Below are 56029 nucleotides of genomic sequence, written 5' to 3' on the forward strand. Positions count from 1 at the left end.
AGCAGCAGCTTTTTCTAAGACTTGAGCTTATGAGCTGTATCTCCTGAATGTTCTACTTTTCTATCCTCTTAGCATTTAGTCTTGGCCATTCTTTTCTAATGCTTTTAAAAGACCTGTTCCTCTTTGTTAACCTACTTTCAGAAATGTGGCACTCAGAACTGAACAACATACTCCAGATCTAGTCTAATCAAAACAGAGTAGAATGAGATTGTCACTTGCCTTGCTTTGGCCATCTGTCTTTATGATGCTTTCTAAGGTCACATTTTACTTGTTTCTGTCTTCTTCATGTTAGATTATTGACTTATTGAACTTTCCACCTTCTACTATTCCCATGAATCCTTCTCTCACCGTACCTTTCATACCCTCTATTGGTAGTTAGGTTTTTTAAATAAAAAATTTAGGATTTTATATTTAACCTTATTAAAATGTCATCTTTGTTCCATGGCTGGCTTTGGCCAAACATTTTTATCACCTTGTACTCAATTTGTTATAGATGAACATCTAGAATTTTACCTAGGGTAATCTTTGGTCAGCAGATTTTATGTATATTGCCACTTGTCTGTCTGTTTATCTATCTGTATTGGACAAGCATTGAAGATGGACAGTGAATTGGATTCAGAACTTAACAGGAAGAAGAGAGAGGGTTGGATTTCATTTGGGAAATTAAGACAGTTCTGACAATCCCAATTTGTTCCCTGATGTAAAAACCATTTTTTTTTTAGCACCATGATCTTTTTGGTGATGTTGTATTATTGCAAATCTTAGAATCCCATAGTATCAAAATTCCAAGTGACCCAAAGTACAATGGAGAGATGAATAAGCAGGTTGAAGAATATTGTCAACAATAAGTTTCATAAGTTACACCATTTAAAAGTATGATCAGAATAGGAAATAACTTGGCTGTATAGTGACAGGGAAAAATAACAGAAGGAAAGCCCAAATGCTGCTCTGGGATAAGCAAAATCTAAGCAAAATCTAGCATGTTGGCTGTGCCTTGAAGGAGGGTCCACATGAGGACACAAATAAGCATTGAGCAGAATGGAAAGACGTCAATGAACTGTAATTTGTAGCAGTGGAGGGAACACCCACATTGATAAGATCGTTGACCCATGAAGACTCTGACTTATTGAAATAAATTTAATTTTATAAGATTTGGTGTATCTTTCTAGCCTACTAAGCCCTTTTTTGGATCTTGAGTCTTCACACAAAATGTGGTCTCTATATATTCCTCCCATTTTTGTAGGCTATGATCCAAGTCATTGACAGAGAGATTAAAAAAAACCCTCTAAAAATGAGACAAAACCCCTAATGATGAAGGCTGTGGAAAATTTCTGTGGTCTGTATAGTCACATGAAACCCACTATAATGAAGATGTGAGTTTGATCCAATGTAAAAGAGAGAGCTTGTCAAAGGAGGTGGCCAACCCTCACAATCATGACTCTAAAAAATAAAAGAGGCCTTCCACCTCTTGATAGAGAAGTGATGGCTTCTAGGCATAGAATGAAACAAACCTTTTCAGGCACAATGCACATTTATTTTACTTGAGTAAAACTTGCTACGTGAAGGCTTTTTATTTAGGGACAATTGATTTATGGTTTTTATGCTTCATTACGGCAGCTAGACTTCATGTCTTCCACCAACCAACATGATTAAGAGGAATTAGCACAGACTTGTTGCTATGTAGCTGAATTTCTGATTTTGCTAGGTATGTTAAGGTTCCTAGCTTTTCTTTTTTGTTTCTTCTAATTGTTTGGAACCTTTATATGTGTAAGTCCAGCAAGATCAGTAGTTCTTAAAAAGAGTTTGTTGCTGTTTTCATGTATGCTACTGTGTTTGATTTCTTCAATTATGAATCTGTTACAACACAACCTGATAAGAATCTCTTTATATGGGTTTATGGTGGCCTCAAAGTCAATGAATGTTGTTCTTATATTTCTTATATTCTAGTTGTTCAATATTACCCTTTAAGGAGAATTCCTAGCATTTTTGTATATGTAACATGAGGAGTTAGACCTCATTTTACCATGATAACCCTTTTCCCCCCAAATAATTTGACCCTTCTCTGGCCCCTTTGCATTATCTTTGCGGACTACACGTATGAACTTACTGGTAATCAATTTCTATCCCTCTGCTCCTTAAAAACCCCTTTTTCCTCTGATTTTGCATCTTTGGCAATGGCCTTAATTCTGAGTCAGTTTTTGCATTTTCCTTTGCATGTCTCTTCAGCACATATTTAATACATCTAAAACAAAACTCTTGCCTAAAGCTCCTCTTTCTTCAGACTCTCATATTTCTCCTAACCACCCTAACTCAGAATCCTGGAACAACCATTACATTTTGCACCTGCAGGTCTCAGAGCCCTGTTCCAAAAGGGAGGCCCTAGTCATGACCCAACACTTTAGTAGTCTCAGTGTCACTTGAAGGAGGGGCCTAGTTTTTGCCATCATATCCTGGACCAAGGTGTGTCTTGCCATTTTATTCAAATGTGCAGTTTGTTGCAAACAGGCTCCCCAACATAGACACTGAGGTTATTGAAATAAGCAAACCAAGGAAAATGCCAAACACTTTTAGGAATCAACTTGGACTGAGGATTCCAGAATATAAACCACAATTCCAAATTAAACTTTCAGAAAAAAAGTCTTGATGACAAATATTGCAAGAATACTTGGAAATAACAAAATATAAAATACTAAATGGAATAGCCAGGGAAGAATATTTTGCTATTTTAGGACAGATAATGGAATATCTTACCTAAGAAGTATAATTAGGATAAATCAAATAGGAAACAATGATTCAATGAGACATGAAGAAATAGTGAGACAAAATAAAAAATACCTGAAAAAAATAAAACGTAAGAAATAATACATTTAAAACCACTGACCTAAAAAATAGGTCAAGGAGAGATAATCTAAGAAGTATTGGGAATAACTGGATTAAGACTTTAAACAAACTCCTCCACACTTGGGTCAGGGGAAAGAGAGGTGAGGTCTCTGTTTCCTTTCCATAGTATAAGACTAGGGAGATGATCCAGCCAGCTACAAACTTAGGAAAGTCCTCAGAATCTGGATTGACAGAAAGTGTCATTGAGGAAGTGAGAACACAGGATTCTTTTTGTTTCTTAATGGTATTTCATTTTTTTCCAGTCACATGTAAAGATAGTTTTCAATATTAATTTCTGTAAAATTTTGAGTACCAAATTTTTCTCTCTCCTCCCTCCCCAAAGTAGCAAGCAATCTGCTATAAGAGCACAGGATTTTTGTTACTCTACAGCAAAAGGGTGAGGAGCAATGGCTTTGTTTTGGGCTTAAAATCACCCCAGTCAAGATCTGAAAATGCAAGCATAGTCCTTATGAGATGGTTCAGAGTTCACATTAACTGAAGGATGGACTTTAGTCTTTCTAAACTGATAGGAACCATTCCTTATAGGAGAGTGTCAGTCTATGTTGATATAATTAGATAGAAGGAAGCTCCAGCTCACCAAGAGCTAAACTCCTATTTTTTTCTCTTTTAAGTCATAAGTCAACTTTACACACAGATTTAAAACAAACATCTTTTAATGGCATAATGGTCAGAAGTAGCTTGTTCCACTTCCCACCATTCTAGGAAGCACCAAGTTTGCATGCCTAGTCCTGATCTATATGAAGGTCTCAAGAGGATGACACTGTAGCCAGGAGGAAGGATGCCTCTTTGGATTTCCTTTTCTTTCATCCACTAGAATCTCCAAACAGTAGGACACATCGAACGCTGAAACACAGAAGTGCAAAAACAATTGCTTACATTTGCAATTCTTTGTATTTATATTTTCAAAGAATTTTTTTATCCTGTGAAGCAGATAGAATTTGCATTCTCCCCATTTTACTAATGATGAAATTGGGACCCAGAGGCTTATAGTGACTTGTCCACATCACATAGTCAAAAAGTGTTTGTCAGGATTTGAGTCCAGACATTGTGTTTCTCAGTTCATTGCATTTTCTACTACAATTCACTACATACTTTGTGAAAAAATAAAAGGAATTAGACTATATGAGATGGTAAGATTCCAGTTAATCCTTAAGAGGCAGTGGATTGAGGGTAGATCTTAGAGTCAAAGCTATGATTTCTAAGCAGATGATTCTCACATCTTCCTTTTCAGTCTTACCCTCTCGTCACACCTCCAGTTTTGAACCCAGGATTGCCTATTGGATACTTCAAATTGGATATCCTGGGCATTTTCACACATCTAGAACTGAACTTGGAGTCTTTTCTTCCAAATTCCCTTCCAGATCCTTCCTAATTTCCCTTTTACTGTTGAGCGTATCATCATCCTTTGATGGCTTTTATATGCAGGCATAGTCCTTGACTCCTCTTACTCCCATCAATGTTCTCTGTCCAGTCTGTTGCCTAGTCCTGTCTATTCCATCTTTGTGACATTTCTTGTATATCCCACCTTCTCTGCTCTGACACCAAAGGCCCTCATCACCTCTTGCCTGGACTGTTGCAATAGCTTGGTGGTTGATTAGCCTGTATCAAGTCTTTTCCCACAGCAATTCATTCTCCCTTTAGCTATCAAAGTGATCTTCATAAAATACAAGGCTGAGCATATCACTTCCCTATTCAATAAACCCTATTGGCTTCCTATTACTTCTAGGATCAAATAAAAAATCCTCTGGCATTGAAAGCATTTTATAACCTATCCCCTTCCTACTTTGCTACTCTTCTTATACTGTACTCCCTCCCACTTATTTTATAGTCTAGTAAGAGTCACCTCTTTGTTATTCCTCTTATAAAATATTCTATCTGCGAATGCGATGAATTTTAACCGGCTCTCCTCCAACGGCGGAGTTTTCTCATTTCTGCCACCTGGCTTCCCTGGCTCCTTTCAAGTTAAAATTCCCAACTAAAATCTCACCCTTTGAAAGAAGTCTTTGTGGGACCCCTTTAATGTTAATGCCTTCCTCCTGAGATTAGATGAGTGTTTGTTGCCATGGACGCATTCTAGTTAGGTGATCATGGGCAAACCATTTAACTAACCACTCAGTGATCTTTGCAACATGTTAAGAGTATAAGTTGCAGATGAGTCACTAAAGCTGCATGTATGTGCCACATTAGGGCTTTCCTACAATGATGTAATCACTAGAGTTGGACAAAAAAATGGCTTGCTACCATTGGTATAAAAGCCATAAAATCAATAATATGGATGTCAACTGATTTTGATAAATCTACCAAGCCAATAGTAAGACTTTTCATGAATGCTTTAGGTCCCTTGCATGAAGTAATGAGTAGATGAGACTGCAAAAGATTTTCAGAGAAAAGTTTTCAAGATAGGGCTGTAGTTCTCTACAAAAATGTAAAATATGATTCCCTCTGCCTGGGTGACACTCCATCTCGCCTCTTTTTGACAGCCTACCTCTTCTTCATCCATGTATTCATGAATGAAAATCTCAGCACATTTCAGAAAAGGCAAAACAAAAACTTTTCTTTGAATATGAACTCAGAGAATTCAGGCAGAAATCCACACTCACTTCTCTTTTCAATCCACTTTTCAAAACTCATGAGGAATGCACAAGTCTGTTCACATAACTTCTCAGAAATCTGTGACTCACTATTGCCAACTGAATAAAGTTCACACTTCTCTGCCTGGCATTTAAGATCTTCCTCAATTTGTTACCACTTTACCTTTCCAACTCCCTGTCTCTGCACACAATCTGAAAATCATTTCAGAACTGAGACAATCCTAACACTCCCCACTTTAAGATATTTTGAATTGAAATGTTAAATGAGTTTACTTATGCTTTTAGACTTGCAATATCAATATTATTAATATTAGGAACTTAAGTAACATGTTTAATTTCAAGTCTTCATTTTTATTTACTCATTTGGTCTTCTCCAGAACCCTCTGAAGTAGGTCAGACAGGTATTATTATGCCGACTTAATATTAAATGATGAAAGATACAGAGAGATGAAAGGACAGACTTGATTGCATCACATAGCTAACGATGAGTGAAGTTGGTAGTGGATGCCACATTGCCAGATTCCTTCCTCAGGACCACCCTCCCCATCTAGTCCTAACTCATTTAGGATCTTGTGAGAAGGGCTTCCTCATTTTCACTATGATGTTTTTATGTAAATGTCAGGCACAGAGATGGCCAAACAAAGCTCTTACCATTTTCCTGATCGAAGGAGGTCGAACCCTTCATTAATTTTGAGGAAAGGCAATTTATGGGTTATCAGTGAGTTCACATCAATTTTATTTTTCATGTAATCCTCCACTAATGAAGGAATGTGGTCTCTGGTTTTATACTCTGTGAAGGAAAAAAAATAGATAATGATGGTGCTTGAACAATAAGGCCAACTTGATAAATCAGATACATGTCAGTATACCATACAAGAAATGAACATGGAAACATCCATTGACAATAGTGTAAGAGTCTGCTTTCCATCTTCTTTTACAGACAACACAAGAAGCTAATTGATTGACTGGAGGAACACTAGATGGAGGTCATGTATCTCCTGGTCATGGGTTTCTATTCATATTCCTCCTAATGTTCATGTTACTCATTTTCTCAAAGACTTTGAATAACCTCCTGTTAACCGATTAAATAAAGATCAAATGCCTGAGCAGGTCATTGAAGGCCGTACACAGTTCTGGGCTTAATTCACATTATTTAGAATCATAAAACACACGATGGTAGAATTGAGATCTGGAAAAGACCAGCTGAGTCTAATTTTCTCATTTACAGATGAAGAAACTGAAGCCCAAAGAGGTAAATGCCTTGTCCAGGGTCATACAGTTCAGAAGTGTCTGAGGCAGGGTTTGTACTCAGGTTTTCTTGCTTCTGAATCCAGTGCTCTCTCCATCATATCACGTCACCCCTACACATTCACTCTGCAGGCAGACTGGACCTCTCACTCCCCTCTCTTCATATTGTGCTTTCCTACCCCCATGTCTTTGTTCTGGATGATGGTGAGGTCCTTATGATCCCTTCTTACTGTAGAATTTTTTGCAATCCTCCAAGATCTTTTTCACATACCATCTTCTTTTTCATTCTACTTGGACATATCTCTTTTTTCTGTTCCTTTTTTCCCCACTCAAATGATTTATTCCAGAGAAGGACTTTGAAGAACCGTATTTTACCTGTTCACAGAACTAGGGTTCTTGCACTGAGCTAGGAGTTGCACAGAACAGTACATTATTAATAATTCATATGTAGGAAATTGGATATTCATTGCATTCAGTACTCTTTTTTGTTGTCATCCTTCTTGACCTCTTTGCAGCATTCAGTGCTGTTTTTAAAAATATTTCAAATTTATTGTGTATTTTTTCCAAATTCTTCAACTCTTACACTACCCCTTTGAGAAGGCAAACATTATGTAAATTACACATATGAAATAATGCAAAACATATTGCATAGAAAAGAAAGAAAAATTAAAAATAAAAACGTATATTTCAATTTAGAGGTAAAGAGCATTTTTCAGTATTTTCAGAATTGTCTTGGATCATTATATTGATCAACGATAGCTAAGTCTTTCATGGGTTATCATTGCATCATTACATCAATACTATGTAGAATGATTTCTTGTTTTTCTCACTTTGCTCTGCATCACTTCATTGAGGTCTTCCTAGCTTTTTCTAAAACTATCTCTTTCATAATTTTGAATAACACCACAGTATTCCCTTACAATTAAATAGCACAAATTGTTCAGTCACTCTCCTGTTGATGGGTATCTCCTTGATTTCCATTTTTTTGCTACCACAAAAAGAGTTCCTATAAGTATTTTTGTACATATAGGTCCTTTCCTTCTTTATTTTTTTATCTTTTTGGGGTATAGACCTAGTAGTGCTATTGCTAGGTCAAAAGGCATGTTCAGTTTTATAACCCTTTGGGCATAGTTCTAAATTGTTCTCCAGAATTGTTGGACTAGTTCACAACTCCAACCACCAGTGTGTTAGTGTCCCTATTTTTCCACATTCCCTCCAGAATTCATCTTTTTTCTTTTCTGTTATCCTACACAATCTGATAAGTGTGAGATAATACCTCAGAGTTATCTTAAGTTGTAATAGTGATTTAGAGCACTTTTTTATTATGACTCTAGATAGCTTTCATTTCTTCTGCTAAAAAGGGTCTGTCCATATTCTTTGTCTATTTATAATTGAGGAATAGCTTTTATTATTATAAATTTGACTTAGTTTCCTGTGTATTTGAGAAATGAGGCTTTTATCAGAGAAACTTGTAAAGTGTTTTGATATTATTTCATTGTCTGTCGTACCTTTTAGCAAAATGTAGTTTCCCTGATTATCTCTTTTAATTACATCTGTTTTTGCTGTTTTGTCGAGATCATGATTTCCACCCTTGCTTTTTTTTTAACTTCAGCAGAAGCAGAATAAATTCTGCTCCAGTCCTTTATTTTAATTCTACACATGTGTGCTTCTGTTTCAAGTGTGTCTCTTGTGAACAACATATTGCTAGATTCTGATTTCTAATCCATTCTGCTATTTGCTCTGTCTGTCTCTGTCTCTCTCTGTCCTTAAAAGTCTATTTTTCTTCTGACTACTGCCTCCCTTCATCTGCTTTTCCATTTATCAGCCCTCCTCCCCCCCTTTTTAATCTCCTTCCATTCCTACATCCGTTTTGGGTAAGATAAATGTTTATATATTCTTCCTTCATTCAGCTAGTTCTGAAGGAACTAAAAAATTCAGGTATTTCGTTTTCTCCCTCACCTCCCTCCCTCTCCTCCTTGCATGCCTCTTTGATGTAAGATTTCTCCCATTCTTCCTCTCCATCACCCTCCTCGCAGTGCATCCTTCTTTCTCAGCCCTTAATTTTTTGGGGGATCATTCTAACATAATCAACTGTGCCCTCTGTCTACGTATACTCCTTTTAACTGCCAAATAATGATAAAGACCTTAGAAATTATATATATATCCAAAGAATTCATGATGGAGAGTGCTATTTATATCTAAAGAACAGATAAATTCTGAATAGAGATCGATGTATACTGTTTTCACTTTATGTGTGTGTTTTCCTTTTGATCTAGTTCTTCTTTCAAACTATGACTAATATGGAAATTTGTTTTGCAGTCATGTAAACATGTATCATATAACCTATATTAAATCAGTCATATAACCTACATCAGATTGTGGGAGAGGAGAGGTGATGGAAGGGGGGAGAAATATAACATCAAAAATGAATGCTAAAAATTGTCTTTAAATGTAATTGAAAAAATAGTTTAAAAATATAAAAAGAAATTATATATATATGTACAAATATATTTATATATGAAATCTTCCAACATAGGAATATAAACAGTTTAACTTTACTGAGTCATTTATGATTTTGCTCCCATATTTATCATTTCATTCTTCTTTTGAGTCTAGTATTTGAATCTCAAGTGTTCTATTTATCTCTGGTCTTTTCATTAGCAATGTTTGGAGTTCCTCTATTTTTATTAAATATCATTTTTCCCTGAAGAATTACACTCAGTTTTTATGGGTAAATTATTCTTGGTTACAATCCCAAGTCCTCTGTCTTCTGGAACAAATGCTTGTTGATTGATTTATTTATAAATTACAGCCTGGGATGACGACCAGATTTAAGTTACATCCAATACTAAGCAATATTTATAAATCTGCTACTATTGCTGTAATAATATCTTTTAGTCAGGGTAAATGTTTAATAACTGACCTTCCAAAAATGTACATAGGGCACAATTTTAAGTTTAATCTGCATATTTAACATTTTGCCTGTCACTTTCTTAAGCCTAGACAAGAAATGAAACAGTAAGTCAAGTCCTGATTTGTAACATTTGTCAATTTCAGAGGTATAAATGCTTACATTGAAAACTGAGGAATCAGCTTTTGTGAGCTGGCTTGATCTAGTTCCATTACACCCCAACTTTGAGAAAGGGAATAGAAATACTTTCAGCTTTCTCTGTATTAGTTTTCTCTGCACAAGTACCTAGTACATACCTGGTACATAGTAAATGTTAATAAATGTTTACTATTTGACAAATCTATTGATTGACTTCATTCCTATCTCTTATTCTATAAATGTTAGCTGCTGTATCTATATGTTCCAATGTTTCCTGAAAATTCAAAGGTATTTGTTAGAGTTAAGACCCCAGGTCATTTCAAGTTTTCTTCCTACCTCCTAATAAGCATCCTTTCAGGGTCCTGCCAGACAGTATCTTCATTGGATCAAAAGAGAGCAGAGATCCTATTGGTGATGCTCCAATAAGAACACAGACACCATAACTCAGGTTGCAGGATTCCAGAGCTGCAACCTAGGGGTTACAATACAATCGTGAGTCCTCCAGTCACTTTTTCTGGTTGACATAGGGTTTCACGGTGAAGTTCACTACCATGAAAACCAGTAGAATTAATGCCTAGTTTAAGCATAGGTCATATGAGTTAGAGTGGATTATAAACTTACATATGTGGCTACTTCCTGACTTAAAACACTTTCTCTTTGTGACCATAGATAACATACCGTGGTCTCAATAGTCCCAATAGCTTCAAAGGAAAAGTCAGCACCATAGCCAGTCATTTCCACCACCACCTGCTGGATGGGCTTCTTGAATTGTCGAGGATTAAGGCAATCAGTGACCCCAAGAGCTTTTGCTCTAGCCAGCTTCCCTTCATTAATGTCAATGCCAATGATCCTGGCAGCACCAGCTGCTCTGCACCCCAGAACAACTGCAGAGCCAACACCTCCAAGCCCAAAGACAACACAGGTGGAACCAGGGGTAACCTGCACATGAAAGACACAAATTCCTAGTGAGACTTCAGTGCCGAATGAACCCGCATTATCAAAACAGAAGAAACATTCTTCACAGTCTGCCTGAGTCTTTACAAGGCTACTTGCCTGACTGTTTTGGTTGGCTCAGCCATGTCTGAGTATAGATTAGGGAAAGCCTCATTCACTGAATTGCCCATCAATACGTGCTCACCTGTGCTGTATTAACAGCAGCTCCATAGCCTGTGGGGAGTCCACAGGATATTACGCAGACATTTTCCAGGGGTGCAGCATCATTAATTTTTACTACTGATATCTCATGCATCACAGTGTATTCAGTAAATGTGCTTGTTCCAAAAATATTATACAGTTTCCTCCCTCTGCATGTAAATCTGGAGGTACCATCAAGCATCAATCCAACAGGAGAAAAGATACTAGTCCATGGAGACAGAAAGACAGAGATCCACACAAAGAGACATGAGATCCATCAGCCATGGGTAAATATGGAAGCAGAATTAGTGGTAAGGAAGGGACTTACTCTTCCTTCAGGCAACAGTTACCCTTGGCATGTAAGCAGGAGTCACATTTTCGGCATTGAGGGACAGCAATCATTAAGACTTTATCTCCTAAGGGAGGAAAACAGAAGAAATGATTGTCAATATGGATGGAGAGAAAAGTTGAGTAGAATCAGAATGAAATGTGGAGATAATTCAGCAAGTTTATACTTTGGATTTTCTAAAATTAACTCACTAAGCTGGAATGAAAGCTTGTCACATAAGTAATATTAACAATGCAAACATTTTTCTTTTTCCAGAAAGAAGCAATTTTCCTCTTGACCTGAGCCATGCCAATGACTATATCAGTGTAAGAGAAGTTGTTGCCTTTATGGATATCAATTCTCTGGTATTTTAAGCCTTGCAAAACCTCTCCATGCTCAAGAATGACTACAATATCTGTGTCTTACACTCCCTGGAAAAATTTTCGAGCTAGGAGCTAATGGCTTTGAGTAACCTCTTTTCTGCTACTTGATAATAGACTTAAAAAAACCCCTATATCTAACAGATCATTATTATTTTATACAATCCTCTTTTTTGTTCTTATTTGATTAACATATTTGTATTTATTGATATTGTTAAATTTTGAATAAAAAAGATTTAAAAGTTCAAAAATTGAGGTGATCTTCTTGTAACCCCTCTACTTGCTCCCTTGACCTCATTCAGTCCTGTGTTCTCTGATTGCTTTCTTTAAAATCACTCCTAGACCCTCACTTTCTAATCTCTGGTTTTTTTCTCATCAGCTGACTTGTTTCCTACTAAACATGGCTAGATCTCCCCCGTCTTTAACAAGCCATTACATGACTCTACCATCTCCTCAAACCATCCTTTTTATCTTTGCCTCCCTTTCACAAGCTCAAAAGTTGCTTACATACTTTGGTCTCCATTTCCTCTCCCTGTCACTCCTTTTCCAACTTCTTCCAATTCGACTCCAAAACTCATTACTCAGCTCAACATGCCTTCCCCTGAATTGCTCCCTTACTAGCCAAATCTAATGGTGTGTTCTTAACCCTCATCTTTCTTGACTTGTCTGCAGCATTTAATGCTACTGACCCATGTCTCTTTCTGAATTATGTATTTTCTCTTCTCTTGAGAAAGAGAAAAATCATGCTTAGAGCTGATGGGTTGGGAAACGCCTGGTGGTGCCTTCTAGTGAGAGACCAACTGAGCAGTCTGAGCTCTCATACCAGTGGAAGATTATACACACACACACACATACACACACATATGCACACACATGCATACACACATATAAACATAGGCACAAACATTTAGAACACATATATTTATGTATAAATACACGATATGTATGTACACACATATGCACAATATACAAAAATACATATACAAACCCTTATACACACACACACACATACTTAGATATCTATACTTGTACTCATATAAAGACATATACATTGGTATACATCTATGCAAGACCGTGCTGTACTTGTTTCTCCTCTGTTTCTCAGGGGGTGGATAAAGTCTTCCTTCATAGGTCCAAAGATTTATAATGTAAAAGAGGATTTGGCAATCTAATAATCTTCTAAGACTCTTCCAGATCTGAATCTTATTATCTATTTATACATGTGTTAATCTACTCCAAAATCTCTTTCCTTTTTGTAGAGAATGTGATAATTTTTTGTAGAGGGGTGGAAAGGAATTTTTGACAGCATACCCCATTTTGTGCTCCATCCTCACCTGGTTTCACACTGCTCACACCTTCTCCAATGCTTTCTACGACTCCAGCTCCTTCATGTCCCAAAATTGCAGGTAAAAGTGTCTTGAGTTTTCCTTCTAGAATGTGATTATCTGAACCACAGATCCCTGAAGATATAACCTGCATGACAATTAAATGATGTTAAACACAGCAGAATATTTTCTTCCTATAATATCAGAGGTTCATGGTGCTTAGTGTACTCTCATGGAATATACTTAGAAAATGCTGTTACGACAGAAGTTCAAAGTTTCTCACATATAATCTTCTTTCTTTTTCTTTATATATCAGAATGTTTGTTTGTAAAATTGGGGGGTCAGGGGCAGATAGGTAGTCCACTTATCCTCAGGTGGTTGTTTTCCACTTTGATTCAGGTATGAACAAGGCAGGCTTGGAAAGTAAGTGGTTCTAAAGAGAACAATTCAACATATTCTGTTCGGGTTCTGCTGAATTTCCTGTATTTTCTCCCTCTCATTTGTTGACACTCTTAGCTTGATCAGATGGATCTGACTTAATGCAAATTACAGCTGATAAAACAAGTTACACACTCCACTGTAACACTGTTGATGTTGTTCAGTCATGTCTGACTCTTTGTGATCCCATTTGGGGTTTTCTTGGCAAAGATATTGAAGTGGTTCACCATTTCCTTCTTGAGTTTGTTTTATAGATGAGAAAATTGAGGCAAACAGGGTTAAGTGACTTGCTCAGGGTAACATTGGTAGTAAGTGTCTGTGTTGGATTTTAATCCAAGTTTTCCTGACTCTGGGTCTGGTGCTCTATCTGGTTTACTCTCTAGTTGCCCTGCCTGACCTCGTACTAGGTGCTTCATAAATGCTTGTTGAATGACCAAAAGTACAAGGTAGTGCTTAAAAGTATGGGACTCTATCAATATGCTTATCTTTTATAGTCAGTCAGAGAGCGCAATTGGGACCAAACAGAAGGAGTCTAAGTTCTATTTCATAGGAAATTCCTTCAAATACCTGAAATTAGCTCTCCTCCAATGTCCCCTAAATCTTTTCTTCTCCAGGCTAAATATCCCCAATACATTCTGCTGATGCTCACATGACATGAACTCAAGGACTTGCACAATGCTGATTCTTCTCCCCTGATTCTGCTTAAGTTATCAGAGTGCCATTTCTGAAGTAAGGCACCCACAACTGAACATAGTACTCCAAACATGATCAGACCAGGGCAGAGTACTCTCACTTTATTTCATGATCATAGACACTCTGCCTCTCTTCTTGTAGCCTGCGTTTGAATGAGACTTTTCAGTTACCATATCGCATTGTTTGAATCATATTAAGCTTGAGGTCCACTGGAACCCCCAGATTTTTTTCAGACAAAGTGCTTTACGGCTTTATTTCCTGTATCTCATACTTCTGAAATTAGTTTTTTGAACTCAGTTGTAATACTTTACATTTATACCTAAATTAAAAAAAAATTGGATTGAAGCTCAGTGTTCTAACTTATCAAGATGTTTTAGTATCCTCATCCTGTTATTCAGTGTGTTATTTATAACTCCTAATACTGTGTCACCTGAAAATCTGATAAGTATGCTACTTATGCCTTCATTCAAATCATTGCTCAAAATGCTTAAATAGTTCAGATACCTGGGGCATTCCAAGAGAGACCTCCTTCTAGGCTGATACTAATCTGTTATGGCTTCTATAATGGGAATATAAATGACTTTCCAAGGAATTGAGCTATAAATGGGAGGAATGATGTAAGACAATATGTAGTGGGATTAATAGCAAGAAGTAAGGGTTTTTAAGGGATAAATTGGGACATGTTTGTTAGTAGTGGTTGGGGACAGAGACTGATGTTTAGTTAAAGAAGAAAGATGACAGAGGGTCAAACTGCTGGAAAAGATGGGGCGCAATGGGGTTAAGGGCAAATATATAGAAGTTTGACTTGGTAAGAGAAGGGATGAAGATGAAGGAGGACATAGTGGGAGAAGACATCTGAGTGTTGTTAGATGAAAAGGAAGGGAGAAGAAAGAACTTTTGGTCAATGCTCTGAATTTTTTGGTGGAATAGGAGACAAATGTTTGAGGGGATAAGAACTGGTTTGGAATAGTCACTGTGGTGGGTAGAATGAATTATTTAGGAAGGACTGCCTTAATGAAATGAGAGCTCAGTTGAGATCAGCTAGCATAGATTTGTGGTGGACCCAGTGAGACGTTTAATCATTTCTACAGTACCATGAATAGAAATTGACTAAAGAACAGTGGACATAATCCAAGACTGGGTCTTGGCAAAGTTAGTGGAGGATTTATGGGAAGAGACAGACAAGATTTCATAGGACAAGAACACACTGATGGATTGTTATCTATATTTTGTCAAAATACTTTGGAAATACCGTGTTTTCCAGAGATAAGGCTTAACAAGTCAGCTATGGCCTGAGCTTGGCATAACGATAATCCTTCATGCTCAGGATGACATCACCCTCTGGTAAAGTATATTGCTTGGACCAGCACTAAGTGTTCACTGAGAGATTTAGCTCCTCCTGTTTCCTAGGGTCATCTGTCACATGTTCACAATCACTGAGAGGTACTGTACTCCTGTTCCCATCACAGACCTCTGGTTATGTACATGGCAAGGTGGTCATGACCCTGAAAACAATGACTATTACCATGGGACCGAAGAATGCATATATTGTCCCAAGAAATGCCAACCAGGAGAACTCTCTCAAGATGTAAAAATGATTTTATTGGGGGTTAACCCATTCCATGTATATAAGTGACCCTAGTTTGGCAGCCTGAAGCCTTCCTTCTTAGGAGGGGTGGCTTCCACATGTCATTTTTTCATTCTGAAATTAATTAAACTTGTGTTTGTGTCCTGATTCTCCTGTCTGTAGCCTGCTCTATTTGTCTGGCTGTGGCCACTCATAGCTTAGAAGCTGGATCTGATCCAGGTGACATTAATTGGTGTCAGAAGTGGAATTTGACATTGAACACGGTTAAATGGACCTTCCAGTGGGGTTGGACTAGGTGCCCCTGGAGATTTATTTCTCTGAAGTTTGACCTTCCTCATCTGGGGAGTCCACTGTCCTTTCCTCCTCAAATCTTCTAGCTCATTCTTAATTCAACTTGTCTTTTTATTGTAAGGAATGTTCCAGAGCCCTTTATGTGATCTGGATTACTGTAACAAGTCCTATTTGCCCACAGATTGCCTAACTTTTTGCGTGTGACTTTGTTTTTTTTAAATTATAAAACATTACAAATTTGTTTTCTTCACATATCACTTTTATTTGCATAAGAATTTCTGACACGTTTGGTTTTGTGTGCATGTGGAGCTGATTGAAATTAACAGTGTGCTGGTGCTGCAAACCTTTTTTCTTTTTTCTGTATACCTCACAGTTTAAGTTCTTTTTTATTTACACATCCAGCTATATACTGTGCTTCTCTCTCTCTTTTTTTCATTTGTCTCTATCTTGTCTGTTTCTGTGTCTTTGTAAAATGCAGAATGTCTATGTCCGCCTTATTCTCTGAGCAATATTCTGTTACCTTGAAAGATTTAAAAATGCAGCCAGCAAGAAAAACTTCTAAGAGCTTTAGTTAGAGAGAACAGTGGGAAAGACTGATTAACTTTACTAACTCTAACTTTAGGCTTCACGTGGGATATTGTTAGGTTCTGTGAAAAGAGGAAAAGCTGTCAAGGCATTTTTTTTCCTGTGGTTTCAACACTGGCCTTGTTGGGACCACAGAAATAAAGTTAGATAATTAAAGTTATGTAACTGCTAAAAAACATCTTAGCAAATTCTGGAGGTTTTCAAATTAATCATTAAGGAGTCTGGAAACTAATTATTTTTTGATTGCAGGAGAAGACTTGAGACTTTGGGTTAATTCTGTGAATTCACCTCCTTCTTAAATATCTTTGTAAATTTTGAGGTACCTCACTGTAGAATTTATTTTAAGGAAAAATGATTAAATTTATATGTTTTTAAGAAAGTTTTTAAAAGCAATTGGCAAGATTAATAATTTCACTGATCCAGAGCAGAGAAGGTAAGTTGGCAGAAATCCAAGGAAACAGTCTGAAAAAAATAGGTATATAGGAACCTCTTGTTAACCCTTTCTTAACTTCCTATTTTGTCCCTGTGTCTACTTCTGCACCATTAGGAAAGGAAAATATGGTCCCCTTTAAGAAAAGGGTAGGGTACTGAAAAAGGAGAAAACACCCAAGAAGGTGTTGTGGGACCCTCCCCACATGCCTGCTCACTTGGCATGTCCCTCTATCCTCCTCTCAGTCATGAATTGTGGAGATTACTACCATTAAGGCCCATGTTCCTCTGTTAACCCCTCTCATCTCAAATCAGATTAAGAAAAGAGAACGCTGGAGAATTGTAGAGAAACTTGAATTAAGTTCTGCTCCAGCTGGTGGAAGGGGGAGAGCAGTATCCACAGTGAGGCCCCACATACCCTGTTCCAGGAGTTCCCCAATCCCAGTCACTGCAGCTGTATGTGTGGTGGGTGTCTGGCCTCGCAGCCAGTATTCACTGAACCCTACCATCAGGAACTACCACCAAAGGGAAGTTTCTAGCACCAGCTACTCCAGTCCCTAGTCAGTGCCCTCTGTAGACCCCTCCCAAACATAATCACAGTCTACAAGCCAGGGCCAATCCTCAGAAGGTCGCATCTAGCTGCTGCCTGGGAGAGTCCTGGTACCCCTGGACCACCTAGTGTGGCAGTCTGAGGTGAGGAGCCAGCTAATCTCTTCCCTTGGTAAGCCCAGCTTTCTCTGTTTCAGTTGCAGAAATGTATTAGCTATGCAATTTATGGCAAGCTATTTTATCTTTGTTTGACCTTGTTAACTGATTTGTAAAGAAAAAAATAATAATGATTGTTGTGAAATCAAAATGATGTAATATTGTAAAGTGCTTAATACAATGACTGGCATATGCTAAGCACTACATTATTGTTATTTCTCTAATTTAACATAATTGTTCCATACATGATAACATTTAAGTGTTTTCCAAAAAGCAAGGTAATAAGATTAATACTTTTCATATGTGATAATTTGAAAATGCAATTGATGTCATCTGAAATTTGTTGTTTGTGTTATTATAATATTTCTAAATTCATACTGTGAATTTTGAGAGAACACTGTAAAAAAGAAATGCTGTTAGACACAGCAATTTTTAAAAATCTGAGTGCTGTTACATATGAATTGGACTTTTAGAAGGATGTGATAAAAATTTGATGAAAATGGTTAAATATTTAATGAGGCATATTTAGCTATAGACAGGCAATAATGATAATAATTATAATATTTACTGTAATAGCAGATTTTCATTCAAAAATCTTGGCTATTATGAAAGTATATAATGTGGTTTAAAGATTTATCTTCAACAAATTGTTGGTGAGTCAGCTATTAGGTATTTGCTATATGACTGAAGTCTCAGAATATGGATAGCTTTAATTCATAAGTAAAGGATTAATGAAATGTTAGCTATTAGGGAAACATCAGGAAAGATATTCAAGCTCTAAGTTGAAGTTTGTAAAGTTTTCCTATTTAATGTTAAAATTCTAATGTAAAAATTGCTATTAATGTAAAAATTTAATGTAAAAATCATAAATTTACTGTTGTTTTGACCTTTGATTACTAAGCTAGTCGTCTAAATTGTCATAAAACCAGTAGTAGATCATGACATGTGCAGCAGTCTAAGGACTGCTTAAAGGTGAGTGTTTGTGTCTGGGAAAGGTTGTGGGGATGATTTAGGATACAGCCTAAGTAAGATATTCCTGACTCCATTTCCCCATTGGCCTATTTCCTTTCTGGAGAAGGAAAATTCCCCATCTGGCTGATCCTGAACCTTGCCTTTAACATTCTTTGACTACATGATTGGTTGTTATATATGACTCTTGCCTGTAATCAAACAGAAGTAAGGAATTTTTTCCCAACAGAGCTAAGGGAATTTTCCTCTCTGTTATAATTATGTCCCTCTTTTTACTTTCATAGCAAATTTTTATAATAAAGAAGTTTTGTAAGTATAATACTAAATCTTTATATAACAGATTGATACCAGAATGTCTCTAAATCACTATAATAGGATGCAAGTATGAACACCTTACAATTTTAACCTACATTTATGGTCAAATTATAATATAGGAATGATATCCTGCACAGGAGAAATCTTTAGAAGAAGTAATGACAAAGATATAATGTAAAAAAGTTTTCTAATGAAATGCAACGGCAAATTTTGAAAAAGAAAGCAAGATTAGATTGTTGTCTCTAAAGAACTATATAGGAGAGGATTCTGGGAAGATGGCTAAGTAGGTCAGAAAATTCTCAGTGCTCAAGATTTCCCCCAACAAAAGAGATAAAATGGCACCTAAGGGTGAACAGAGCAGTGAAAATAGATAAATAAGAGAAGGGGTAGAATAGGGGTCCTTCTGGGACAATTGGAGATGATCTGAAGAAAAATCCCAGTATAGTTTTTCCCTGTGAAGAGTAAACACCTCTAGGCTTCAGGCTGCTTAAACAGCAAGCAGCAAATCCTTGTGTTAGCTGTGTTGGGAGACTACCTAGTCCCCAGCCCTAGGGAACTTTTACTCCCAGAACAGGAAAAGGAGTTGTGCATCTGATCCAGGGAAGACTGAGGGAACCTCTGTTGACAAAGAATGCCAGACCCAGCTATGCTGCAGAGACTTGACTTGGGGTAAGAAGAAACCAGCATAGGTCTGGAGACTGCAGAAGCAGTGGAGTGGGGACCCCAATAGCTCTGGGTACTTACAGGAGGCTGGAGGTCTTTGTTAAGGTTCTAAGCCAGAGAGGAAACTAAAGGAGGATCTGAGGACAGAGGTGTCATCCTCCAAACTTCAGTACTAGAGGTGATTACAGAAATTTAGCCTACTGCAAGAAAAATGCACAGGCAAAGGAGAAATATTTCAACCATAGGGAATTATTATGGCATTGGAGTAAATCAAGCTTCATCTTCAGAAGAGAGTACTGAAGTAAAGAAATCCTTTTCTGACCCAAAGAGTAATATCAAATGGTCATCTGCCCTCCCAAAAAGCATAGAACTTAAAAAAGGCTTTAAAAATCAAACGAGAGAGATTGAGGAATAGTTTTTAAAAAAGGACAATCAAGGAAAACAAGATTATGAAAAGAAAGTCAGCCAATTAGAAAAGATCTAGAATCTTAATGAATAAAATCACTCCTTGAAAATCAGAATTGGGCAAGGGGAAGCCAGTGAAGTTATAAGAGATCAAGAAATAACAAAACAAAACATAAAAAATGGAAAAAATAGAAGAGAATGTGAAACATCTCTTAAGAAAAACAATTGACCTGGAGAATGGATCAATTAGAGAAAAGAAGAACAATCAGATTGTCTGAAAGCTGTGATGAAAAAAAAATCTTGATACAATAATGCAAAAAATGATTAAAGAAAATAGTCCTGAAGCCTTCTAACAGGAAGGGGAAAGAAAAATAGAAAAAATCCATTGATCACCACCTGAAAGAGATCATAAGAGGAAAAACCATAGAAATACTATAGTCAATTTTCAAAACCCCTAGCTTAAGGAGAAAATATGATGAGCAACAAGAAAAAAATTTAAATATAGTGATGCCACAATTAGAATCACACAAGACCTAAGAGGGGCAACTTTAAAAGACTGCAGATCTTGGAATGCTATATACCACATTTCAAAAGAACTGGAGTTCCAGTTAAAATATCATATCAAGCTAACTTCAGAATAATCCTGAATGAGAAAAAAAGAAATTTAATGAATTGTCAGACTTTCAGGACTTTGTAAAAAATAAACAACAAACCTGAACTTAATAGAAGATTTGACATACAAGACCCAAGAGAAACATAAGGTACATACAAAATACAAATTACAAGGGTCTCAATAAGGACAGACTGTTTACCTTTTATGTATATAAAATGTAAAACATACGTCCAAGATTGTTACAAATAATTGTGTAGGAGAGTGGAGTCAAGATGGAGGAGTAGAAGGGTAGACCTGCTCTAGCTCTCCCCCCATAGTCCATAAAATACCTATAAAAATGACTCTGAACAAATTCTAGAGCAGCAGAAGCTACAAATTGACAAAGTGAAACATTTCCAGCCCAAAGAAGCCTGGAAAGTCTATCACACTGGGCTCAGAGTGGAGCACAGCCCAGCCTGGGCCACATGGCATGGACAGGATTAAAGCAAGCTTTATGTCATGGAATCATGGGTAGAAGCTGTGTTTCCCAGATTTCTCAACCAACAAATGCCAAAAACAGCTTCAAAGGTCAGTAAGAAAGCTCTTTCATCTGGGTGAGAGGGGAGCGTGGTCTGGTTCCAGCTCTAGCCCCAGGCAGCATTCACTTTTGGAGCCCTCTGCCTAAAGACTCTGGGGGAATCAAGCAGGTGATCTGGATCTCAGCTTTGAGTAGTGGTCTTGGGGTGAGGGGGAGTGCTGGTTGGCATGGTGGAACTGGACATGGCTGTGGAGAGGGAATGCTACTCACAGTTCCAGGGCAGAAAAGAGTGCTTGTCGTTGCTCACAGATCAGAGTGCAGACCAGGAGAGCAGTAAGCTCTTCTCCCTTGATTGTGCCATCTTAGAGGAACTGATAACTTACAGGTTCCTAGAGTATACCCTCCACTTGACAAAAGATTCAAAAATCAAGTGACTGGCTGGGAAAATGCCCCAAAAAAGGGAAAATAAGAATATAGAAGGTGAACAGGTATTTTCTCCCATTCTTTTGAATGAGGAGGAACAAAGCATATCATCAGAGGAAGACATCAAGTCAAGGTTTCTACATCTAAAATCTCCAAAAAAATCCCCCATGCAATGGTCTTAGGCCATGGAAGAGCTCAAAAAGGATTCTGAAAATCAAGTAAAAGTGGTAGAGGAAGAATTAGGAAGAGAAATGAGAGCAATGTAAGAAAATCATGAAAAGTGAGTCAAGAACTTGCTAAAGGAGACCCAAAGAAATGCTGAAGAAAATAACACTTAAAAATAGACTAACCCAGCCAAGATGGTGGAGTGATTGGCAGTTGCTATCTCCCTCCACTTTTTGACCTTAAAGAACTCAAAGAATATCTCCCCAGGAAAAATCCTGGAACAGTGGGAGCAGCAGAAGGGGTAAATACTCTCTTAGCCTGTGAGGCTAGGAAAATTGCTAAGAAGGGTCCCTCTTGCTGTGACTGAAGGGAACCAGTGCAGGACTGGAGCTGTCCCAGACAGCTCCACCTCAACAACCGAGGAGAAGCTCCTGAGCCTCAGGGGGGGTGAAGCCCACAACTACCAACACCAGGACCCTAGGCGTGCCTCAGCACAGCCAGGGCAATCAGGAAGACACTAGTGCAGATGGGATCACCAAACACTGAGCTTTCCTATGCTCTGGTTCAGCAGAGAAGACTTTCTATGGCCAGACCACCCCTCCCTCACATTCAACATAGCTAGCTCCAGGATAACTCAGGTAACTCTGGGGAAACTCAAAAAGACTTCACTTGGCCTCTGCTTTCCAACACCAGCCAGCTCAGCACAAAGTAAGCTGTTGCATTTTAACTCCTGGCTGAAAGAATCAGAGGCCACAACATATAAAGCTTCAAGTTTTAGGCACAAAAACAGTGCGACAGAGCCCCCTGTGCCCCAGATACAGAGATCTACTTTAAAAGCCAGGAAAAGGGTGATCATCATGAGTAAGAGGCAAAGCAGAAAATAAAAGACAATAGAATCTTTTTATGGGGGCAAGGACCAAAACACAAATACCAAAGAAGTCAGTACTGAGACTGTATTCCCATCTGAAACTTCAGAAGGCAATATGAACTGCTCTGAAGCACAAAGAGCAGTCTTGGAAGAGCTCAGGAAGGATTTAAAAAGCCAAATTAGAGAAATAGAAGAAAAACAGACCAATGATTTTAAAAATATGAAAAAAAGAAATCACAGAAGAATTTAAAAGGACAATTGGACAAATGGAAAAGGAAGTACAAAACCTAACTGGAGAAAATTATTCCTTAAAAGGAACGTTTGGACAGATGGAAAAAGAGATGCAAAAGTTAACTGAAGAAAACAATTTGATAAAAATTAGAATCAAGCAAGTAGAAGCTAATGACTCTATGAGACATCAAGAATCAGTCCAACAGAATCTAAAGAATGAAAAGATAGAAGAAAATGTAAAATATCTAATTGGAAAACTAGCTGACCTAGAAAATAGATCCAGAGAGAAAATCTAAGGATTATTGGTCTACCAGAAAGCCATGAGAAAAAAAGAGCCTGGACAATGTCCTCCAGGAAGTCACCAATAAAAATTGCCCAGAAGTCCTAGATTCAGAGGGCAAAACATTCATCAAAGGAATCTACCATTCACTTCCTGAAAGGGATCCCAAACTAAGGATACCAAGGAATATCATTGCCAAATTCTGGAACTATCAAGTGAAGGAGAAAATATTGCAGGTGACCAGAAAGAAATAATTCAAATATTGAGGAACTACAGTCACAATCACACAGGACCTTGCAATTTCTACATTAAAAGACCAGAGGGATTGGAATACAATATTCCATAAGGCACAGGAGTTGGGACTACAACCAAGCATCAATTGGCCAGCAAAGTTGAGCATAATACTTCAGGCAAGGAAATGGACATTCAATGAAATAAGGGATTTCCAGACCTTCCTGATGAAAAGGCCAGAGCTTGATAGAAAATCCAATTTTCAAACGCAGGTCTCAAGAGAAGCATAAAAAGGCAAATGGGGAAAAAAAACCAAACTTGTTATTCAATATGGGCAAACTGCTTACATCCCTATAAGGGAAGATGATACTTGTTGATCTTGAGAATTGTATATTTATTATGATATATAAAAGAGATATACATAGATGGAGAGAGAGGTATAAAGTAAATGATGTTATGATAAAAATGTGATTTAAGAGTATGAAGAGACTGTAATGGGAGATGTGAAAAGGAGGAGTCAGGAAAAGGTAAATTAAATCACAGGAAGAGGCACAAAAATATATTATAGTAGAGGGAAAGAGGGGAGGGAGATGAGCATTATTTGAGGTTTACTTTCATCTGATTTGGTTCTCAGTGGTACATGGCACATATAAAAAAACTGATCATGTACTAGGTCATAAAAACCTCATAATCCAGTGCAGAAAGGTAGATATAGTCAATGCATCCTTCTCAGATCATAATGCAGTAAAAATTATATGTAATCAAAGGCCATGGAAATATAAACCAAAAATTAATTGGAAACTAAATAATCTAATCCTAAAGCATGAGTTAAACAACAAATTATAGAAACAATCAACAACTTCATTCAAGAGAATGACAATAATGAGACAACCTACCAAATCTTATGGGATACTGAAAAAGCAGTTCTTAGGGGAAGCTTTATATCTTTGAATACTTACATGAATAAAATTGAGAAAGAGGAGATCAATGAATTGAGCATGCAGCTAAAAAGCTAGAAAAAGAACAAATTGAAAATCCTCAAGTAAATACTCAATTAGAAACACTGAAAGCCAAAGGAGAGATTAATAAAATTGAAATTAAGAAAACTATTGAACTAATAAATAAAACTAAGAGTTGGTTTTATGAAGAAACCAATAAAATTAATAAATATTTGGTCAGTTTTATTAAAAAAAGAAATATGAAAACCAAATTATTGATATCAAAAATGAAAAGGGTGAACTAACCCTCTAAGGAGGAGGAAATTGAAACAATAATTAGAAGTTACTTTGCTTAACTGTATGCCTGTAAATTTGAAAACCTAAATGGGATGGATGATTATTTTAAAAAATATAAATTGCCCATATTAACAAAAGAGGAAGTTAAATACTTAAATAACCCCATCTCAGAAAAAGAACTTGAACAAGCCATCAATGAACTCCCTAGGAGAAAATCTCCAGGGCCAGATGGATTTACAAGTGAATTCTATCAAACATTTAAAGAAAGTTAATTCCAATACTATATAGACTATTTGGGAAAATTGAGGAAGAAGGAGTCTTATCAAATTCTTTTTATGATACAAATATGGTCCTGATACCTAAATCAGGAAGAATCAAAACAGAGAAAGAAAATTATTGATCAATTTCTCTAATGAAAATAGATGTAAAAATTTAAAATAAGTTATTAGCAAGAAGAATACAGCAACTTATCATGAGAATAATACATTATGATCAGGTAGGATTTATGCCAGGAATGCAGGACTGGTTCAATATTAGGAAAACTATTAGCATTATTGATCATTTCAGCAACAAAACTAACAGAAACCACGTGATTATCTCATTAGATGCAGAAAAAGCTTTTGAAAAAATACAACACCCATTCCTATTGAAAACAGTCGAAAGCATAGCAACTAATAGAAATTTCCAGAAAATAATAAATAGTATCTACCTAAAACCATCAGCAAACATTGTATCTAATGAGGATAAGCTAGATGCATTTCCAATAAGATCAGGGGTGAAACAAAAGTGTCCATTATTACCACTGTTATTCAATATGGTACTAGAAACGCTAGTGTAACAATAAGAGAAGAAAAAGAAATTGAAGGAATTAGAATAGGCAAAGAAGAAACTAAGTTATCGCTCTTTGCACATGATATACTTAGAGAATCCCAGAGAATCAAGTAAAAAACTATTTGAAATAATAAACAACTTTGGCAAAGATGCAGGTTACAAAATAAACCCAGATAAATCATCTACATTTCTATATATTACTAAAAAAAACCCAACAGCAGGAGAAGAAAGAGAAATCCCAAACTGAAAATTAAGGGGCTGCCTATCAATTGGGGAATAGCTGGACAAGTTGTGGTATATGAATATAATGGAATACTGTTGTGCTATAAGTAATTATGAGTAGGAAGACTTCAGAGAGGCCTGGAAAGACTTATATGAACTGATGCTGAGTGAAAGGAGCAGGACCAGGAGAATTTTGTACACAGCAACAACCACAGTGTGTGAGGAATTTTTCTGATAGATGTCATACTTCATCAAAATGCATGCATTTAAGAAATTTCCCATGGACTCTTGAGGCAAAACATCTTCCACATCCAGAGAAAGAGCTGTGGAATTCGATCACAGAATGAAGCAGATCATTTTCTTTTGTATTATGTTTTGTTTTATGGTTTCTTCTATTCATTTTAATTCTTTTATGCAACACATATTTAATAGGAATGATTGTGTAGAATCTATATAAAATTGTATGCCATCTCTGGGAGGGAGTGAGGAGAGAGGGGGGAGTGAGAGGGAGGGAGGACAAAAAAATCTAAGATATATGGAAGTGATTGTGGAACACTGAAAACAAATAAAATAATTTAATTTAAAAGATAGACTAACACTGAAAACAAATAAAATAATTCAATTAGAAAAATAGACTAACTAAAATAATAGACAATGGTAAAAGAGATCCAAACAGCCAATGAGGAGAAGAATGCTTTAAAAAGTAGAATTGACCACTTGGAAAAGTAGGTTCAAAAGCTCACTGGAGAAAATAGTTCTTTAAAATTTAAATGGAGCAGTTGGAAGCTAATGACTTTATGAGAAACCAAGAAATTACAAAACAAAACCAAAAGAATGAAAAAATAGAAGACAATGTGAAATATCTCATTGGAAAAACAACCAACCTGGAAAATAGATCCAGGAAAGATAATTTAAAAATTATTGTTCTACTCAAAAACCTTGATAAAAAAGAGTCTAAACATCATCTTCCAAGAAATTATCTAGGAAAACTGCCCTGATATTGTAGAACCATAGGGAAAAATAGAAATGGAAAGAATTTATCCATCACCTCCTGAAAGAGATCCCCAAAGGAAAACTCTTAGGAATATTGTAGCCAAATTCCAGATTTCCCATGTCAAGGAGAAAATATTAGAAGCATCCAGAAAGAAACAATTCAAGTACTGTGGAAATACAATCAGGATAACATGAGATTTAATAGCTTTTACACTAAAGGATTGAAGGGCTGGGAATATGATATTCCAGAGGTCAAAGGAGACAGGATTAAAACCAAGAATCACCTACCCAGCCAAACTGAATATAGTACTTCAAGGGAAAAATGGTCTTTCAATGAAATAGAGGACTTCCAAGCATTTTGTTGAAGAGACCAGAGCTGAATAGAAAATTTGATTTTCAAATACAAGAATCAAGAGAAACATAAAAAGGTAAACAGGAAAGAGAAGCCTTAAGGAATTCATTAAAGTTGAACTATTTACATTCCTACATGGAAAGATGTTATTTGTAGCTCATGAGATCTTTTTCAGTATTAGGGTAGTTAGAGGGAATATATATTATATACGTAGGTGTGTATGGGTGTGTATGCATGTATATATTACATATGTGTAGGTATGTGTATGTATATAGGTGTATATGTGTATGCATACATATAAATACATAGACAGAGGGCACAGGGTAAGACAAATATGAAGGGAGAATAAATATGTAAAAATTAAAATTTGCTGTTGAATGGAATGTACTAGGAGTAAGAAAAAGGAAGAGGTAGAATTTAGCAAATCATCTCATATCAAAGAGGGAAGAAAGAGCTTTTACAATGGAAGGGAAGAAGGATGGAGATGAAAGGAAATAATTGAGCCTTTCTTTCATGGGATTTGGCTTAAGGAGGGAATAACACACTCCATTGGATGTGGAAATCTATTTTACCCTACAGGAAGGCAAAGAGGAAGGGAATAGGAGAGGGAAGATAATAGAAGGGACAGCAAATTGGGGAAAGGGATAATCAGAAGGAAATATTATTGTGGGAGGATAAATCGAGAGAGAGAATAGAATAAATGAAGGGCAGGACAGGAGAGAGGGAAATGTGGTTAGTCTTTTACAACATAACTATTATGGAAGTGCTTTGCATTGTTACACATGTGTGACCTATATTGAATTGCTTGTTTTCTCAATGACGGTGAGCAGAGAAGCAGGAAGAGAATATGGAACTCAAAGGTTTAATAATGAATGCTAAAAATTGTTTTAGCATGCTACTAGAAATTAAACTATACAGGCAATGGAGTGTAGAAATCTTTTTTTGTCCTATAGAAAAATAGAGGGGAAGGGGGATAGAAGAAGAGTGGGTAAGAGAAAGGAGGAGAGACTGGAGGAAGAAGTGGATGGGATGCATGCTATCCTGGGATGGAGGTTGGAGAAAGATGGGGAGAATATTTTGAATTCAAATTCTTGTGGAAGTGAATGTTGAGAACTGAAAAATAAATAAATAATATATTTAAAAAAGAAATAATTGTGTAGTTTATAAGAAAGATTGGGGTAGACCTCAGTGTGATATGACTTAGTTAAAAAGTAAAACTGTTTAGAAACATCTAAAATGAGTAATTATCTTATGCAAATGAGGTGTGAGAGAAAGAATCAACAGAGGAATTAGATAAGAGAAGAGGGCTATTAGTTCTGGTAACCTACTTTCATCGGGAATGGGTTCAAGAGTACAGAAAGAGTACAGAAGTCTTCTAAATTTATAAAGAAGTAAAATGCTAAGGAGACAGGGAATGGGGAGAAGATAAAGGAGGGCTCTGTAGAAGGGAGAGTGAGAGAATAGATTAAGAGGGGAGCAGAAAGGTGTTTAGATCATTGGGAAGGGGAAGATAAGGGAGAGATCCATGGGAGGAAAAGGGAGGGATATTTAGAGGGGAGGATGAGGGAATAGGTCAAAGGTCAGGTATAGAAATGGTTTTAGATTTATTGGAATGGGAGGTTAAGAGAGGGCTCATCAGAGTGGGGTAGATTAAGTAATAGGAAGGCAGGGTAACAGGCAGAAGTGAAGTAGAGGAATCAGGAGGGATAGGAAATAAGAGATACACACAAACATAAAACACTGATCAGGAGTAGAATTTGTTAGGGAAAGTATATATATATATATATATATATATATATATATGCATGCATATATACATATGTTTATGTAGATTTCTAGATCTATATATAAATATATCCACTCTTCATTGTAGCCTTCTTAATTGTAGCAGAGGAAAGTGGAAAAAAAGAACAGAGTAAAAAGTGCACAGCAGAGAAGAAAACTTAGAAGAAAACAAAGATGGATAACTCTCAACACAACATACAGTCTTTATTTCATTTTCTATCTTGAAATGGAAAGTTATTGCTACATATTTTGAATTCTTTTTTTATATTCAGCTGTGCACCTATTTTTTCTTTTCTTATTTTGTATTTAAGTTTTAATATTTAAGTCTACAATGTTTTTTTTTATTATGTATTTAAATTTTAGAAAAATAAAATTTAAATGAAAAAGAACTATATGCAGATGTATATGATTGGCTTTCAAATTTTATCTATCAAGGAAATTCAGGCTTTGAGTTTTAGATTTAAGTTTAGTAACATCATTTGGTAATATGTTCTCAAGATCAGATTGAGGATTTGTTAATTTAAAAATTAAGGATGAATTGGATTTTACACAAAAATTGCATTGATAATGGTATAGAAAAGTAAATTATTTCCAATTTCATAGCTGTCTCGATAATCTTAAAGGACAGAAGAGTTCAGTTTCAGTTAGACCTTCATAAATTTTAAAAAGACTTTTATATCAGGTATAGGATTTAGATCAAATGATGCATAAACCGAAATTTTTTGAAGTTTCAGAATTGGAGAACCAAACTATATTGTCAGAATTATATGGAAATCTCTAGATTTGGAACCAGAGAAGACGCTTTTAGAGTTGTCCTGAGAATAAAGAAGTTAATCTTTCAGTTTTCTTGGTTACCTTGGTGACACGTAAATCTCCCTTTTCAGAACTAATCCATTGTGAGTAATTTGATCTGTACCTAACTTAATGTAGTTATACAGCCATGGGAAATGTGAGGAAAACTTCACTGCATTGTTTGATTCTGGATCTTCTGAAGCAAGTCCCGGCTCTGAGTGGATGGACTCAGAAGCTGTAGCCACCCAGATGGTCTCAGCTGTCCCAAGATTTCTGAGCCTACTCACTTAGTTTTTCATCTCTCCCCTTTTGTTATGTACCCAACCAACAAGGTTGTGGTTCAAACCTACGTTGGCATTTTCTTGTTATGACATTCTTGCTTCCCAGCTCACTCAGACAATGGTTAGTAATTACAATTGGGACTAACCCCCCTGGGCAATATCCTGTGGTATGTACCCACCTCTCCTTTATTGGCCATAAGGGTAGGAGCTCTTTCAGACCCCTTCTCTTTGTTCAAAAAAGGGAAATGTCAAAATATTTTGGAGAAACTCTGTTTTCCAGAGTTAAGGTCTAATAAGCAGGCTATGCCTTGAGCTTGGCATAACAATAATCCTTTGTGCTCAGAATGCTATCGCTCTCTGTCAAAGTGCATTGCTTCAGGTATTTACTGAAGGATTTAGCTCCCCTTGTTTCCCAGGGCCATCTGTCACATGTTCATAATTACTGACAGGTGCTGTACTACTGTTCCTGTCACAGAGCTCTGTTTCTGTCTTTGGTGGGATGACCATGACCCCTAAGACTTGAGACAATGACTGTTCCCACAGCACTCAAGAACACTTGTTTTGTTCCAAAAAATGTCAAACATGAGAACTATCTCAAGACTTAAGAATGATTGTGATGTGGGCCAATCCCTTTCATATATATAGAAGCCCCAGTCACTACAGCCATAAGCCCTCCTTCTTTGGGGTAGCAAGGGGACTTCGGTATGGACTTGTCAATTTCCTCGCTTAGAAATTAATTAAGCTTCTGTTTGTGTCCTGACTCTCTTATCTCTAGGCTGCTCTGTTGGCGTGATTCTAACCACTCACAAGTTAGGGATTAGTTATGATCTGATTGATGCTTTGGAGGGAGAACCTACATGGGTATTTTCTCAAATTCATCTCCTGAACTGTACCAGAAAGAATATATTCTAATTTGTAAGAAATTGGCCCCCAAATCTCTTTGAATTATTTAATAATAATGAATTATTGTTTAAACCCTGTTGATCAGAGCTTCTTAACCTATGTAGAATCATAAATCTCACTTTTGGCAATGTGGTAAAACTATGGACCCCGTCTCAGAATCAGGCTTTTAAATATTTGAAGGAAATGCTAAATTTTAGTTAGAGGTTAGGGAAAATAAAGATGAATTTTTTTTCTTGTCCAAGTTCACGGACCAACTGAAATCCATTTAAGGAGCAGTCCCAGGATAAGAACCTCTCTTTATTGGATGGGAAAAAGAAAGTCCTAGAAATTATTTTCCAGATATCCAAATTTCTATCTAAATTTTGCTAATCAGAATTCACTTAACTTCATGCTTCCATCCCACCCCCGCCACCAGTGAGTATTCATTACCATTCACTCTCATGTTTATGGTTTCTGTGGTTGATGAAAAATGACTGGTATAATTGATTAAGTAGGTGATTTAAGGTAGGGAATAAATCCATGATTTCATTGGCATTGGGGGTTCCAGGATGGTGAAACTCCCTCTACCAATGTAGGTTAATAACTTTCCTCCAACTCATAGTCTTATAGAGTTGTCTAGAACACAGGTACATGACTTACCCAGAGTCATACAGTCACATTGTGTCAGAAGTGGATTTGAACCTGTTTTATTCTGGCTTCAAGGCCAGTGCTCTATTCATCTGTCTCTCATGAACATGTAGCAAGTTTAAGGCACAGAAGTCTTGATCTAGTCTTCTTTTTACTTGCTTTTTGATTGTGTCCAACTCTTCACGACCCCATTTGAGGTTTTCTTGGCAGAGATACTGGAATGGTTTGCCATTTCCTTCTCCAGCTCTTCTTACAGTTGAGGAAATTGAGGCAAACAGGGTCACACAACTAGTATCTCTGAGGCCAGATATGAACTCAGGAAGATGAGTCTTCCTGACTCCAGACCTGGCACTCTATCCACTATGCCACTCAGCTGCCCTTGGAAACTAAGTATCTAGAAAAAAATTGGGTCAGTACATCTTACTGGGAAAAGAAATGAATAATGTTTCCAGAGCACTATATCACTTGCTTTACAAGTATGGATGTTCAAGCTTTTATCTTACCATTTTGGGGGAAATGAAGATTGATATTTACCAAACCAGAGATTATTTAATGAAGTAAATGTTAATTGCAAAACAAGTAGTAATCTTTCTAGATTATCATTCTACTAGTCTTTGAGACCCATTTTATATGTTTTTGAGTTGTCTGTTTTTTTCTTCAAAGAACAGTGCTAACGACGATGATAGTAGTAGACAAGGTATTACAATAAGTTGTAAACATTTTTTCCCCCCAGAAAATAAAGACAGCAGATTTGGAGCTTTCATAATCTGCCATCACCCTAGCTTTTCAGACTTTGCAATTCCTTCAAAGCTCATTTCAGGTGTCACCTTCTATAGGAAGCTTCTCCCTCCCACAATTGTTGGGGTAACATGTCTTTCTCTCCTGACATTAAACCACATTTACTTATCTGTATACACGACATATCTTCCCAATAGGGTGAAAGCTCATTGAGGGCAGAGATTTTTCTATTTTTAAATGTATTTTCATATTCCCCAGTGCTGTGCACAGAGTGCTTAATAACATTTCTTGATTGTGATTGAACTGAATGTAATATATCTTTTGGTAGTGCCCTGGAAGATGAGCCTGGGCTTCGTGCTATGTATATGGTGGGAGACATGACTCCTGATTGGCTGAAAGAATGCTGACACAATACTCGTTAATGATAAAGAACTTATATCAGTTGGTTGTAGAGAAAAGGCCTCAAAAGAAGAAATCTAAAGAGAAAATAGCCATGAACTTTTGAATAATGAAAAAAATACATATACAAATACAAGACTAAAACCTCCAAGTCTTCATTTCCTGAGACAGAAATTCCTACTGAGTTTTTAATCACTATGAGATAATCATAAATAACAACTTTACCTTAATTCGAACCTCTCCAGCCTTTGGTGGATCAACTTCCACCTCCTCAATAGAGAAAGGAACATTAATTTTCCACATAATGGCTGCTCTGCATATGATAACCTGTAAAGTTAATAAAATAGAACAAGATCTTGATATAAAGCTGAAGTTATGTTTGATATCTCTTTTATTAAAGTCATACTGGCTGTCTCTCCTGGTATCTTTTCAAACTGAAGATGCTTTTCTAACCTGCATATTTTGGACAAATATAAAATTAAAGATCTGAAAGAAAGAAACAAGAATTTATGAAACACCTACTATGTGCCAAGTACTGTGCTAAGTGCTTTACAAATATTCTCTCATTTTATCCTCATAACAACCCTAGAAGGGAGGTGCTATTATGAGGAAATGAGGATGAGGACAGTAACATAGACAAAGGCTAGCTTGATTTGAATTCAGGTCTTTTTCATTCCAGGGCCAGCACTCTATCCATTGCACCACTGAATACATGTCACATCATGAAAGTAGCCAATATACAATATTTAGAATATGAATTCCTTTCCATATGTGCTGCTGGATGGATTTTATTCAGGCTGATTGTTTTTTGGTTGTGTCCATACATTTCCACAATTTTTGGGCACTGAAAAGAATAATAGATCTAGATTGTGAAAACCTGATTTTACACCCTACCTCCACCCTTTGTAAATTAGATTATCTTGAACAAGTCACTCATCTCTCTCAGTCTTACTTCTTCTGTGAATTGGGAATACTAATCCCTGTTCCCTTGCCTCATAAAAAGTTTGTTGAGAGCCTGAAAGAAATAATGTATGCAGAAAAGTCTTTGTTAATTCTAATGTGCTATATGAATGTGAATTGTTCCTTCCACTGGCTAAGTGTTCAAGGGAACAGAATTGAGAACCAAGAGCTTGGACTTTTACAGGATGATTGCTAGGTCTTCCTCCATTCCAAAACTGTGAAGACAAGAATTCAACACCATAGCACAATCATAAAAATATAGATGCTGTCTTTCAACTGAGAAAAATAATCCTCTAAAAATGCTTGGAATTTTATGTTCCTTTCCTTTTATCCAAGGGTGAGACCATTTGTGAACCTTTCTTTCCTTAGGGTCTCATTTTCTTATAACAGTCAGACTTCTCCAAACTTATCATTACCAAGCTTATTTTTGCCTAATAAATGCCTTTCTGTCCCCTTCAATAATAATTTCTGGGGATGAGAATGGGAGGACTTGTGGTTTAACCATTAGGCAATTTGCTGAACTGGGAATTCTTTCCACCAAGGCAAATCATCAACTTTCCTGGTGTAGATTTAGAAGTGGCAGGGACCTAATCCAAACCCTTCATTTTGCAAATGAGGAAAGTGAGACCCAAATTCATGAAGGTAGTGAATGACAGAGCCAGGATTTGACACCAGGGCCCTCTGATTCCAAAACCAACATTCCTACTCTACCTTGCCTGAAGACCTGAGAAATTAAATGATTCATCTTTGGATGTACCACTAGTATGTATGGTAGGGCTTGAACACAGGTCTTTCTGACTCCAGGCCTATCCCTCTATATAACCTCTCAGACAAATTAGAGACAATTAGACTTAAAAACATTACTCAAATATTTACTAAAGGGTTCCTCTAAATAGCAAGAGCTTTTATTTTAAGAACATACACATTTTTTAATAATTTGCCTCACAAAAAATGATGAGGAATACATCAATACATAAATAAGTCATTCTTGAATGTACAAGTGACATAATATAATTTTATAAGAGAAAATTTTTCAGTTAATGAGACAACACACTTCTCCATCCAATTTATCTATAAAACTGAAGTATTAGGATACATTTCTAAAAATAAACTGTCTACTTACCTTGCCAGAAGTTTCCATAGAAAATTTAGCTTGGTTCATCTTTCTACCTTGAAAGTAGTAGAGAAAAATAGAAATCTTCCGACTCTCTTGCCATTGCCTGTATTTATAGTTCCTATAAACATCAAAGCTCTTTATTTATTGCACATTGCATAATTTGTACGCTTATTAAAGGAGTGATTAAAATGAAGAAATGTAGAGAGGAGAGAGGAATGAAAGGAATGAGGGAGGAGGTATAAGCAAGTAGAAAAGAGATGAGGAAGAGGAAGGGTGATGGGAGAGATTTTCTAGCTTGAAGAGTATGATGGAGTAAAAGGAAGAATGCATTACTTTCAACCATAATTTTTTAATTGTTTGACAGTCAGTAGACATCTTCTTTGTTTCTAGCTCAAAAAATGCTACTTTAATTATTTGGTGCATATGGAGCCTTTCTTTTTGTCTGTGACATCTATAAGGTATATGCTTAGCAGTGGAATCTCCAGGTCAAGTGCAATAGGTGTTTTAGTCAGCTATTTGTCTTCTTACAAATTGCTTTCCAGAATGGTTGTATCACTTCATAGCTCCACCAAATATGTTTGCATTTGCCTGTTTTTTGCTCATCCCTCCAATCGTGACTATTCCTGTTTTCTTGTTACCTTTGCTAATTTGCTTGTGTGAGGTGAAACTTCAGAGATGTTTTAATGTGTATTTCCTTTATAATTAGTGCTTTGGAGCATTCTTTCTTTCATAACTTTGTTAATTGTTTTTAGTTCTCTTGAAAACTGTTCATCTTTTTTTATGACATTCATTTAGGAATGGCCTTTAGCCTTATATATTTCAGTTATGTGTGTGTATTCAAACTCTTATCAATGTTATTTGATACAGGGATTTTTCCCAGTAGACTGCTTCTTATCTTATTGAAAATTCATTAATTTTTTTTGGTGTAAAAGTTTTTCAATTTCATGAAATCAAATATATCTATTTTATCTTTTATAATTTTTTTGTATTTAAATTTATTTATTTATTTTTTCAACATTCATTTCCACAAAATTTTGGGTCCCAAATTTTCTTCCTCTATCTCCCCTCCCCCCACCCCAAAACGCCGAGCATTCTAATTACACCTATCACCAATCTGTCCTTCCTTCTAACATCCCTCCCTTCCCTTATCCTCATCTTCTCTTTTGTCCTGTAGGGCAAGATGCATTTCTATACGCCATTGCCTGTATTTCTTATTTCCTAGTTGCAAGAACAATACTCAACAGTTGTTCCTAAAATTTTGAGTTCCAGCTTCTCTTCCTCTCTCTCTCCCCACCCATCCCCCTTGGGAAGGCAAGCAGTTCAATATAGGCCATATCTGTGTAGTTTTGCAAATGATTTCCATGATAGTCGTGTTGTGTAAGACTAACTATATTTCCCTCCATCCTATCCTGCCCCCCATTTCTTCTATTCTCTCTTTTGATCCTATCCCTCCCCAAAATTGCTCCCTCCTTCCATTGCCCTCCCTTCCATTATCCCCCCACCCTGCTCATCCCCTTCTTCCCCACTTTCCTGTATTGTAAGATAGGTTTTCATGCCAAAATGAGTGTGCATTTTATTCCTTCCTTTAGTTAAATGTGATGAGAGTAAGCTTCACATTTTTTCTCTCACCTCCCCCCTTTTTCCCTCCACTGAAAAGTCTTTTACTTGCCTCTTTTATGAGAGATAATTTGCCCCATTCCATTTCTCCCTTTCTCCTCCCAATATATTTCTCTCTCACTGCTTAATTTCATGATTTAAAGATATGATCCCATCCTATTCAGTTCACCCTGTTCTCTCTGTCTCTCTGTCTCTGTCTCTGTCTCTCTCTGTCTCTGTCTCTGTGTGTGTGTGTGTGTGTGTGTGTGTGTGTGTAATCCCACCAACTAACCAGATACTGAAGAAAGTTTCAAGAGTTACAAATATTGTCTTCCATGTAGGAATGTAAACAGTTCAACTTTAGTAAGGCTCTTATGATTTCTCTTTGCTGTTTACCTTTTCATGCTTCTCTTCATTCTTGTGTTTGAAAGTCAAATTTTCTTTTCAGTCCTGGTCTTTTCATCAAGAATGCTTGAAAGTCCTCTATTTCATTAAAAGACCATTTTTTTCCCCTGAAGTATTATACTCAGTTTTGCTGGGTATGTGATTCTTGGTTTTGGTCCTAGTTTCTTTGATGGAATATCATATTCCACACCCTTTGATCCCTTAATGTAGAAGCTGCTAGATCTTGTGTTATCCTGATTGCATTTCCACAATACTTGAATTGTTTATTTCTAGCTGCTTGCAATATTTTCCCCTTGAGCAGGGAACTCTGGAATTTGGCCACAATGTTCCTAGGAGTTTCCCTTTTTGGATCTCTTTCAAGAGGTGATTGGTGGATTCCCTGAATACTTATTTTGCCCTCTGGTTCTAGAATATCAGGGTAGTTTTCCTTGGTAATTTCATGAAAGATGATGTCTAGGCTCTTTTTTTGATCAAGGCTTTCAGATAGTCCCTTAATTTTTAAATTGTCTCTCCTGGATCTATTCTCTAAGTCAGTTGTTTTTCCAATGAGATATTTCACATTATCTTCCATTTTTTCATTCTTTTGGCTTTGTTTTGTGATTTCTTGGTTTCTCATAAAGTCATTAGCCTCCATCTGTTCCACTCTAATTTTGAAAGAACTATTTTCTTCAGTGAGTTTTTGAACCTCCTTTTTCATTTGGCTAATTCTGCTTTTGAAAACATTCTTCTCCTCATTGGCTTTTTGAACCTCTTTTGCCAATTGAGTTAGGCTAGTTTTCAAGGTGTTATTTTCTTCAGCATTTTTTTGGGTCTCCTTTAGCAAGGTGTTGACACATTTTCCATGCTTTTCTTGCATCTCTCTCATTTCTCTTCCAAATTTTTCCTCCACCTCTCTTACTTGATTTTCAAAATCCTTTTTGAGCTCTTCCATGGCCTGAGACAATTTAATATTTAGTTTGGATGTTTGGGATATAGAAGCCTTGACTTTTATGTCTTTCCCTGATGGTAAGTATTGTTCTTCCTCATCAGAAAGAATGGGAGAAGGTATCTGTTCACCAAGAAAGTAACCTATAGTCTTATTTTTTCCCCCTTTTTTTGGCATTTTTCCCAACTGGTTACTTGACTTTTGAGTCCTTTGTCAAGAGCAGAGTATACTCTGGGATTCTGTGAGATCTCAGGTCCTCCAAGGTGACACAATCAAGCGTATACTGGTCTGGATGCAGAGAGGGATTTTTGTGCCCAGAATCTTAGCAGTTACCTCTCCACAGCCAGCTGGCCTCCAGTTCTGGTAAGTCAGCACTGGGGGCTGATTTTCAGATAAGCTGGATGGGCAGGGCCACCATTCAGTGTGAAACAAAGACCAGTTCCCCCAGGGCTTCCACACAGGGTAGAGGTAAGAATCAGCTCCTCAGTGCCCCCAGGGTTTTTACATTCCAACAGTGGATCTGGCTGCTGCTCCTGCCTATGTGACCTCTGAGGTGCTGCCTGCTGCTGGAGCTATGGGAAGGCCCTTCTCCCTTCTCGGCCAGCTGAAAAAACCCCGTCACTGACTTTTGGCATCTGTGGGTTGAGGGATCTTTGAACCTACTGCTGGGACTGGGGATTCCACAACTGGAGATTCTGCCCCTGAGGGCTTTCCATGAGCTGCGCCGTGAGGCCAAAGCTGGCCTGGGCTCCACGCTCCGCTCTGCAGCTGGTACAACAGATGTTTCCTGTGGGCCTTTCAGGTCACCCTGGGCTAGAAATCTCCTCCACTCTGTTGTTCTCCACTTCTGCTGCTCCAAAATTTGTTGAGAATCCCTCTCTACAGGTATTTTATGGGCTGTGTGGAGAGACCCTGCATATGTGTGTCTTTCTACTCCGCCATCTTGGCTCCGCCTATTTTTTATAATTTTTAAAATCTCTTTCTTGGTTAATAAATCATCTCCTATACTTAACTATGGAATGTACATGATCTACTTTTATCCCATTAAAAAAAAAGTATTGTTAATATTCAAGTTACCTATTCCTTTTAAATATAATGTGGAATATGGTATAATATGTTAGTGTGAGCCTGATTTTTACCAGACTTCTTTCCAGTTTTTCCAACAGTACTCAGCAAATAAGGAGTTCTTTTTTAAGTGATTTATATTTTTGGGTTTGTTGAACACTGAATTATTGAGGTCAATGATTTCTGATTGTTTCCTTTAGTTTATTTCATTGATGTTTTTTCTGTTTTTTTTAACCAGTACAGTTTTGTAATGTAGTTTGCTATTTGGTAGTGCCATTCTCACTTTATTTGTTTCATTATTTCCTTTGATAATCTAGGTTTTCTGTTCTTGCAAATGAATTTTGTTATGTGTATTAATGTTGGTAGTATTGTCATTTTTATCCTACTGGTACGGTTTAAACATGAGCTGTTCCATGATCTAGCTCACAGGAGTTCTAGGCAGTGACCTGCCAATCACAGATTTGGTCTAAAAGTCCTCTAACATGAGAAACTTTAACCATATTGCTCACTTCACCTCTGGGTCACTCATCTTTTCTCATTAGAATGTAAGATCATTGAAAGTAGGGATCAATATGTTTTCTTGCCTTTGTATTCTGTGTACTTACCAGAATACTTGGCACATAGTGCTTAATAAATTCCTCTCTCTATCTCATCAGTTTATATCTGCAGCTATTAGTTTCTTATTTCCTTAAGGATAATTGGATTTAGAGTGTATCAACAGGCACATAATTAATTAATTTTGGGAGTCATTGGGGCTAAGTAACTTGCCAGGGTCACACAGTCAGTAAGTGTCTGAGACTGATTTGAACTTAGGTGCTCCTGACTCAGGGCTGGTACTCTATCCACTGAGCCACCTAGCTGCCAGAACAAACATTTCTTTTAAATGTTTACTGTGCCAGATACCATGCTAAACTCTGAAGATAGAGGGCATGGCAAAAATGTAATCCCTGCTCTCAAGGAGGTAATTTTCTAGTGGTGGAGATCATCTTTAAACACCTAAATATATAAAATGTTTGCAATGTAAATGGAAGGTGATCTCATGGGGAAATAACAGGAATGAGGGAAAGGTCTAAGACAAGCATGGGGAACCTGTGGCCTTGAGGCCACATGTAGCCCTCTACTTCCTCAGGTGTGGCCCTTTGAATCCAAAGTTCACAGAACAAATCCCCTTAATAAAAGGATTTATCCTATAAATCTTCTTACACCTAGAAGCAGGAATTTAAGCTCAGGCTTAAAGCAAATCTTGAATTCTAGGAGTCCGAGTTGAGGGTTGTATTGAATGTGCTTTGGTGGATTCTCTCCAAAATCTTTTATACATTTTGTAGATCCTTTGAATGGGACAACTCTTCCCTTTCTATTATTGCCTCCTAGCAGTAGGATTTCTGATTATGATACAGACTTCAGTTGGCTTTTATGGGTTTAATTTGTAACCTGAAACACTGTTGAAGCTAGTGGTTTTGAAGTCTAAAATTCAGGGTCAATGGGGAATGAAAAATAACAAGAGGAAAAGAGACTGGAAGAGAACTAGAGAATGAGCTAGGAGAAAAGGAGGGAAGAGAAGGCTAGATGGTGAGCTAGCTAAATAGATAAAGCATTAATTAAGCATACATATATTCAATACATACACACTAAAATATACACATACATGTACATACATATACACACATATGCATACATATGCACATATCTATGCTTAATTATAGCCTTCTTGGTGGGGGAAGGAAAGAGGAATAAAAGAATAAAGTAAAAAGTGCACAGCAGAGAATAAAAAACAATTTACAAGGAAGGAAAGAAAAGATAACTAGCTCAGGACACAATGTATACATTTTATTATGTAGACTTTCTTGGCATGGAAATTTATTGCTGTATATTTTGAATGCTCTCTTATGTTCTGGTGTGCACATGGCAATGTTTTTTTTCTTTTTTCGTATTTCTGATTTTGTATTTTCTTATTTTGCAATATCTTTTCTTTTTTGTATTCCTTATTTTATATTCATTTGTTTAGTATTATATTAAATTATGTATCTTTTTCTTTTCTTATGTATTCAAGTTTTTTCTCTTATTTTATACTTACTGTTAAAATAAAGAACTTTAAAAAGAAAAAAGAATGACTGTATGCAAATAAGTTATTTTGATTATTATAAATACCAAAATTAATAGGACATATGAAGAAAGATGCTATCTGCTTCCAGAAAAAGAATTGATAAACAGAAGTATGTATGGAAGAATTATATCTATATATCTATATCTACCTCTTTGTGTCTAATGGTAACTCTCTTAAGGGTGGGGAGCAGGGAAGAATAAAAAGAAAAAAAAAGAAGGAAAAGAAAAAAAGCAAAAAATTTGCATAATTTTTTGTTTATTTGAAAGAAATTGCAAGTGGTACCTGATAGATTTGCAATTTCATATGCAATCATCTTTTTATTGTGTTATGCTATGGAAATCCTTGTTTTATCTATAAATTAAAAATAAAATAAATAAAAAACACTTAAATATGTTAAAAATCATTCCTTGTCAGAGTTGAAATCAAAGATACAGCTGAGTCATAGGAGGTCCTTAGGTCAAATGTTAACAGTGATCTTTTGCCTTCCTCTTTCTTGGCCTTACTTTTAAGAACATACCATGTAATTTATTAAACTAGATTGAGAAATGAAAGAGGTGGCTGGGAAAATAGACCATGGTTTATTTTCCTCTCCCCAAGGACGAGGCTGTAGGATGTCCCTACAAGTGTGCCTGAGAAACCTGGACTGCTCTTTTTCCCAGTCCTGTTCTCAGAAAGCTGGGTACATTCCATTCTACACTGCCTGATTTTCAGTTCTTTCTATGATCCATCTTACCTTTGGCACAGTTCTCCCTATTCTCAATTGAGCTGCTGAGTTTTCATTGGTAATTCTTCTTTAACTCTTAACTTCCTGTATACACTATTCTTTTCTTGCAGTTCCTCATTCCTTCACCTCAGCTGCTAAATTAGAGCTACCCAGCCTGGTGTCCTCTGATGCATGGGCTCTGTGGACCCTGGGAGTAAGGGTCCTTGGTCAGCTCATCCTGTTGAATACTTGATGGAGTAGCTCTGACTCACCTCCTTGAACTGAAGCTTTAAGGATATACAAGCAACTTACCTGAAAGACTCTGTTCCACCCTGCAATAATATTTGTGATTCTCCTAGAGGCAAGATTAAGGGAGAGTCTGGCACACCCTCATATACATGAGCTCTGGCTCCTGTCTATCTGACACAATTACATGGTTAGTTTGGTCAAGTATTCAGTTGTTCTAAATGGTTGGCTACTATGCAGATAATAAACCTAGATGAATAAAATTTTCTATGAATCAATTATACCATGATGCAGAGAACAGAGAATCAAGCTTGAAGAGAGAAGACCTCAATTTAAATTCTAGCTTTAATATCTGTGAGTTTTATGATCCTCAGCTAGGCATCTCTGAGACTTTTGTCCTTCAGTTGTGTAATGGGGTTAACAATATTGGAATTGCCTCCATAATTGTGGTTTGTGAGGAGGGAAATTCTGCTCTGGAGCTATGGATACTGGCCCACTGTGATACTATTATTGAGGGAGATCCATAGACCATCTACTGAACATGCTTTAATGTGTATCTGGAACTTTGACTAAAAATGGCCTTGTGACTATTTTGTATATCTAAGTTTTAAAATGTGCAGTTATATTTACATTATAAAAAGAGGAAACAGGACAGTTTGCCCTCATCCATTACTATGCTCCATAACTAGCCAGCCCTACTGACCAGACACCTGGGACTCCTCACTCCTCACAACATGGAAAATCCAGACCAGAGAGTCCTCAGGGATAAGTAGCTCCAGCTGGGCCTCTCCATCAGGTCAGCATCTGCTGCTGTATTTTTTTGGGGAGACTTTGATCTTTCTTTCTTGTATGCACTAAAAGTGCAGCAGCTACTCACAGGCTCAGAGCCATTGCTAGTTAGCATGGAAGCTCTGATCTACTCCCTTTCTGACCTGAGTTTGTCTCTCCTTAACCTTGGGCATTCATGTCAGGCTTAGTGCAGGCACTGTTTAGCATTAGCATTGCTGCAGCTCAGAACTCCAGATCTCAAGCAATTTACTTCCACTAGGAGCAGGGACTAATGGCATATGCCACATAAAGCTGCTGGATTTCTTCAGCTGATGGACCAGCAGGAAAATGGATCTTCTATCAATGTAATGCCCAGTCATAATTCCAGTGGACCAGAGGGAATCATAATACCACTGCCCAACAGACAATGGACACGCAGAGCAGAATAAAACACATGCTTTTGGACATGGCCAATGAAAGAATTTGTTTTTATTGACTGTACATATGTTTCATGAGGATTTTATGTGTGTGGAAGGGGGCAGTAAACTTCCCAATCAAGCAGTGCAACAGAGGGTGGGAAAACAGATTTTGCATGAAAGGGCATAGAACAACCAATCATATCTCAAGATGGCGAAGGATGATGATGGAATGAAACTGCTCCAGTGTTTATCTTGGACTTCCATGATACTTTAGGTCTTTACATTGGTGTTGAGCTCCCACATGTGAAAGGTAGGCAATATAAGGTGAGGTTCTGATGCTCTTGCTTATTTAGAGAAAAAAGAAAACCCTTGATTCTGACAAAATTTATTAGTAGAGTCTCACTTTTAATTGTCTTGAATTTGGGAGGCTGATGGTACTAATTGATCAGGGTTGAGGTACTTGAACTTATGGGGAGTCTTTTGGAAATCAGGATGGCCATCAAAAGTTGGGGTAGATTGCCCTTGAAAAGTAGCTTTGATAATAGGAAATGATTGATTCCCTATGGAGAAATCCTCCTTCCCAGATCACTGCCTAGTTATGGCAGAGTTTGTGTAGCTCAATGAAACTGTGAACTATGCTGTTCAGGGTTACCTAAGCAGACAGGTTAGTGAAGAGCTCTGACAAAAGATGATCCACGGGGAGAAGGACACAGACCACTCCAGTATCTTTGCCAAGAAAACTCCATGGACAGTATCAAAAGGCTAGAAAATATGACATCAGAATGTTCCATGGGGACACAAAGAGTTGGACACAACTGAAAGACTGAACAACAACAAAACAGAGAAACCCAACAGACTATCTCCCATTCTAGGAACAGGTCCATCTGCATTTTATGCATATAGAGTAGTTACATTTCTATTTCTTGGGGTTGTCATGAGTCTCAAAAGAGATAATGTGTGTAAAGCACATGGTAGACTTTGAAGCTCTGTATAAACTTCAACTCATTAACATTTGTGGCAGAAATATAAGAATCATGCATTCTGTGTATTACTGCAAAATTATTCTTGCCATGTAAATTTGCTTGAAGTGAGATTTCCAGTTTTCTAAGACTCTAGTTCTTGCCCATAACTCTTGTGGCTAACTCCCATGGAGATGTGCTGTGGCAAGCTGCCCATGAGTCATGCTTGTTTTCTAGTTATTGTTTAAAATTTATTTATTTATTTTTAGTTTTCAACATTTATTTCCACAAAATTATGCATTCCAACTTCGCTCCCTTCCTCCCTCCCCACCCACCCACACGGAGAAGGAAAACAATTCAATATAGGCCATATATGTCTAGTTTTACTAATGACTTCCATAATAGTCATGTTGTGTAAGACTAACTATATTTCCATTCATCCTACCCTGCGCCCCATTTATTCTAGTCTCTCTTTGGACCTTGCCCATCCCTTAAAGTGTTTACTTTTAATTGCTCCCTCCTCCCATTTGCCCTCCTTTCTATCATCCTCCACCCCACTTATCCCATTCTCCCTTACTTTCCTGTAGTGTAAGATAGATTTTTATACCAAATTGAGTGGGCATGTTATTCCTTCCTTAAGCCAAATGTGATGAGAGTAAGCTTCACTTTTTTCCTCTCACTTCCCCCCTTTTCCCTTCCATTGAAAAAAGCTTTTTCTTGCCTCTTTCATGAGAGATAACCTGCCCCATTCCATTTCTCCCTTTCTCCTCCCAATATATTCCTCTCTCACTCCTTGATTTTATTTTTTAAGGTATCATCCCTTCATATTCAACTCACTTTGTGCTGTGTGTGTGTGTGTGTGTGTGTGTGTATAATCCTTCCAATTATCCAAATACTGAGAAAAGTTTCAAGAGTTACAAATATTATCTTTCCACGTAGGAATGTAAACAGTCCAACTTTAGTAAGTCCCTTATGATTTCTCTTTCCTGTTTACCTTTTCATGCTTCTCTTGATTCTTGTGTTTGAAAGTCAAATTTTCCATTCAGTTCTGGTCTTTTCATCAAGAATGTTTGAAAGTCCATTTCATTGAATGACCATTTTTTCCCCCTGAAGTTTTATTCTCAGTTTTGCTGGGTAGGTGATTCTTGGTTTTAATCCTAGTTCCTTTGACTTCTGGAATAACATATTCCAAGCCCTTCAATCCCTTAATTTAGAAGCTGCTAGATCTTGTGTTATCCTGATTGTATTTCCACAATACTTGATTTGTTTCTTTCTGGATGCTTGTAATATTTTTCCTTGACCTGGGAACTGTTGGATTTGGCTAAAATATTCCCAGGAGGGTTTCTTTTCAGATCTCTTTTAGAAGGTGATCAGTGGATTCTTTCAATATTTATTTTGCCTTCTGGTTGTAGAGTATCAGGGCAGTTTTCCTTGATAATTTCTTGGAAGATGATGTCTAGGCTCTTTTTTTGATCATGGCTTTCAGGTAGAGCAATAATTTTTAAATTGTCTTTCCTGGATCTATTTTCCAGGTCAGTTGTTTTTCCAATGAGATATTTCACATTGTCTTCTATTGTTTCATTCTTTTGGTTTTGTTTCGTAATCTTGGTTTCTCAGAAAGTCATTAGCCTCCATCTGCTCCATTCTAATTTTTAAAGAACTATTTTCTTCAGTGAGGTTTTGAACTTCCTTTTCCATTTGGCTAATTTTGCTTTTTAAAGCATTCTTCACCTCATTGGCTTTTTGGGTCTCTTTTGCCATTTGAATTAGCCTATTTTTAAAGGCGTTATTTTCTTCAACATTTTTTAGCTCTCCTTTAGCAAGCTGTTGACTCATTTTTCATGACGTTCTTGCATTGCTCTCATTTCTCTTCCCAATTTTTCTTCCACCTCCATTACTCAATTTTCAAAATCCTTTTTGAGCTCTTCCATGGCCTGAGATCATTGCATATTTATTTTGGAGGTTTTGGATGCAGAAGCCTTGACTTTTATGTCTTCCTCTAATGGTATACATTGTTCTTTCTCATCCTAAAGAATGGAAGAAAATACCAGTACACCAAGGAGGTAACCTTCTACAGTCTTATTTTTCCCCCTTTTTGGGCATTTTTTCTAGCCAATTACTTGACTTTTGAGTCATTTGTCAAGAGGAGAGTATACTCTGGGAAGCTGTAAGTTCTCAATTCCTCCAAGGTGGCACAATCAAGGGAGAGGAGTTTACTCCTCTCCTGGCCTGCACTCTGGTCTGGGAGCTACTGCAAGATTTCCTGCACAGGATCTGTCAGTAGAGTTCCCTCTCCAGAGCCTCCACCAGCTCCACCAGCCAGTGCTCTTCCTCACCCCAGGACCACCACTCAGGGTTGAGATCCAGATCAGTGGTTTAATTCCCCCAGAGTCTTTAGCCTGGGTACTCCAAAAATGTACACTGCCTCTACTGGGGTCATCTAGGGTCAGTGCTATGAGAGGACCCTGCTCCCTTCTCATCCAGTTGAAAGAGCTTTCTCACTGACCTTTGAAGCTGCCCCTGGCATTTGTGGCTTGAGGGATCTGGGAACTATGGCTGCTGCTAGTGGTGCCCTGAAGCCTGCTCTGGTCCTGTGCCTGCCATGCCATGTGTAGAAGGCCAGATTGCACTCCACTTGGAGCCTGGTGTGATAAACCTTTCCTGTCAGCCTTCCAGGCTGCCTTAGGCTGGAAATCTCTTTTACTCTGTCCTTTTGTGGCTTCTGCTGTTCTAGAATTTGTTTAGAGTAATTTTTTATAGGAATTTTATGGGCTGTGGGGGGACAGTTCCTACAGGTCCTTCCTCTACTGTATCATCTTGGCTCCCGAATTATCTCTCATTCACTTCCTGAGTTTTTATCTCTTTAATTCCTTAACAAGTACATTTGATTTCCCTTCCCTTGGTCTTCTAAAGAATTAAAAGTTCATCCAAAAGGCAATGCAGAAACTCATTAGGTATGAGTGGACTGCAATATGTTATAAGCCAGCATTTAATAAGAGAACCAACAAAAAGGATATGATCAGAGACATACCTCATCAGAGATGTATCAGAGACTAGAAGAGAAGGTGGGCCAGTCATGTGGTGAGGGATAGCTGATAGGCAGTTCACATAATCCATTGGTACTCATGCATTCTACAATGGTAGAAGACACCAATCTGGAGCCCTGTAGAGAATTTACCAGAAGATATGACCAAATTGCTGTTCAGTTAGGCAAGCTTGAATGAATTAGAAACTGGGGAATACCCACACCAATTTTATCCATAAAAGATCTTACCATGATATTAAGAAAAGGTTGTAATCTGATTTTATTCTTCTCACTACAGTATAATAGGGTGGTCGAATAGCTAGAGAGTTCACTTAGAAAGAAAGAAGATCTGGATTCAGGTCCTACCTTTGATACTTACTGTCTGTGTGACCTTGGGCAAGTTACCTAAACTTTTACAGTTTTAAGCCACCATTTCAAATTAAAATTGGCAGAGAAGGTGCTGATCTGCATTGGCAAATGGAGTTTCCTCTTTTGGAAGTTCTCTATACCAATGAAATCAAATAAGGCCAAGATCTCCCACTGCATCCAGGGCCAGCACTACTTTCCTGACCTGTCTTTTTCCAGTGGACTCTGATGACTCTGGAGGAGAGAGTGAGGCTGATGACTTTGCACAGGTCTGTCTTATGTAAGTCCAATTCACTTGCAAGTTAAGACAGCACCTTCCTGGTGTCATTGATTCTCTTTGAGAGTGAAAGATGAACAACAACTATTATTTTCTTCCATTAGAATGTAATCCTTAGCCCTCTCTCACTCAAAAGAAAGTCAAGTGCAAGTCATGTCATCCTTTCTCTGATGTCATGGTCTTTCTTGAAAATGAAAGACGGACACAGACAGACAGAATCCTCTTGAGGGCAGAGACTGTCTTTCTTTTTGCTTATATTTGTATCCACAGCACTTAGCACTGTGCCTGTCATATGGTAAAAACTTAATAAATGCTTGTTGACTTGACTTGACTTGATTCAGCCTTCCAGATACAAAAGAGACTTAACATGTATTATACTCTCCAAGACTCAGAGCACTAGAGGTAGGAGAGAAGTGGTACTCTCAAAATGATAGAACCATAAGAGATCATTCACATTAGGATGCCAAGATAAATAGAGGATCTTCTGGGAAGGGAACTGAAAGTCATTACAGAACCCAAGTCTCGGGATCCCAAACATAATAGGAAGCTTGTGTTACGAGGGACTTAGAGATTTGGATCTGAGTATTGCTCTACATTCAGAGTGACTTCTAGTTCTGCCTCATCTTCTACCATCTTAGGATGAGATTGGGATGAGAAAGCCAAATGTGAGCTGTGTAACATTGAAAGTTGAGAGTCAGGCAAGAGATCTCGATGCTCCTTCTCACCTATCACTTGTGATTTGCCTGTAGGACCATCCCCAGAGATATAATTGCCTAGGTCTCAGAAGTGTAAGAGAATCTGAACCTCTTAGAATTGTAGTTGAGAGCCTGCTGAGAGGGTAGATCCCTTGATCTCCATGTCATGATGGGCCTACTCCAAGATACAACTCCCATTATATTTGGGATTGAGATTCAATGTTTGCTAAAGTAAAAATTCTTTCCCTTTTTTACTTCTCTCCATGTTCTCATTCCCATCCATTTCAACCTTTTGCCTTCCAAAATCCATATCCTTACCTGCCTTCTTGTTCTTTGGTATCCATCAGAGTCCTTAATCTATTATCAACATACTCCCCAACATTCTGGTTATCTTCATTTCCCACTCTTCCCATTTTATTCCACAAATGGAAACTGGACTATCCCTAGAAGATACTCCTTTCCCTCTCTATTGCTAAGAAGGTGCCCTCTGAAACCTTAGACATTAGGCAACACCCATTTGGTAATTAAAGATTAGGCAGGAATTGAGGCAAAAAGATGGCCTGATTTGCCATCACAAAAGAATCATTCTGGGAGGAGACATATTTCATGTTCTTTATACCTTCTTTCCAGACTACCTCTGTCTCACCCTCACTTAACAACTTTTCCACCTTTGAAGTTCACACCATCTACATATATGGATAATCCCTACCCTTTCTGATGTAATTTACTGGCCTTTAAGTTAGAGGTGTCAAGTATGTACTCTCATGTACAGCCCAAACCAGGTTAAATTGTAATTAGGAAATATTTGAAAAAGTAAATAAAAAAATAACAAAACATAGATAATGTCAACATATGGTTTTCTAAATCAATATGTGGCTCAAAAATATCCTTACATATGGTTTAGTGGTCCCTGTTTCTTTTTGAATTTGACACCATTGCTCCAAGTCATTCCTCGTACTTTTTCAGAGAAATAGTATCAATCCATAGACTTCCTCTCCACCTCAAATCCTGACCTCATTTTGGGGGATTTTAATATTCACACCGTTGTCTTTTGGACACATTGACCTTCCAGTTCATCAACCTTCTCAGTTCCCATGACCTTATCTTCTCTCCACTTCAGCCACACATAGTAAGGACCATATACCTCATCTCAGCGTTACAGACAAGTTTTCTACCTTCCTGGGCCAGAACTCTGAAAGTTTCTCTGAAAATACCATCCTATCTTCTAACATGACCTCTGCCTCAGTTCTAAACCTCATTCATTTTCACCATGACCTTCAGCCTCTACCTTTCTCTTTGTTTCCAGGCCATCATATCTGCTCTCATCTCACTTTCCTCCTTTTGATGCAGGTCTGTGCTTGAGTTGTCTTTGAGCAGCTGGAGGGAAACCACTAATTAATCTTCAGTGCAAGCAATTACACCTCAGAAACCAGCAAGCATTACAAATCAAGGCTTGATTTATCATTTTGTTGGTTATCTAGACTTAAGAAATTGTTAACTATGCAGAATAAACTTCAAAGTGTGTGTGTATGTGCTACCCTCCTCCCCCAGCTGGGTTATTACATATTTATCAACAGTTTTCTCTTCTCCTTCTCCTCTTTCTCCTTCTCCTCCTTCTCCTCCTCTCCCTCTTCTCCCTCCTCCTTCTCCCCTTTTCTCCTCCTCCATTCAACTTTACATTATTATTCCATGTTTACCAATCCATACTTCATTCCCCTTCCCATAATACTGAACAGCCAATCATGTGTACTGATTATGTGTCTGTCTGCACACAATTAATCTCAATTGGTATACTGTAATTCTTCTCTGATTGGTTCTATTGCACTTCCACAAAAGCCATTCCAAACTTTCTATCTTACCATGTCTTCTCTCAGCAAATGACTTAGCCTCTTGTTTTACTGAGAAAATGAAGGCAATGAATAGTAAGCTCCTTCTCCTTTATTCCACACCCCAAAGCCTCTTTCACAGCCTGCCATTCTTTCTTATTTTGCCCCAGCCCCTGACAAAGAGAGACCTATGCTTTTTTCCAAGGCAAACTTCTCTACGTGTGCTCTTTATTCCATCCTTTCCCATCTTTCCAGGGAACTTATTTCCTCAATCATTCTTTCTCTTTCCCTCATCCCCATTCTCTTCTTATCTATTGTTTTCTTTCCAATTATTACTCATCTTCCTCATACTCAAAAAGCCTTAATTTCACCTTGCTTCCCTTTAAGCTATGATCATACATAATCACATGATTACAATCTAACAGGGGAGACAACCATGCAAACAATTGTGTACAAGCAAACTACACACAAAATAAGTAGGAAATAATGACAAGAAGAGACACACTGGAATTCAGAGGGTTTGGGGAAGGCCTTTTTTAATTGGGATTTAAAGGAAGTCAGGGAAGTCAATAGTTGAAGGGAAGGAAGGAGAGCATTCCAGGTAAGAGGACAGCCAGAGAAAATGCCTTGTTCTGGGTAGGACTTCAATGTTCTTCACATCATTCTAGTTGACATCTTCTAACTTTTCCAACTTTCTAAAAAAAAAATCAGTCTCCCTCCTAAAAAATCCTACCCAGAGCTAAACACAATACTCCATTTGTGATTTTTTTCTATTGTACTTCTGAATAAAACTCTGATTCCTTAGCCTGGAATTCAAAGCCCTTCATGGACTGTTTCAATCTGCCTTTCTATGGTTATTCTAGGTCTACTCTATATTCCAGGTAAATCAAATCCCTTATTGTTTCATTAATCTAATTTGGATTTTCCTACATTTTCCTCTGCCCAGCATTCATTTCCTACTCCCTCTACTCCCTCTCTTTCCCATCCCTGACTCTACCTCTCCTTGCTGAAATCCTATAGATCCTTCTAACACTCAGCTTTTATTCCATCCTCTTCATGAGGTTATCCCTGATCTTGGCTGAAAGTGTTCTTTGTTTTCTCTGAACACTCCTTTGGCATTTGCCATATTCATGCTTAAGTCATAGTCTTCTAAAATCTAGATTATTGCCTCCTCCCTCACTCAAAACAAAGTCAACTGCAAGTCATGTCATCATTTCTCTGATGTCACGGTCCTCTTCTAAAATGAAGGATGAACATAACAACACCAAGGGGAAGGACAAAGTTTTCTTCCTATTTATAGATTCCATGGTATCCAACACTTGACTTTTGACATACTACATACTTAAAAGTATGTTGAATGATTAGATTATCCTATTTACCTATCTGGTGGCATCTCAAAATGTTCTTAGACATTAATCAATATTTGTCACCTCCTGGTCAACACCCTAGTAATTTTTTCCTTTAGCACCAGCTCCTTCTAAAACTTGAGCCATACTTTCATCTGGGTCAGATAAAGAAAGATTGAGCAGTTACACCCTTTCCAAATCTCTCTCTCTCTCACACATAAATAAAGATCTCATTATGGAAGTACATTGAACTCCAAGGTGAAATAGAAGGAGACAGGAACAAGGAAAGCAGAAGGAGGTATTTAAGAAGGAGGAGAAGATAGATAAGGGAAAATATTAGCAAAACAACGTCAGATATCAGAGAGACTAATGTGAAAGGGGAAGGAAAAGAAAAAAGGGCAAAAGCCTAGGATGGGGGGAGTGGAGCAAGAAAAAGAGCTGTCTCAGAGAAAAAAGCAGGCCATTTCATCTGCAGATCACAAGTGTTAGACACATTGTCTGTCTTTTGCTACCTTCTTATTTGTCAAAAGGGACCTGGGAGCAAAGACAGGATAATGTTGATCATATGAATATAAAGCTTTTGTAGGAACAAAGTCAATTCAGCTAAGATAAAAGAAACTGTGATTAGGAACCCCTTCCTCCAAGTTTCCTAAAAATATGATTTTTTAAAAATATGTGTGTGTGTATATGTGACTGTACCTGTGATTTCATTACTATAAAGAACACTAAGTTTCTTCTACCAATAGAGATCTACATCTGTTCTCCAATGTGCAGTTTTAGAATGTTGTCTGGGGGCATCCAGAGAGAAGTTCAGTGACTTCCCCAGGGTCACACAAGACCTAGCAGAGGCAGCACTAGAGCCCAGGTCTTCTTTATGTCAAGACTGGCTCTATCCACTTTACTGTGCTCCCTCAAATATGAAATCCACACTGTATAGGGAGAGAAGACCGATCATTCCCTAATGGATAAGTGACTAATTCAGGAAATGAGTAAATAGTTCTCACAAGAAGAATTGCAAATTATTAGCAACCATATGAGAAATAGTTCCAAATTAGTACTTATAAGAAAATTGCAAATTAAAAAATTAAATTAAATTTTAAAATGCGAATTATAAAACTTCTAATGTTTCACCTCATAACTAGAAAATTCTCATGTTATTGGGAAAAATCTGCTCAAAAATAAAAGCAGAATTCAACCCACAGTTCAACATTCAAGTAGGGTTCCTTGATGACCGTGGCATGGCTTACTGTGTCTTGAGGTGATGGAGAACGGTACTAGAGCATGACTGTCAAATACCATTTGGGTGGTAAAGGAGGCTCCTTTTTAATGAAGGGTTTGTAGCAGATAGTTGAGGTAGGCCTTCTTCTTTGGCTAGGATGTCTTTATGTGTATTTTCTTCATGTGTAAAATGAATGGTTTAAACTGGATGCCCTTCAAGGTCCTTTCATCTTAGGCTTTATGAACTGCTATTGAAGAAGGAAAGGAACCTGTTTTTCGCCTTCAATCAGACAAGTTTTGCTTTTAATCGGCACTTTAGGTGTAGAGAGTGAGGGGGAGTAATGAAGAATGTCTGGAAAGGTAAACTGCAAAATGATTGTGGGAAAGCTTTAAATATCAAGTAAAGGTGTTTGAATTCTATCCTAGAAATAATAAAGAATCATTATAGGTTTCTTGGCTTACAAGCAAGGGAATAGCTTAATTAGGTGTTTTTATGATGAGATGTGTTTAGGAAGATTATTTTAGCAACTGTGTGGAGAGTGAATGAGGGAGCGGAGGGGGAAGAAAGAGTGAGGAAGGAAAAAGAGAGAAAAAAGGGGTAAGATGAGATTAGAGGTAAGGAAAGGGAGGCAGGATAGGACAAAGGAGAGACAGGGGAGGTGAAAACAGAAGAGAGGAGAGGAAAAAGGAGAGGAGAGACCTAGGACAGAGCCCTGGGGAACACCCCCATTTAGGATATGGGGAATGAAAGAAGATCCAACAAAGAACAGGAAAGCAAATGAAAACAAACGAAAGAGAATCCAACAAAGGACTAGTCATAGAAGGAAGAGGAAAAACCAAGAGAGAGCATTGTTAACTAAAGCCAAGGAAGGATAAATTATCCAGGCCAAGGGGAATTAAGAGTAAAAAAAAAAAAGCCCATTGGATTTAGCAATTGAGAAACAATATGTTGCCTAAAAGGTTATAAAATCATGCATACTCTTTGATTCAGCTATATCACTAGTAATAGGTCTGTATACTGAAGAGGTCATAAAAATGGAAAAGTACCTACATATACAAAAATATTTATAACAGCTCTCGTTGTGGTGGCAAAGAGAATTGGAAATTGAGGGGATGCCCATCAACTGGGGAATGGCTGAACAAATTGTGGTATATGAATGTAATGAAATATGATTGTTCCATAAGAAATAATGAGCAGGCAGACTTCAGAAAAACCTGGAAACCCTTTCACGAATTGATGGTAAGTAAAGAGAGCTAAAGCAGGAGAACATCGTACACAGTAACAGCAACATTATGTGAAGATCAACATTGACAGAGTATTTCTTAGCAATGCAATGAGCTAGGACAATTCCAAAAGGCTCATGATGGAAAATACTATCCACATCCAGAGAAAGAATTACAGAACCTGAATGCAGATCAAAGGATACTATTTTTTCCTTTTTTCCCTTTCTCATGGTTTTTCCCTTTTGTTCTGCTTCTTTTTTCACAACATGACTAATGTGGAAATATGTTCAATATGACTGTACATGTACAGCCAATATAAAATTGCATGATGTCTTGGTAACGGGGAAGAGAGAAAAAATTTGGAACTTAAAATCTTATAAAAGTGAATGTTGAACAATAATTTAAAAAGTTTAATCTAAAAAATCAACAAAGAAAGAAATAATATGTGTTTGTAAAGGACAATTCTAGTAGAGTGTTGCAGTTAGAAACCAGCATTCATAGGGTTCAGTATAGGCTAGGACAGAGCCCTGGGGAATGCTCACATTTAGGATATGGGGAATGAAAGAAGATCCAACAAAGAACAGGAAAGCAAATGAAAACAAATGAAAGAAAATCCTACAAAGGACTAGTAATAGAAGTAAGAGGAAAAATTATATAATATAATTAAATGAATAGAACCTGAGGAAGTGGAAACAAGGTATGTGGTTCCTTTGTTCCCTCCCAAGGAATTTATCCGAAAGGGAGGACAGAGAGAGGACAACAGTTTGTGGAAAAGACAAGGGTTTGCTATTTTTAGAATCTTTATTTAAAATGAAGGATAATTGGGAATGTTTGTAGGAGAAAGAGTCAATGGATGAGGAGAATTTGAAGATGAGATGGAGCTAAAGGAGTCTGATCAATGGGGCAGGAGATAGGATCAAAGTAGAGGGACTGGTCTTGCCAAGGAAATGGGCTACCTCTTCCTCAGATACCAGAGGAGTTAGGGGTGTCATAGAGAGGTTTGAGGTATGGAACTGAAGAGTAAAGAGCTTTCAGAATAGAAGGACTCTTTTAGTGGTGAAATGAGATGAAGTCCTTAGCTGAGAAGTAAGAACATAGGTGGTTTGAAGAGAGGAGAGATTTGGAACAAAAAATGTGGGGAGTGGAGTAGAAATTCAATCAGGAAAGAAAAAAAATCATTATTGCACAACAGTGAGAGCCTAGTTGAGGAAAGAGTAGTGGAGCTGGTCAGCATCATTTTGAAATTTCTTTCATAATGCCTATGGGGCTATTCTAACCCACATGTACATGTACATAAATATATATGTATACACACACATATACACATATACGCACAAATACATACACATATATATATACATACACACATATACACATATAAATACATACATATGTACACATATACATATACCAATATATACACAATATACACATACAAATACACAATACACATATATATATATACATACACACATATATTTCCCACAATTTCATGTTGAAACAATTTTAAATTATATTTATAAAGTTTGAGTTCCAAATTCTATCCTTCTCTCCCCTTTTCCCCTCCTCTCTCCTTGAGACAGTAAGCAATCAGATAGTCACATATGTGTAATCATGTAAAACAATTCCATATTAGTCATTTTTTTAAGACTTAAAAAAAAGAATGAAAGTGAAAAAATAGCATTTTTCAGGCTGTATTCAAACAATATCATTTCTTTCTCTGGAAGTAGATAGTATACTTCATTGTTAGTCCCTTGGGATTGTCTTGGATCATTGCACTACTGAAAATACCTAAGTTATTCACAGTTCTTCATTGAACAATATTGCTATTGCTGGGTACCATGTTCTCGTGGTATAAGTTGCATTTTATAAATGAGAAAACTGAAGCTCAGAGAAGTTAAGTAATTTGTTCCTAGGTAGTGAGTGCCTGAAGTGGGATTTGAATCCATGTAAAACGGTTGAAAAAACAGTCACCAAAGGAATCATTAATAGGTTTATGAAAACTTGAAATGGTTCCCATGAAATGGCCTGTGCTGTTTAACAGTCTTAAAAACTAAATGAAGTCTACTCAGTGAGGAAATCCTCTTCATGTTTGCATGTGAAAAAGTTGGGAGTAACAGAGAAAAGTCTGGATGACAGTCAGGAATCAAAAAGATCTCAGTAAGTTAGAATGTGGGCCAGATTGAAAGAATGAATTTTAATAGGAATGAATGGCAAGTTCTACATTTGTATCCAGAACTTAACTTGGCAAGTACAGAATGA

The 56029-nt window shown here is 37.2% G+C and overlaps 1 protein-coding gene across 1 annotated transcript; it reads right to left on the minus strand.

The window, feature by feature from the left end:
* Positions 1–3536: 3536 nt before the first annotated feature.
* On the minus strand, positions 3537–36841 carry LOC140513161 (alcohol dehydrogenase 1-like). Its single transcript, XM_072622557.1, has 10 exons — positions 36593–36841; positions 34607–34718; positions 32749–32850; positions 12966–13104; positions 11252–11339; positions 10928–11147; positions 10468–10728; positions 10126–10261; positions 6144–6282; positions 3537–3744 (listed from the first exon to the last, which is right to left on the minus strand). Exons 1-10 carry the CDS (start codon positions 36610–36612, stop codon positions 3705–3707), a joined length of 1257 nt encoding a protein of 418 aa, XP_072478658.1. The 5' UTR covers positions 36613–36841; the 3' UTR covers positions 3537–3704.
* Between the last annotated feature and the right edge of the window lie 19188 nt (positions 36842–56029).

Source organism: Notamacropus eugenii, chromosome 7, assembly GCF_028372415.1.
Source record: "Notamacropus eugenii isolate mMacEug1 chromosome 7, mMacEug1.pri_v2, whole genome shotgun sequence".
Lineage (NCBI taxonomy): Eukaryota > Metazoa > Chordata > Mammalia > Diprotodontia > Macropodidae > Notamacropus > Notamacropus eugenii.

Excerpts from the sequence above, each read along its gene's own strand:
- LOC140513161 (XM_072622557.1), bottom strand. The coding sequence starts at position 36,612 with ATGAAGAGAAGCATGAAAAG. Across the intron at positions 34,719-36,592 it reads ATGAAGAGAAGCATGAAAAG|GAACTATAAATACAGGCAAT; the intron begins GTAAACAGCAAA and ends TGATGTTTATAG. Across the intron at positions 11,148-11,251 it reads AACTGTTGCCTGAAGGAAGA|TATCTTTTCTCCTGTTGGAT; the intron begins GTAAGTCCCTTC and ends TCCATGGACTAG.